This window comes from Plasmodium coatneyi, chromosome 1, assembly GCF_001680005.1.
Source record: "Plasmodium coatneyi strain Hackeri chromosome 1, complete sequence".
Taxonomy (NCBI): Eukaryota; Apicomplexa; class Aconoidasida; order Haemosporida; family Plasmodiidae; genus Plasmodium; species Plasmodium coatneyi.
Window position 1 is genome coordinate 9,309 of NC_033556.1, and position 63,637 is coordinate 72,945.

A 63,637-nucleotide genomic window follows, 5' to 3' on the forward strand; every position below is an offset into this window, starting at 1 on the left:
AAGGCGTAAAGGAAGGAAGGCGTAAAGGAAGGAAGGTTTTAAGGTGTAAAGAAGGAACGTAAAAAGTAGGAACATGTATAAGAGAAAAAAAAAAAAAAAAAAAAAAAAAAATTTAATTTCTCCTCTTCCCTCCTCCCCATTATTATTATTTTATTCTATTTCATTTTACTTCCCCTTTGCGCCGTTGTTCCTTACATATATCTGGCTTTAACACATTATGTGCACATATGTAATGATTTTGATGCACATATGTATAATGTGTTATCTTTTATTGTAAATATGTAGCAGTGTATATATATATTAAAAGGGGAGGGGAGTGAAGAGCATAGATGTTTGGTATATGTATTCGTAGGAATAAAAATAAGGGCACTGTATTCTTACTTCCTCTTCCTGCATATATGAATAAACAATAATTTGAAGGTTAAAGTTCACTATAAGCGCAGAAGGAAATATATATATAAACTATGGTAAGAAATTGATACCATTCATTCCTTATGAGGAAATATATGAAGTAATGTGTATATAATATTCGCTTCATCATACAGTAGAAGGAATGTGAGCAGACATGTACAAATATATATTTTATTACTTGTATTTATAGGGTCCAAGTGTAGTTAAATTACCGTCAGAACAGGTGTACAGTAGATTCGACAGACCGGTAAGGTGTCGTATGGAAGTTAAGGGAACGGATTACAAAGGGCAAGTGGAAAATACGTTGGGGAGTGCACTACGGACGTACAGTACTAAGGATCAAAACTTGGCCGATAAAATTATAGGAAATTACTGTTATGCATGTGAAATAATGAAGAGCAGCTTCCAGAACGGTGAACACTGTCATTTCTTATACTACCGCATAGGTGCCTCCATGGGGGAGGAAGTAGAGAATGGTCGATTTCCGACTGTTATGGGAAGAATTTATGGAATACTGAAAAGATTCCAGTCCGCATGTACCTGCACTGATATATACCCTAACATCAGTTGGGACATTTTCAGGAGGAGGAAAATACTATTCGATTATGGTTATGACTATAATACTCTACAGAATAACCCGGACTGCCATCGTTATTCTTCTAGTCAAAATTATATTCAACACCTGAAGTATGCTCAAGAAGCATATAGGGACTTAATTAGTATGTGTGAGCATGATAAGACGGGCAGTTCATATTGTACAGATTTTAAAAAGGACGTTAAGGGGAAGGCCAAATATGTCCATCCTCAGGAATTAACATGCAAAGAAGTTACGAACCCTGGTTCTTCCGGTACCGGTTCCACGGGAAACCAGAACACGGGTAGTCCAAGACCAGGTTCTACGGGAACTTGGAACCCAGGTTCTTCTGGTACCGGTTCTACGGGAAACCAGAACACTGGTAGTCCAAGGCCAGGTTCCACTGGAACCTGGAATCCAGGTTCTTCTGGTACCGGTTCCGCAGCTGATTCTAGTAGTGTCGTACCTGCTGCTGTGTCTGGTGGAGTTGCTGCGATAGGATTACCTGTATTGGCATACTTTTTTTACAAGTATAAATCGCACCTCTTCCTTTCCTTCCTTAAGGGGAATAACTCCTCTTCTGGAGAAAGCAGAAGTAAAAGGTCCCTTGGCAGAGAATTTAACGAGCTCGATGATAACGACGACGACTACACCTCAGCAACGGAAGATTCATCTGAATATTCAATCCCATATACTTCACCATCATCCAGATGAAGACGGATGGGTTGTTAGGTGGGTGGTAGGTGGGTTCTTAGGTGAGTGGTAGGTGGAAGGAATGTAGTTAGGGGTGGTAGGTGGAAGGAATGTAGTTAGGGGTGGTAGGTGGAAGGAATGTAGTTAGGGGTGGTAGGTGGAAGGAATGTAGTTAGGGGTGGTAGGTGGAAGGAAGGTTGTTAGGGGTGGTAGGTGGAAGGAAGGTTGTTAGGTGGTGTGGTGGAAGGAAGGTTGTTAGGTGGTGTGGTGGAAGGAAGGTTGTTAGGTGGTGTGGTGGTAGGTGGGTTGTTAGGTGGTGTGGTGGTAGGTGGGTTGTTAGTTGGTGTGGTGGTAGGTGGGTTGTTAGTTGGTGTGGTGGTAGGTGGGTTGTTAGTTGGTGTGGTGGTAGGTGGGTTGTTAGGTGGGTTGTTAGGTGGATTGTTAGGTGGGTGGTAGGGTGGAAAGGATGTTGTTAGGGGTCGTAGGTGGAAGGTTGTTAGAGTGGAAAGAAGGAAGGAAGTATGCTTAGGGGAAGTGTGCAGATTTGCTTTTTAGGGTAAGGGGAAGGTTGCTCACTTTTTTCTTGAGAAGAAAAAATAAGAAAAGTAGAAAAAAAAATAAAAGAAGAAAAGAAGAAAAAAAAGGAAAAAAATAAAAAATAAAAAACAAAGAAAAGAAAAAAAAAAAAAAAGAAAAGGAAGGGAGGAAAGTGTGTAGGGGGGGGTGCCATTCTTGGGATAGGAGTAAGGTTCTTTTAGGGATGGTTGGTGGAAGGAAGGTTTTTAGGGTGGTAGAATGGAAGGTAAGTTTGTTAGCGGTGGAAGGTGATAAGTGTGCACGGGGGCGCACCAAGGGGTGGTAGGTGATAAATGTGCAGAGAGATGCACTTAGGTGTGATAGATATAAGGTGGTGTTAGTGTGGAAGGAAGGTGGTAAATGTTCAAGGAGATGCAGGTTTGAGTGTTAGAGGTCGAAGGAGGAAGGTTGCTCACTTTTTTTTTGATAAGAAAAAATAAAAAATGTAAAAAAAAAAATAAATGAAAAAAAGAAGAAAAAAAAAAAAAAAAAGGAAAAAAAATGAATAAAAGAAAAAAAAAAAAGGAAGGGAGGAATGTCTGCAGAAGGGTGCACCTAAGGAGGAGTGTTAGGGGTGAAAAGAAGGAAGGTCACTTCCTTTAGGGAGGAAAGAAGAAAAAAAGAAAAAAAAAAAAAAAAAAAGGAGGGGAGGGAAGTGTGTGTGTGGGGTGCATTTCTTAGGGGTAGGAGTAATATTCTGTTAGGGGTGGAAGAAAGGGTTGTTAGATTTTTATGGTTGGAAGGTGGAAGGAATGTTGTTAGGTGGTAGGGTCGTAAGTGTGCAGAGGGGTGCCATGGTTTAGGGTTCAGGGTTTGGATTTAGGGGTAGGAGTAAGGTTCTGTTAGGGGTGGAAAGAGGCCAAGTATGCTCACTCTTCCTCTTTTTGTAGAAAGCATAAAAGTAGCAGAGAAAAAAAAAAAAAAAAAGATTAAAGGAATAGAAAAAGAAGAAGGTGGCTAATTCCTTTGTTTTTTTCTTTAGAAAAAAAGTAAAAGTTTAGAAAGAGAAAAAAGAAGGTAGATAATTCCTTCCTTCTTTTTATTTTTAGAAAGAATACAATGTGCATAGGAAGGGTGGACGGAAGATTGTACGTTCCCTTGAGCAGAACAGCAGAACAATGTTCTATTAACATTGGGTCTCGCAAATAATAATAGTAATAATAGTATAAGTGTGTAGGAAGAAATATGGCGCCATCAGGTGGAGTAAAGTCCGCGGGAGGGGAAATGATAACCCAAGGGCAGTTTAGTTTCATGAGCAAATTATTGGAAAAATGGATTAGGACAAAGGGTCCCCTAGGGATAGAGAACATTGGAGTAAGGAACCTCAAAGATAGAGGTGGGAGTTGTAGGATGATTATGTATGAGTAATGAAATGAAGAGGAACTTAAACATGCAGTTTGAGCGTGAAAAATGTGTACATATATATGCGTTTTTTTTGTGGTAACTTATTATTGCAGGATCATGTTTGGAAGGATATGGAAATTATGTATAAAGATTTGAGAGAACGTCTGAAAAAAGATTCCCATGTAGAAATGAAGCTGTGTGAAGAAATCAACGATGGATTAGTGGACAATGTGACAATTAAAAAAGAACTATGTAAGGCTCTACTAAGGATTATTTATTTTATAAATGGAATTAAGTTACCTGAGAAAAAAGATATAGGGGATCCAACGGAGGAACATATAAATGAAGTAGATTTGCACTTGCGCTGTTTAGTTGGGAAGGTAATGCTGGCAAAATTATTTGGGCACCATTGTAGAATAGAGGAAGTTGCGGAATATGTGCTAGGCGTCATGAAGGATAAAAAGAGGACACCTGGAGTGGAGAAAAAATATGAGAAATGTAAGTCAATGGAATTTCAGGGAATTAGTATAGGCCAGAAATTAGTTGGTAAGAAAATAGAAGAGTGGGTTAAGGATATTAAGGAGAAAGATGATAAAATAGGGAAGAAAATATTGAAGTATAATAAGTGCGTAACGAATAACGTTCTGCCTGGAGAAGGGGAATCCAAAGAAATGAAGGGTGGGGAGCATTTTTATAAACTATTAGGTATAAATAATAAGGACGATCTTGAAAAATTAGCCGATACAAGCAAAAGTTTATCAAAAGACGGAGTGAACAAAGTATTAAATACAGTAGCTGAAAAAACAAAGAAAAGGACAGCAAAGTACCAATGTCCCGATGGAAACATTGTAGAAGGGGATGACGATGAGGAAAGTAAGCAATCATTGTTTTACATTTAATAAGTAACAAATGCACATATACATATTCTGTACTTTTTCTTCCTTCCTTATATGAGTGAAAAGCATGGATGGAAAGTGCAGCATATATTTATATATAATGTACACTCCTTCTCCAGTCCTTCTTGAGGAATGGTTTACAAGATTTACCAGAGAAGTAACGCCTGATGATAGTAACAAATATCGTGAGTTTGAAATGATGGAAGCACTATGTACTGGGGACAAGGAGACATCCGGAATAGATTTGAAGCCATACGAAGGCTTCTGTAAAATTATGATAAGGAATATACTTATGGTAACAGATAAGAGAAATCAATATGAAAATGGAGAGACAAATTGTCAGAGAACAGTGAAAAATATTCCTGTATGTGATTTATTAAAAGTATGGATGTGGTATTTGGTATGGTTCTGTGTACCGGAATCAGTTATAAAATATTTCCTTGACGCTGTGAAACAGGTGAAGACGGAAGGATTTGATCCACAGAAGAACTATGCGGAATGTACTTATGATGCTGTACTTAACATTCCTGACGAGAAAGTAAAGATTATCCTACCTGAGGTGCAACAAATATTGCTCTCAAGTATGTTATATCATAAGATTGGTGCAGAAACTAGCGAGAAAGAATGGTGCTTAGAGGGTAAAGAAAAGTACCAGGACAATAGACTAGCACCTCCAACAGAAGTAGGGGGCTCAGAAATGGGAGGAAATGACAAAATAAGGAGTGGTGACAGTAACTTACAGGACCTGCAAGGAATTCTTCAGCAACTTGATAAAGCATTAAAAGAGGAAAAAGATGAAGAGGCAGAGAAGTTAAAGGAATTAGAAGAAACCGTTCAGGATGCCATACCAGCTCGACGTCCTCCTCCACGACCATCAGAAGAACATCCTACCAAAGTTCCTGAAGCACCAAAAGAGGTCGTTCCTGAGAAAAAAGTTCCTGGGGAGGAAGATGTTCGTAAGGAGGAAGCAGAGTCAGAAGCAGCGTCGGGAGACGGCACTGAACAAACGACCTCAGGTAAGGACACATACACTCTCTTCACAGGAACTGGACACTGTTACCTTTATTTTCATTAACTACTACAGTATACCTCTTCTTGATGGGGTCGGTCACATTCACTTCCACGATAAACGCCACTGCCACTGACATTATTCAAATTACTAAATCTGGCATATGCACACCCTCCTATGATCACACTGAAACTAACGTTCCCTTATTATTATTTTACGCAATTCTTAGAAGCACAGGTCCCTGAGGTACCGCCCTCTGAGGAACCACGCCCACAAGAAACACAGGACAAAAGTGAAGAAACAGTAACCGAAAAAGTTAAAACAACTCTTCATGAGGACGACCACCAGGATCCCTCTCCCTCCAATCCCAGTTCTTCTGTTTTAGGTGGTGGTGCTGCTGCTCCAATTACCCCTACTGCTGCCGCACGCACTAACAAGATTGACCTCCCTACCTCATACCTTCCTTTAATTCCATCGGTAACTGGTATCCTTGTTATGAGTTATCTCCTTTGGAAGGTAAAAACAGAAATAAAAATAAAATAAAATTAATATTAGAAGAAAAGAAGAAGGGGAAAAAAAAAAATAAATAAAGATGAATGCATGAGTGGGTAAAGGTTTGTGTAGAATTTCGCATTTTAGGGGTGTTTGTGTAGGATTTCGCGTTTTACACTTGGGTTTGAAATAGTAATTAGTGTTGCGAGGACAACATTTCGCATCCCTATTAAAGAAACATTTTTTTCCCTTTTTTTTTTTTTTTTTTTGCAGTATTTTGGAATGCTTGGTAAAGCAAGAAAGCGTTACAGAAGAGCACATCAACTACGTGGTCCAATTCCCTTAGAACAGCAGATTGTTGACCATTTGGACGAAGATGGTCCACATGCATATACCTTACTAAAGGAACGAAAACCAAGATCTTTTGCAACGGGAGGAATGAAGAGATCAAAAGGACTTGTTGGTCGCCGTGCTGGTCACCGCATGATTATTGATATTCATTTAGAAGTCTTAGAAGAATGTCAAAAAGGCGATCTGCATTCCACGAAGAAAGACTTTTTTGAAATTTTGGTTCAAGAATTCATGGGAAGCGAATTCATGAAATCAGAGTTTATAAAAGAGGAAAATGCTCCTACGGAAGATGTTCCTAAGGAACAGGTTCAAGGTTCAGATTCATTTTCCGGGTTTAGGGTGTAGTAAATAGTTTTTTTTTTTTTTGGGGGTTTTTTTTGTTTTGTGTGAATGTGTTTACGTGTTCATGTGTAATTCATAATAAACCGCGAAAAAAAAAATTTTCACATCATTCCTATTTGTTTGCAACTTTTTAATTTAAGATTCAAAATGTTATATTTTTTGGGGTATTATTTTTTTTACGTTAATAATTCTTTTTTTTTCTTTAAATATTTTTTTGAAAAAGTTGGCAGCTTATTTTTTTTTTTTTTTTTTCCGCGCCCCGCTTGGGAGTATTCTTTCCTAAAGCAGGGTCATTCATATATCCAAATGTTGGAAAAAAAGGAATGAAATATGAAGAAAAGAAAAGGAAGAAAAAAGAAAAGAAAGGATAAAGAAACGAAGAAAAAAGAAGGAGAAGGAAAAAGAAACGAAGGAAGAATGGTCATTTTTGCTTATTTCCATACACACACTGCATATAAGCTCTATAATGGTCATTTATTCTTCCTCTGATGGGGGATGGGAAGGAAGAACATTGCCCTTCCTTCCTTTCCCCTTCCCTTCTTTCAGGTGTTACATGTTTTGATAACCTATATTCTGACGACCTGGTGCATTATTTGTTCTCCGAGTAGACTGTCTTATGGACGGTGTAGTGTACACGCCAGAGCGCACTGTGGAATTTTCGGCTATATCCGTTGGACCTATTGTGGAAGTGTCCGTTGAATCATGTGTTGAGCTGTTCTCTGTGAACGTATCAGGGTTTCTTGCGGTAGACCTTTTCATTCTGCTTTTTCCATTAGAATTGTTACCAAACCAAGGGGCTAGAAGTTTATACTGAGAAGGAAGGGAGGTTGTTACGGTGATGGTAGGTGCAAAGGAAGGTTGTTACGGGTGGAAGAATTATATTGCTAGGTTCTTGGTGGAAAAAAGGTTGTTAGGTGCTTGATGGTAGGTGGGTTTTTAGGGGTGAAAAGAAGGTTGTTCGGGGTGGCAGGTCGGTTGTTAGGGGGTGGAGGGCAAGTTTGTTAGGTGGTAGATGGAAGGAAGGTTGTGTTAGGTGGGTTGTTAGGGCTCGTTGATGGAAGGAAGGAAGGTTGTTAGGGGTGTTAGAAGGAATGTTGTGTTAGGGGTGAAGCGAAGGAAGTTTGTTGGGCATGTTTGGTGGAAGGAAGATTGTTAGGTGGTAGTGTGGTAGGAAGGTGATGTTACGGCTGGAAAGGGAGGTTGTTAGGTGGTAGGGTGGGAGGAATATTAAGAATATTGTTAAATATTTCAATTTTTTTTATTTTTTAAAATTTTGAAAGTTTGAAATTCTTGGATGCTTACTTTATATAATAAGAAAGGGGCACCTATGGTTGCTAAGGTGCCAAATATGGAGGAAAGGGCCGTGGTGGTGGTGGAAGGAGGGTTGTTAGGGTGGGTCGAAGAGGATATTTGTAGTTCTTGGTCCGCAGAGGGACATTCCGTAACTTTTTCTTCTGCAGCTGGTGGTTTGCATTGCAATTCTGATAATTTCTCCTGAATTGCTGTTTTCTGCTTTGTCCAAATATTTCTACAGTAATCATCATTGGGTTTGTCTGTACAGTGGTGTTCCACTTTTTTATGTGATTCTGAAATGCCTTGAACATAATCCGTATATTGCTGATTACATTCAGTCCTACGTTGTCTTGTACGAGTATATATGGTGTCATAGTTATAGAGGAAGTCATATACTGCTTTCATTTCATTGAAAATGATTTGGTCAATATTGCCAGGGCAAATAAGTCTACATCCCTTACTTACATATTCTTGCTGCACTATTGAACAAATAATATTTAGGAGGCCGCTAAATTTATGACCTGTAAGACTCTTAGATAATTTTTCCCCAATCCAATAGTACAGAAAATGACAGCGAACACTACCAAATAAGTTGTTCTCCCAATTATACATTTTGTCCACATAGCATGCCGCTTTTTTAATATTATCCAAATAATTTTCAATATCCTTATTTGTCGCTTTAAGGTTCTCTATATTTTGCGCGATGCCATTTTTGCAATCGTCCCCGTTCCCTTCAAATGGAGCATAGAAATAGGTCCATGAATTTAATTGCTTTGAAAGTTGTTCCTGCAAATATATAGTTGTTGGCAAGAGAGAGTGGAATACATAAATATGTGTATTTCCAACGAGTTTATCTACATGCTTTTTATTTCATTCATTTTGTGTGTGTGTATTATTGCATAGAGAATAATGTGTATATTATAAATACATCATTATTTATATTGATGAAAAGGAAGAAAGGAAAGGAAGGAATGGTCTAAGCAAGAAAGGAAGTCTAAGAAAGAGGAAGGAAAGGAAAGAAAGGGGGACTAAGTAGGAGTGAAGGAAAGGGTCTAAGAAAGGAGGGTCTAAGGAAGGAGGGTCTGAGGAAGGAAGGACTAACCTTTAATGGTGTTGACATTGTTTATACACACTTCTTTATGTAATGAACTTTTTCTTTCCTCTCTCTTCTTTTAAAAAAGAAGGTGGTTGTTGTGTTGTTGTTGTTCTTCACACAATTATGCACTTTGTAGAAAGAGGAAGTGTAAAAGGGAAGGAAGTGTATATGTATTTATTTGTATGCAAAATTTTCTCTTTTTGTTTAGTTTCTTCCCTAGGATGATCATATGATGATGACATTGTATGATTGGATTGTAAGGGTGTGTAATTTTTATTTTTCTTTGTTCATTCATAATGTATATATTTCATTCAATTTTCGGACGGTAGCGGTAACCTACTATAAATATAAATATATATATATGTGCATCAAAATCATTACATATGTGTGCATATGAGTATAGTTAAAGCCAGAAATATATACTGGAACAACTAAGCAAAGGGCCCCAAATGAAATAAGAATAACAGAAAGAGAGAGTTAAAATTACCATATGTTCCCTACCTGTACGCCATATTATCGCATGTTAGGTAATAGTTCGAAACATTATATTGCACTCCTTACTAAGCATCCCCCCTTTTTCTATTATGTTCATATATGGAGGGAGGTGCAAATTCCTTCTTTTTTTTCCTCCTCTTGAGCACAAAAAAATTGAGCTCCTTGCTATTATTGTATATTTTATTATAATTCAAAAAGAGGGATTATTAAAAAATATTTGTTAACTCATGTGTAGTATAACTACTGTGCAATATAACTCATGTGTAGTATAACTAATATGTGTGAAACGTACCTTCCTTTCCCCCCTTCTTTTTGGAATGTGTGTACATTTATTTATCCATATTTATTAGTGCATATTTATTCAAAAGTAGCTCAAAATTTTATTTTTTATTTTTTCTTTTGGGCAGAGCGAATGAATTAACTATATACCTACCTACATATATAAGAAAGATAGAACTGCGTAACTTATTTTTTGAATAGAAAGGTTTACATACTTTTTCCGCAATAATAATAGTGCTCTTTTCCTTCATTTCTTTCATTTCCTTCCTATTCCTTCTTTCCTCATTCCTGCTTCCTTTCTTTCTTATTCCTTCTTTCCTTCTTTTTCCTTCTTATTCCTTCTTTCCTTCTCTTTCCTTTTCTTACCTTCTTTCTTTCCTTAATAGAATGCACTTTTCTTCTCTAGGAGTGAAAGACACTGCCCTTTAAGTAGGGAAAAAAGAAGAAAGAGAACGTCCCCCTCTTTAGAGAAAACATTCAAAAAACAAGAACAAAGAAACAAGAGAGAAAGAGGCAATATGTCCCAAATGGAAGATGTTGTGTGTGCGTCTGCATACACAATAAAATGACACAAAAACGATGCAAATTACATCTCTGTGCGAAAAAATTTTTCTTCCCTTTTCCACTGACCTTCTGTGTGTGATCCCATTTGTTAAAACCTCCCTGTGTGGGAGAAGGCTTATTGTCTGATTCACCTGCATATTTCCCCATCAAATCTATGCACCGCAAATCTTGTCAAAGGACCGCAGCGAGGAGAAGGAGCAGGTGGACCTATTCCCGTAACCGTATACTTCAATAACATATACTGACACAGTAGATATTGTCATGGTAGATAATGTCATAGTATATGTTGTCATAGTAGATATTGTCATAGTAGAGGTTGCCACTTAGTGGAGGTTGCCACTTAGTGGAGGTTGCCACTTAGTGGAGGTTGTCACTTAGTGGAGGTTGTCACTTAGTGGAGGTTGTTACACTTAGTGGAGGTTGTTACACTTAGTGGAGGTTGTCTTAACAGCTAATGTGATAACGCGCCTATTGTGTTAACAGGAGCTGCCAAAACAGATGCTACGAGAAGAGGTGCTTTCTAGAAGAGGTTGTTCCCTTCCACCCTACAACGGACCTAACAACCTTCCTTCCACCAGGGGGCATAAATTACCCCATCATACATACCACTTTTTCCCATGCTTCTTCTTCTTCCTACATTATTGTTCCTTCCCTGTAGTCTGTACGAAATAACAAACATCATCTCCCCCTTCCTGTTTTGTTTCGACCACCCCCTCCCCAAATGAATATGTAACTAGTAAGTGATGTTCCATTCTCCCTTCCCTCACCACCAACTGCTATGATCTGCAATATTATAAATACATTACCCCCTCCCTTAAGAATAATTATGCAAATGTGCCCCCCAAAAAAAAAATTATCATCCTTCCCTTCCTTCACTTTCCCTGTCCCACTTAATTTCATTCAATATTATTTCACTATTTTTTCCCGTCTATCCAATATAATTCATTCCTTCTGCTCTTAAATGAAGTCACAATTTTTAAAGGAATATATTTGTTGAACAACATAGAATATATATGTTAATTTTATAGAAAATGCATAAATCCGCAAACTGGAGAAAAATCCGCAAAGTGAATAATTATAATAATAATTCGGTTGCATATAGTTAAAAGGGAAAAAAAATAAGTGGTTCTATAAAAAAAAATTTTTTTATTTGCCCATACTTTACATAATAATACGTTCTCCATTTGGCCAAAACCATATATATTTTTACCTTAAGGTGAAAATTCAAATACTTAAATCCAAAAGGGGGGTATTCTCTATACATCTATATGAATGTATAGAGGAAGAGATCTAATTTAGGCTCCTTTTTTTTTCACCATTATATCTACGTTGAAAGAAATAAAATTTTTGAGCACAAAAAATATACAATTTTCATGCTCAAAATATGTGAGCATAATTCGCTCCACATTTATAACACCGTCAGATGTGCGACATATAATTGGGTAGTGTGGGTTATTTTATTTTTTTTTTTCCTTCGCTCTCGCTCTATATATATAGAAAAAAAAAGAATGCGAACCATTTCTTTAACTTAATTTTTTTTGTAATAATACAAAATGTAATTAAAATGAACTACTTTTTCTAATTGAGATATATTCCATTTTATATATTTTATATTGTACGTTGTAATAATAAATTCTTTTTTCATTTTATTTTAGATTTACACACTCATAAAGAGAATAACTAATCGCATATGCGCCCAAACAACTTCACAAACGCTTTCTATTACAAAAAAAAGAGAAGAAAGAAAAAAATACACACTTTTACTTTCTAAAGTTATCCATCATTCTAAAGAACAGAGGAAAAGGATTAAAAAAAAAAAAAAAAAAATCAACAAAATGATATTCTCCGCAAAATACTTCCTATTCATCTTGATACTTTGCTTCTGGCACTATAGCAGCTATGTATGTCAATTACTATTACATTTTAAAAATTTGTGCATAATCATTATTAGGGTTCATTTTTTTTTTGTTTCTGTGCAGAAAATAGAAAAAAAAAAATAATAAAATATAAGAGAAGGAGTGAAGAAACAGCTCAAAAATAGTATACATAATACACATACATATATATGTACATATTATATATGAATAAACAACTCTCCATAATGTACTTATCATAAGAATAGAATAAAAAAAGAATGTTTAAGGAAGAAAAAAAAAAAAAGGAGCAAGGAGAAAAAAGGAAAAAAAGGAAAGGGGGAGGGAGAAGAACAATTATTATAACTATTGAAAACAATTATAAACATTGCAAAGAAGAGAGGGGGTGAAGGAAGGAAATGTTGTACGTCCTTATATGCAGAATACATAATAGTAGTAGAAAGAAGAACGATATGTAAATAATGGTGGAAAACATTCTATATGATTATACACAGAATGTGCACAATGTGCAAAAAACTAGAATACATGAATAGAAAGAATGCATACACAAAATTTCAACCTCCTCCTTTATTATTCCGCTATTTCCTCAAATGTGCGCTCCATTTACTACATATTGAACATTATAAACATAAAGAGGGTGGTAAGTAGTCCTCATATATGAACTGTATACTACCTATATGTTCACAATTTTTTAATTAACCACCCTTTCAAATAACAATGAAGTCCAAACATTCCAAACGAACACAATTACGAACACAATCCCACATACAATAATAGCAACATCCCACATACAATAGTACAACAATCCCACGTACAATAATACAACAATCCCACATACAATAGTACAACAATACAACGTACAACGTGTACAATCCCATGTACAATGAACTACAAATTACAATAACATAACACAAACATAAAGAAAAAGTACATATATTACAACAACTCTGCGATTTTTCATTTCCTTCAGTTTTCTTCCCCTGCTACTGTAGCAAAGTTTTTCTTACATTTCTTGCTTCCATTATATATGTATATATAATAATTAGGTATATATATAACATGTGTTATGGTTGCTACTGTAAAAAAATTGGAACAATGTATGTACACGTTATTGATAAATATGGATTTAATATATATTTATAATCATAGAGGGAAATTAGAATTCTTGTACTACCCTTCCTAAGTATTTAAACATTCCTTAGAATATATTATATACTCAATCGAACGAACACGCGCCCACGCACGATCACATATATCAAACCATGTCAGAAACCGCACCAGTAGCACCAGCGTTACCTCAACTTCCGGTAAAAAAAAGAAAAGGGGGGGGGGGGGGTGTAAAGAAATCACAGTTCCTCTTCTTCCTCCTATTCTTCTTCTTCTTTTCTTCATTCTTCTTCTTCTTCCCTATGCAGAATAGACAATAATATATATATTATGTGCACATATAGCACTTTATTCATAATATGATGGTAGTATATAAATGCATGGAAGAACCCATTTCTATATATTCCATCTTCCCGTTTATTACATACTTATAGAAAGGATGCTTGGAACAATTACCTTCCTATAAAATGCGCGAAGAATTAAGTGGTGCCATTGACCAGAAAAAATGTAAAACCGGCACAGATGCAGTGAAAATTGAACTCACGCGTATATTGACTGAATATAGCAGTTTCGGGAGCTATGAGGACCTAGTTATGCACGCTTATTGCCTTGCATCACAGAAGAAAGGAGAAAATCAGCACGAGTCGTCCAATGGTATGGACTACTGCACTTCCCTCTATTATTGGATAGGGAAGGAGCTATTCGCTTCTTCTAACAAACGTGACCAATTTTCCACCGGTATGAAAAGCGTCTACGAGCAACTGAAAAAACTGAACGCACCAGGAGTTAATAACAACTGTGATGTAATGTACAAGAATGACAACATCCCTTGGGACATTTTCACCAAAATGAAATCTTTATATGAATACTTTCAAGACTACACACATATAGAATCGAACATTCCGCAGATTGGAACTTCGGGTTTTAACTGTACTAAGGAAGAATATTCCAGCTACCTAACCACCACTGTTGATGCATACGATCAAATGAAGAAACATTGTTCAAACAGTGCAAATTCTGGTTCAATATGGTGTACTGAATTCAATAGATGGTTCCACCAGCAGGGGGAAGATGTTGCTCCTAGCACCAACCCCATTCTATCACCATCCGAATTGAAGTGCAAATTAAAATACACCTCAGATTGTCCAACCAACAACAACATCCCCGCCGCTGTGTCCGGTACATTGGCCACTACAGTGGGAGCTGCATTCATTTCCCTCTTATTCTATAAAGTGAATAAAAATTACAATAGAGCTATATATATAACATATACATACATGCCCATATACATATATATATACATTTTGTACACATGTATACATACATGAATATATATATATCTACATATATATACTGATATATATGTATGCGCATATATATATGTATAATACAAACTTCTGCCCTCCCCTGCCCCTTCACCCTCCTCTTTTCCTTTAACAATTTTTAGTATAATCTTTTACCTTCTTGGTTTGGTAACCACTTTGGGAATAGCAGTAGCGTAGGCACGCACAGAAGAAACAGGAGATCCGTCGAACGCAACTTCGATACGCTTACGGAATACACCTCAACAGAGAACGGTTCAACGATAAGTTCTACAACAGATGCATCTACCATCTATAATGAGAGACCACGACGTGTTGGAAGAAGGACAAATAGTAAACAACAACAACAAAGGCAAAGGAACATTAGTTATGGTCCCATTTAACACATCACATAGTATATGTAACACCGTCCTTGTGCAACACACGCATCAGAAGAATAATGTTCCATTTTACCCCCTGGAAAGGGGCACATAAATGATCGCGCTGTGGTTATATACAGTCTAAATAACAGAAGGAACCCCCCTTTTTTTTTTTTTTTCGTTTGTTAATTCTTTTTCTTCTTTCTTTTCTTTAACCCTTTCTTTTTTTTTACTTTTTCCTTTTTTTTCTTTTTCCTTTTCCTTCTCGTTTTCTTTTTTTTTCCTTTCCTTTTTTATTTTTTCTTTTTTAAATTTTTCCTATTATATTTTTTTTTGCGTACGCTTCCTTTCTACTTCCGCACTTGCTCGTGCTTGCATTGTGTGAAAAAACGACGAACACACAGTTAAAATGAAAACTGTAAAATGAAAACTACGTAAAATGTGAACAAAGTTAAATGAAAAACTGTAAAAAATGTGCAAACTGTATAAAATATAAACACAGTTAAAATGAAAACTGTCAAAATGGAAACGGTAAAATGTGAACACACAGTTAAAATGAAAACTATAAAACGGAAGCTGTAAAATGTGGACACCGTTAAAATGAAAACTGTAGAAAATGTGAACAGACAGTTAAAATGGAAACTGTGTAAAATGTGAACAGACAGTTAAAATGGAAACTGTGTAAAAATGTGAACAGACAGTTAAAATGAAAACTGTGTAAAAATGTAAACAGACAGTTAAAATGAAAACTATGTAAAAATGTGAACAGAGTTAAAATGAAAAACTGTAAAAAATGTGGAAACTGTATAAAATGTGAACACAGTTAAAAATGAAAACTGTAAAAACGACGAACGCAGTTCAAATGAAAGCTGGTAAAATACGAAACAATAAATTAGCCACCGTGAAGCAGAACAGTGCAAAATCGATTTACCTTTTTGCGGTCGCTGCTATCGAAAAATGTGCAACATGCAGCAGCGAGCGCGCGCAAAGCCAAATTACACGGCGTAAAATATTACAAAAAAAAAACAACAAAAAAAAGGAAAAAAAAAAAACAATAAAATTGATGTTGAAAAAAAGAAAAAATTAAAAATTCAACTAACAAAAGAACAAAATTGAAAACAAAAAAAAATTTATTAGTCAAAAATAGCTAATGTACAAATTAAGCCCCGCATAATTACGCGGAGTTTGAGATCACCTTCTTTGAAAATATTTCTTGTCATTTTTTTTTTTTTGCTTCATTCTTTTACACTTCAATTTTTTTTTCAATTCTTTTTCTTTGTTACACTTCAGAATTTTTGTAATGCTCTTCTTATACTTGATACTTTTATCGCAGATAATTCACCTAACACTTGCAAGTCCTTGTATAGTTTTGGGGAAGGAAGGATACTATTATGCTATAGTAACCCATATTATTCCTTCTTTTTTCTTCCCTTATTTTTATTCTTTCAGACACTGTGTATAGCATATTTTCTGTGGCATTGCACTCAGATGTACAAGTTACTGTACTTCCCCCCAGGGAAACTTTACATACGGCCGTAGCTTATATTCGTTCTTTTTGGTTGTTGCGATCTATTATTTGTTCTTGCTCTTTCTTTTCTGGTTGTGGTAGATGATGATGGTGCATCATATTCTGATGAACCAAGTGTTGAATTCCCTTCCGTAGAATATACTGTTCCATATTCTGTAGAAGAATCATTCTCTGTTAGAGTGTCGTCGTCAAAGTTGTGACGTCCAGTGGATCTTTTTCCTCTTCCACTTCTTGCTTTATTGCTTTTTCCAAAGAAGGTGTTTTTTATTCCAGGAGGTAGGAGATTGTACTAATAAAGGAAAGGAGAATGTAAAAATATGTATTATACATATATATATGTATGTACTACATATGTATATATTTATATATGTATATCTTTGTACTTATACCCTATATGCAAGGAAAGCAACAGTTGGTAATCCCACGAATGCAAGTCCAGCAGAAGGGATAGCTATAGCGGGGGTGTTGATTTCACGGGAGGATGATGATTTTGACCTGGGTTCAGGGTTTCTCCCCTGTGATCCAACTTTTACCCCCTGATCCTGTAGTTCATGCTTCTCGGTATCTTTCAGTTCACAATTTAACTCTAATTTCTTCTTACTGCTATATTGTGTATACCAGTCTTTAAAATTTATATACCAACTTTCATCTGTACTATCTGTATATTTTTGACGTATAACTTCATAGGCATTTTGTGCTTCTCGTAAATATTCCTGATATGCTGCAGGGCAAGGTGTTTCCCCTTCACCTCTAGACGCATTACATATAAAAGTTTCGTCCTTCTTGTAATCGAATAATTTCTTCAGTTTCCTAAAAATATCAGGGTCTGTACTAGGTTTTGCAGGTGCACATTCATATTCATCTTCATTATCCACTATTTTATTATGATAGGCAACTATAGTTTTCTGAAACTTCGTGCTACTTAATTTTTCGGATAATATTTTACCTACCCAGAAATAAAGAGCAAAACAGTAATCTTCCTTCGTATTTTTGGTAACCATAGCATTGTCCATTTTAGATACGTAACATAAGGCTTTTCTAATTTTATCTATGTCCTCTCTAATTTCTTCATATGGTTGCACTTTCTCCATTACCTCCTGAATGTGCTTTTCACCATTGCAATTTGTAACTCCATGGTGTCCTGTACTCCCAATTAGTTTATTATATATTTCCCTTGAGGGTAATGCATTCAAATCTTCCTCCTACAAAAGTAATGAGTGGAAATATATATGTATGTACATTATATTACATTTTCACATTTTTATACATTATATGCAACATATTCAGCTTATAATTCCCCTTTTTATTCGCACTTACCACCATTTCCCTTAAACTTCGCTGATTCCCTGTGTTCTGTTTACAACGTTCTGTACATTGTGTACTTATCTTAATATTTGCTTTTAGTCTATCCTACTAGTTCTGGAAAGTTAGGCAAAATTATTCCTCAATTCCTCACACATCCCTATAAACATACGATAAACTTATGTATACTAAGTTCCTAATCCCTTCTCTCACACACACTTAAAAAGTATTCAAACCATCCCTTCTCTTTCCTTCCTCCTGCTTAGACCTCCTTTCTTCCTAAGGATATATTCCCCTTCCTTCTCTTCAAGGATTACAAATTTCTTTCTAAAACTTGAATTGCACAAAATTCATATATTATTTATATGTATTATTTACGTAAAGCACTATTCACTGAGTACGGGAGGAGGAGAAGGATGATAGTGATGATCCTAAGATTATAGGTTGAGAAGGAATAGCGCATGTGCTCTGCTGTGGCGTGGTGTGTTCTTTATTTATTTTTTCCTCCTCTCTTACACATTCAGATTCTGCAAGAGTACCTTTATTTTTTTTTCACACTATTCCTTACTATTTCTTATTTGTTCCTTCATTTTTCCTTAAAATGTAATTTTTTCCCTTTTTCCCTTAATATGTAAGTTGTCCCTTTTCAAAATATAATTCCCCTCCTCCTTCTAACATACATCTTTTTCCTTTAAAATGTAATTTTCCCTTAAAGTGAAAATTTTGAATTATGCTATTTTGGATTCGAGGAAAAATGTGTTCTACACTTAGAGTTCTTATTAAAAATTATTTATACAATGCATACACTTCATTCTTACTGAGAATTCTACACTCCTCTCATTATTTTGTTTCTTTATTTATATATTACACTGAACACATATACCAGAAAAAGAATATGTGGAATATGTAGGAAAGAAGTGTAGAATGTGATTCGTCGAGAATTTTACCATTATTAGTAAATTGTGCTTGTTGTTCCTGCTGCTGTTGTTGTCTGTTACTTTATATAAAGGAAATATGTGCATATGCCTTTCTATATATGGATACTCCTCTCAGGAGCCCCATTTTTGCTGTTTGTTATGTATTTCTATTCAGCAAGAGTAAAATTTCTCCTTCACCCTTTCTTTTTTCCATTTGGCATTCTTTTCGTTTTTCGCAATTTTTTTTGTGTGACAGAATTTATATTAGGGCATTTTTTTCTTTTTAGACAATTTTATTAGAGCACATTTTTTTTTTGACAATTTTTTCTGTGTGACAAATTTATATTTAGGGCAATTTTCTTTTTTTTGTGTGCAATTTTTTCTGTGTGACAAATTTATATATTAGGGCATTCTTTTTCCCCAATTTTCGGTGACAAATTTATATTAGGGCATTTCTTTTGACTAATATTGTACTTAAAGTCGAATAAATACATAAGGAATGAGACGCAGCTTCCTTCTCTTTTATGCAGAAACTGTTATTCCCGTTTTGTGTGAACTGTGCATCTAAAAGATGTGTATAACCATAAAAGAAGGAGGCGCGCGAATCATCTTCGCGGGAAGCTTCGCGGAACGTTCGCGCACAATTTGGAGGAGTACTTTTTTCAAATGTCCATAATTAGAACTTTAAAAGAGAAGGGAAAAACAAATTATTAAGATAAAAAAAATTACAAAGACAAAAACTTCTGAACAGAAATAAATGAACACTTTGGATCCTTCAGTAAAAAAAAATTTGACCAAACAATTCAAAATGAAGGCTAAAATATTTTTTTCCTTCTTTTCCGCTTATATTGATTACACAAAAACGTGAACACTTTCATACAATACAAAAAAAAAAAGGAATGGAGGAAAAAAAAAGAAATTGTCTTCTTTTTTTTTTTTTCCTACACTGCATAAGCTTCATGGTTACTCATGCCCCCTTGGAGATGGGGAAGGAAGGACATTACCCAGGATGGTAAGCTATATTCCTTCGTCTTCCATTCTTTGCTCTTTCCCTTCTTGGTGGTGATCTACCACCATTATGTATGGTAGATTCATCTGTTAAGTCGAATGTTGAACTTTCTGTTGTATATAATGAAGAGGTGTCTTCTGTTAGAATACCGAAGTCGCTTTCAACTGTCGCTCTTCTTCCTCTTCTATTACTGTTTCTTTTACTGTTGATGCTGCTTCCAACAAAGGAATTTTTTATCCCAGAGAATAATGAAGTGTACTGAAGGAAGAAAAGGAAAGGTGGGAAGAGGACAAAAGGAATGGTACTGAAAATATATATGTATTCCACATATATATATACAACACACAGCATAGATCAATTAATGTATGTGTGTATGTATTTATATACACATTTTTATATAGAGAAAAAACAAACAAAAAAAAAATAATAGTAATGAATATGTTTATTATTTATATACTTTTAAGTGTGCATATGTAATGACAATTACAGTTCTAATTGTAATGACAGTTACAGCTATAATGACAATTGTAATTGTAATGGGCTATTATAATGGTCCATTATAATTGTAACTATAATTATTACTTTATATATTTCTAATTGTAGTTATATACTCTATATATATTTTTATTATAATTTCATACTTACTTTATATAAGAAGAAAGCAAGTGCAGGTAGGCCGCCTACTCCCATAATGGCAGGAACAATGGTTGCCGTGGAGGAGGATGGGGTACTTGCTTCATGTGGCTGAAGAACTCCATGAAGCTGCCGTTCCTCAAGAGAATCGTGGTTCATGTGAACTTGCGCAGTTTCGCTTACAACTTGTGGTTTAAGTGATAATGCAGCTTTCAACTCCGATAACTTCTTATTACTGCAGTAATCTTCATTTTCTCCTTTTTTACTATTAAACCAACTACAATATTGATCATTATTCTGTTGTCCTCCCTCTGGTCCGCAGTCTACTGTTACAGATTTGCATGCCGTAGTAATGTTCTGTATGTGCTCGGTATAGTTCTCATCGTCCAAACACTTCTGCTGCCGCACCTGCTCCTGTATTTTTTCATGGTCATTATAGTAGTCGAATACAAGTTTTCTTTGTTGGAAGAGAGTCCAACCAACATGGTTAGGGGTGGTTATTTGGGGGCAAGCATTTTGATTCAGGTGCGTCAATTCAGCGTAAGTACTACTAATCAACCCTGAAATTGTAGAAGCATCCGCATACTTGGGTAAGAAATTCCCAATCCAATAGTAGAAGAAATGACAAGGTTTGTCGTCAGGTGTGCTGTCCTTCTTCCTGCTCTCCGTACATGCGTAACAATATGAATCTACAATTGTACTGGCATAACTCCCTATACTTCCACCGCCCTGTAATTTACCTTCCAACGCACTTATTACTCCCGTGGCCTCTGTTCCATCAGCACAGGAGTGCTTACCACTATCAAATTTACTATAAAAGTTTTCATTCGATGGTAACTGATCCAAACATAATTTCTATAAATATATTGAGCAAGAAGACGGAATGTAGAAGTTGATGATCCCATGTATTCCTATATTTATTTATTACCTTATGCATAAGGTCCTGTATGCATACTGGTCCATTTAGGTTGAATGAGTAGTAGTCCGCAATACCTGCTCTCTCCCCGCTGCTTCCGATATGGTTTCTGGTTTATGCATTAGTACACATTTCGAATTTAACTCCTTCGGATTCCTGCCATCATCGAATATTCCTTTGAGTCCAGTGCAATATGAATCTTCCCCATTACTTGCACAATATCTATTTACGTCATCATAAACAGTAGCAACTTCAGCTAGGTAACTTGAATAATTCCCCCCACCCTGCAGCTTATTACTTTGTAAGTACGAGCATATAGTATTAAAGTTATTGTAGTAATCAAAAACTCTTTTCCTTTGATCGAACACGCCTTTTCTAATGTTGGGGAATGTACCCGTACACACATTTTCAATTCCGGCGCCTTTCAGTATTTCATAGATGCCCTGCATAATGCGTGGAAAAGGTTCAACGTGCTTTGTTTCAATCAATATTGTACTTCCTATCCAGTAGTATAGCGCATAGCAGTAGTCATCATTCGATGAATTACTCATTTTCTTCCTATATGCGGAACACAGAGCTTTAACAATCCGTTCCATACCGTCCACTGTGATACCTAGTTCATTATTTGGATTTTGCAGGTGCGGTTCCATCTGTGCTATGGTAGATCTCTTCCCACAATAATCATCGGACGCGCTGAATTCTCCATATAACTGTCTTGAAGGTAATTGATTCACATCATCTTCCTATAAACAGAACTTATAAAGCCCATATGTTTCTGCATTTCCATAATATTCTACATAGAACATTATGTATACGTTAGTACACTCCCTTTAAAGTAAGGCAATAAACTGTATTACCTGCACCACCATGGTTCATATGTATACATACTCTTCGGCATAAATAATAAATTTTAAAATTGTTCCTACATTCATAAAATATGGAATATATATAGATATGTTGCCCATTTTACAATGGCCACGAGTACATATGTGTGTATATAAATTTCTACTCCCCCCTCCAAAAGTACCTATTTCTTTACTCCTCAAAAAAAAAAGATGATAACACACACGCACACACATTAAATCATCAGATACATATTAACTCATCATATACACATTAATTCATTGCATATACACATTGTTCAGAGTAGAATCATGACCAAGTACACCAGAACAACAGAATTGTGGGTGAAAAATGAAAAAAAATCAAACTTCTCATATACACATAGTATCTCTACACTACATTATTCTGTTATAAAAGATTCCCCGGAATATTATATTTTTACTGAAACTCCTGCATTCTGTGTATATATAATAATGACACTTCCTTAGGCAAAAAATTTCTGTATTTATTATTGTTTTATTTTCTTCTGTTTATTTAAGCAATTATTAAAAATTGTTGATATATATAGTATATTTCTTATATGCAAAATATTTATCTCGCTCTTTCTTATATGTGCACATATTTATAAGTATTAACTGGAATAGAAACACATATATATTTATAATATGTGCCAACAGAAAAAATTTAATACAGAAGACCTACATTCATTGTAAGCAGCAAGGAAATATACGTACACACATTCCTATATAATAACATTTTACACCATACATCCCTAATCCTCCCCTTCTTTTTTCATTTATGGCTGCTCAGTAATAGTAATTTTTCCTCTTCCTTCTTTTCGCTCCTTATAAGTTATATTTTTACACACCTACACAAAATATATATATTCCTCCATCTAAGCTTCCCTTTTTCTTAAAGTTCTTATTGTATTCTACATATTATTTTATTTCTTCACCCTTTTTCTGTCTTCTATTATGAGTACACTTCAGGGTTTAAGGGTTCAGGATTTAGAGTTTAAGGTTTAATGGTTTTGGGTTCAGGGTTTAGATTTCAAAATTTAGTGGTTTTCGGTTCAGGGTTCCTGGTTTAGTATTCAAGGTTGAGAGTTTAGGGTTCAGGGTTTAGGGTTCATAGTTTAGGATTTAGGGTTCAGGGTTGGCAGTTCAGGGTTTAGGGTTCATGGTTTAGGGTTTAGGGTTTAGGGTTCAGTGTTTAGAGTTTATGTTTCAGGGGTTTGGGTTTATGTTTCAGGGGTTTGAGTTTATGTTTCAGGGGTTTGGGTTTATGTTTTAGGGTTCAGGGTTTAGGGTTTACTGTTCAGTTTTTAGAGTTTACGTTTGGGGATTTAAAGTTTATGTTTTAGTGTTTAGGTTTCAGGAATCAGGGTTTTGAGAAGGAAGTCTTTGTTCCTAAGGAGGATATGCCTAAAGGAGTTGTTACTATGGAAGGTGTTCCTAAGGATCAGGTTCGATGTGCAGATTCCGGGTTTTGGAGAGGAAGGTTTTGTTCCAAAGGATGACTTGGTTCCTAAGGAAGAGGTTGCAAGTTCAGATTCCTGGTTTAGGGAAAAAGACTATGTTCCTAAGGCTGATGTCCCTGTGGAACAGGTTCAAAGTTCAGATTCCGGATTTTAGGGTGTAGTAAATATATTTTTCTTTTTTTTGTTTGTTTTGTATTATATGAACGTGTTTACGTTAATGCGTAATAAATATAAGTCAGAACAGAATTTTTCCACTTCATGAATATGTTGGGAAATTTCTTTTATTGAACATCTAAAATGTTCATGAAATTTTTTTTTGTTATAACTTTTTATTTTCATAATTTTTTTTTATCTTAATAATTTATTTTCTTTGCTTCTGCTTTATGTTCTAATTATGGACATTTGAAAAGATGTTCCTCCAAATTGTGCGCAATGGTTCCCAGAAAGTTGTGTTCTTACAACAACAACAAAAAAAAAAGAACTGTGTACAACTACACAAATAATTTACCATGTCACACATGTCTGTGTATACGAAAGAACGAAGTTATGAGGATAAACACTGGCACAACAAAAGAAATAATAAATTAAAAAAAAAAAAAAAACCCATCAATGAAATTAATGTTGCGAACAAAAAAAATTAAAAATTAAACGCACAAAAAAAGAAGAAGTAAGCAGAACAACAGAAAAAAAGGAATTAAAGAAATAATAGTGAAAAAAAAAAGAAAAAGAAAAAAAAATACGAAAGAAATGCCACTTTGTTTTTTCCACACTGCATGAAGTACACTTTATATAGAAACTGTGTATAAACTGTGTGCGCGCATAGCCACTTAATATTAAGTGGGTCACATTGCATTTATGCAATGTTCCACATGCTATTTATGATGTGCGCAGCAATAATAGATTCTATTTATTCCTTTGTGAAGGGGGGGGGATGAATATTATGCGGGATGATAACGTATATTCCTTCGGTGATGACCTCCTGTTGTATTTATCCTTTTTCCTGCAGTGGATTGTCGTGTAGTAGTAGTATATGGAGCAGAGTATAATGTGTTAGAATTCTCCACTGAATCCTCCGCTGTATATTCTTCCGTCGAATCAAATGTTGAGTCATCTAAAGTGGAGCCTCCTTCTGTTGAATGTTCTGTTGTTGAATATTCAGTAGAAGAATATTCCATGGAATCGTCGTCATCCGTTTCCATATCCAAGTTCTGTTCTACTGGACTTCTTTTTCTTCTTCTTTCTCTTTTAAGGGAGGGGTTATGTTTCCTAGAGAATATTGAACTGTACTGAAGGAGGAAGAGGGAAAACGATGGTGAAAATATGAACAATATTTTTACACTACCCCTTATTCTAATATTCATCCGGGATAATACTGAATACTATAAATTATTGGTCTGTATAGGCGCTCCAATGTCACATGTACCTTATATAGGAGGAGGGCAGTGAAAGCTAATCCTCCTCCTACAGCGGCGACGGAAGATATAATGGGGATGGGGATGTTAGAGGAGACACCACCATCATCAACTTGGCTAACACTCCTACCACCCTTACCACCACTGACACCCAGGCTATCACTACCTGCGCCACCCAGAACACCATTCCGTGTATTCTCAGCGCCCGCACTAACTCTTACCCCTGGAGCTGGACTTTGGTCGGATGATTCAGCAGCTTTTTCTGTTTTACCATTTCTTTGGTCATTAGCCTTTTTAGGAGTCGTGCCCGGAAGGACACTCTCCTGTGTATTCCCTACTTTTGCAACCTCCCCACTGTCTCCAGAATTCTTCCGGGAAGCATCTTCCTGATGGTCGTGGGCTTCAACGGTTTCCCCTTTCCTTGGATTCTTGGCACCTATACCTGGATCACCTTTTTCTCCTTTAGGACCACTTACACCTAAAAAGGGAGTGAAGGAGCAAGGAATGTAAGTGTTTTTAGCATATGCACGCATAGTAGGACCCTATAACATTAACACACAGCGAGGGTGCAGGTTCTCCCAGCAGTGTATTACCTCCTTCACTCTGTGTAGCACGTGTCTCTCTACCATCTGTACGTGATTCACCTTCTGCAAGTTCGCGTGTTCCATCGTCTACATTTTTTCCTGGATTCTGTGCTCCTTCTGTTTTCAATGATACAGGTTGTTTTGCACTTGTATGTGTTCCATCTGATTGCACAAGTTCCTGCTTCTGTTGATGGATCTTAGTGCTTACGGAACCTTTTAAACTTTCCAGTAGCTGCTTCGCTCTTGTAGGATTTCTAACTCCCCTGCCAGTATGGACTATTCCATAGAGTTCCTCACAGTATTCTCCCGTATCCTTCTTACCTGCACAAGTTGTTGTTGCTCTCACATATGTACTAAGGAGTTCTTGCCTATATTTTACACATGCTCCACTGAGTGAACTACTTCTGCCCTGTATTTTACTTGTTACTAGGGTATAATTTTTAAAATAATCGTACAGTAGTTTTAATTCTTGGAATTGCCCCTTGGCTACACTAGGACATGTACATGGGTATCCTTTCCCTTTTTCCCTGTATTCCATTAATGTGCAAATGTTACCCATTGCATCGTTAAAATCTGCTTCCCCTTCTATACAACCAGATAGAACTTCTCCTAGCCAATAGTAGAAAGAGAAACAATCAACCATTGCCGGTTTCTGCCTTCCGCACTTGTTGTTCATAGCACACCAGCCCTTTGCAATTTTTTGTGCTGCCTGGTCAGCACTATTACATTCATTCAATATACTCTCTAAGTTCATCTTCATGTAGTTACATTCTCCATCACACGAACCTTGCTTTGTTTTCCCGTCGAAATCTTCGTAATATATTTTCCAGGAGTTCCGAGTCCCAAGACATGCTTTCTGTAAGTATAAAAAACAGCATATGTGCACTCTCCTATGCATACGTGTTCCAGAAGTACTGCGCATCGTGCAAAAAATTCATTCGATAATATTCAATGGCCTATCTGCAATAATATTTTCCTAACCTCTGACATCTTTCTTTCTTCTTTTTCTGGAATGTTTCGGTTTATAACAATTTCATTCTAATACTTGTACCTTCCGTATATTTTCTATAGAGGCTTATTCGTGACTATTCCCTTATTCCATTTATATTTATCTGTAGTCACACATGGAATTTTTATTCCTTCCATTTACGTATTTATTCTTTTTTTCCTTATGAACTACAGTTCATTGTAAATGTGCACTATATAGATGTGTATATTACTTATGGAAAATATTCATTGCTCAACAGGGACATGGTAATTTGGGATGGTAAATTCGGGAAGAATGGTAAGTTAAGGATTCACGCTATTATAAGAGTAAAAGAGGGGAAAACATATATTTTTAACTCCTACACTTACACAATATTCCATTCTTCCATTCTGTGAGCATTATATTTTGTATATATATATTACTTATTTCGTACGTTGGAATGTAATTTTTTCCTCAGAATATTATATTTATACTACACTTTAAATTTGCATCCTACTATTGCTTACATTTTATTACTAGTAATTATTCATTTGTATTATATAATTCACAAATTAAAAAGGATTCCTCACTCCACCTTACATCGTATACAGTAAAGATCTGTTTGCACTATTAATTTACCTTCCACCTCACATTTATTCGTGTGCACACAAACAAAAACACGTGTTTACCACATTCATTTTTTCCTTCATTCATATGTAGGAAGCGTCCATTACATTGCGCCCATTATTAAATTTCTTCTTTGCATTCTGCGCGATTTTATACACACAGTCGTCGTCCATTTTCCTTCTTTTTTTTCTTTCTTTTTTTTTCCTTCCCTTTTTTTTCCTTCCCTTTTTTTTCCTTCCCTTTTTTTTCCTTCCCTTTTTTTTCCTTCCCTTTTTTTTCCTTCCCTTTTTTTTTTGCAATTTTTTCTGTGTGACAAATTTATATTAGGGCAATTCTTTTTTTTCCTTTTGGTGCAATTTTTTCTGTGACAAATTTATTAGGACATTTTTTTTTTCTTTTGGACAATTTCTTTTTTTTATGCAATTTTCTCTGTGTGATAAATATATATTAGGGCAATTTTTCTTTTTTTTTTTGACAATTTTTTTTTAACAACTTTTTTTTTCTTTATGCAATTTTTTGTGACAATTTTATATTAGGGGATTTTTTTCTTTTGAATAATATTGTACTTAAATTCAAATAAATACACAAGGAATGAGGCAGCTTCTGTTTTTCTTCTGTGAAGAACATTATTATTCACGCTTCATGTGAACTATGCATCTAAAAGATGTGTATAACATAAAAGAAGAAGAAAGGCGGGCGAACCACTGCTGGCCCTCGCGAACCTTCGCGGACCTCGCGCAAAATTTGGAGGAGCACCTTTTTTCAAATGTACATAATTAGAACTTAAAGGAGAAGGAGAAAGAAAATTATTATGTTAAAATAAGAAAAATTATTAAGGTATGAAAAAATTTATGAAGGTAAAAAAAGTTATGGTGGTAAAAACTTTTGTAATAAAATAAATGAATATTTTAAATATTCAGTAAAAAAAATTATCCCAAACAAGTCAAAATAAAGTAGGAAAATTTTTTTCTCTTTGAACTTATATTGTTTACACATAAGCACATTAGTACAACGAAAAAATTAAAAAAAATGAGCAAATAAAAGTGTACAAAGGAACTTTTTAAACAAAAAAAAAAAAAGAAAAAAAAATAGAAATATAAACGTAGTGAAACATAGTGTCTGCCGTTTAATGGAAGGAAAGTAAAATATTGTTCTCATATTTTATTCCTATTTATATCCCCTCCTTTCCTTTTTCAAACATTTTGTAACAAATGATCGAAATAAAACTCCTTATCCACGATGTTTTCTTCCCTTTCACACTCCTCAAATACCAAAGCCAAGATTAACATCCACAACTTTGGTGCTAAACGATTTTTCGCCTTATACGAATCTTTACACAATTGTTGCTGTTTTAACTCATCCGTCCCGTTCACCTCTTCTATGTTGTCCAACAAATGCTTGAACCAATCTGCTGTTTGACTGTTCAATTCCATAAGAGCACGTTGTTCCCTTACCCAACTCCTAAAAGAATCTTTCCTTTTTTCTTCAAATGAATAATTATTATCATCATTCAATTCACTGCGGTCAGCATGTACCCGCTGATGCTCCTTCCAACTTACCTTTAGGTCATAAAACCAAGGTTGTGTTTTTATTTCCACTAACGCAACCTTGTTACGTTGGATCCAGTTGATCCAATATGGGACATTGCATGTTAGAGAGGGATGTTCATTCTCTGAGGAAGAAAGGTTATGTTCTTTTGTTCCTCGTTTTATGTTCCCTTTATTCATAAACTCAAATTTCATCAATTCTTCCACGATGATTTGAAGAAAATCAACATTGTTCGTTAATTCGGGGTCTTCGTTTTGGTTTTGATATTCGTTTAGTGATTCTAAGTGAATATCAATAATAGTCTTTCGATTGGCATGTTCTTCTTGCTGCATTTCGGTAGAATGTATAGGTTGGCGTTTTTCTTTCATTAGGCGATATTCATAAGGTGCGTAGGATATTGTCAGACCCGTTCCTTCACTGTTTTTCCCTAAAGGAGAACCGGATATTTGTGTCATACGTTTGTAGCGCTGCTTTGTTTTGCCGAAGTATCCAAAATACTGTACCAGAAAAAAGGGGAGGGAAGAAAAGTGTGTTGAAGGGTGAAATATTACTATCATGATCATAACAGTCCTTATAGCAGAAGTGCGACATATACAACAATTATTTATACTGTGTGAAGCTTCTTTCTTACCTTAGAGAGAAGATAACCCATAACAACCGTTCCAATAGCAACAGGGATGAATGGAAAATATGGGGTAAGAACATCCCTTACATTCCATATATTCCATTCTTCCAGGGGCTTAATAGTCTGTGGTACTGTTGAACTTGTCCTAGAATGAATAACTTCCTCTGGTGGTGTTGTAGGTGGGAGTTGTGGTGTTTGCGATTCGTGAGAACTCGGCGGCTTCAGTTGTATATTATCAACGTTATTCTGGGTAGGAGCAGTGTTGCCATTATTAGACCTAGAATCAATCTTTGTAGAATCCACATGACCAGCATTACCACCATCCTGACTACCAGCAGCACCATCCACCTGGGTGCTTCGACTGGTAGAACTGGAAGAAATGGAACTGCTGGAGTCAACAGACTTATCAGGACTTTCTGCACCAGGAAGAGCGGCAGGGGTGGAACCGTCCGCTTCAGTAAAAGTTGCTTCCTTAACTGCTTTTGTTCCTTTCGATCCACTTTCCGTTGGGGTTGTTGGTCGCGCTGGTGAATGTGATGATGTGGATGGAGGTGAACTATCTTTCTCATTAGTTTCGCCCCTGGTAAGATAGGTTGCGCACCTGTCTTCTTGAATATCCTTACCTCCCCTTAGTGATCCTTTATAGTTCTTCCCAAATTCAGCATGCGTCTGCGCTAATATTTCTTTTACTTTCTCAATCCCCCCTTCATCCCTTATGTAACACAGTATTCTGTCTAATCCTCCCTTTGACCAATTATCACTATCAGCGATCAATGCTTTCAGCTCATCCTCATCATTCAGTCCAAGTAATTCAGCAGTACTCTTCCATTTGCCCTTCGTGTTACTATCTTCTGTTCGCTCAGTAACATTCTTACCTTCACATTTCCCCTGCTCTATTATTTCCGTAATAGTTTTTCCTTTCTCCTCATCCTGTTCTATGGACTTTTCTATTTCTTCCCAGAAAATTTTTCCCCCAATACTTAAACTTTTAAAATCTATATTCTCACACTTCTCATGTTCGTCCTGAATACCTTTCTTTTCTACATTTTCCCCTATTGCTTGCTTCACAATTGGCGTAACTTCATTCAACCTACAATGTGTTCCGAACATTCTTACTATTACTATTTTGCCCACTATACATCTTAAATAGTCTTGCAGTTTCTTCTCAGCTGGAATGGTCAATACTGTTCTTCCCCATATCCAACCTTTTCCTTTATCCCCTACCTGTCTTAATCCACCTATCCAATAGAATATTCTTATTAAAATTTTACATAAAGCTTTACTTGCATCATCCTTCAATTTTGGGCTGCCGTCATCGCCATGAATATTACAGTGCTGTTTCTCCTCTTCCGCATCCTGATATATATTCTCCAGAATATCGCGCATACCTTCTTTTATCCTTTTCAATAAAACATTCTAAGATGGGGAATGAGAACAATATAGCAATATATGTATGAATTCCTGATTCTATTTATTTCTCATTATTCTTCCATACACAATAATTCACTTATTCCACATCCACTTATAAAATACTACAACTCCTGTTACCGCGTTTCTCTTAGATTCTCCTTCCTTCCTTAACCATTCTTCCATGAATTCTTTAAAGTACTGGAACTCCCCCATGTTGACCCGCCCTTTCTACATTGGTTGCACCTTCCTTAATCCTAGAGTCCCTATATTCATTTTACCATTCTTATTCAGGAGTTCTATTCCTAAGCCATCATTTTTTCACCGGTCCCCTTTAAATAATAAAGCATTCCACATTTTCCCTTTTTTCCTTTTATCCATGCTTAAAAGCATAATTGTACATATGTTATACATTCGTTTCGTTACATTAGGCATTCTGTATGCAGTATACTCCTACACATATTGGGAACAACCTTTTCGATAGGAAGTGCCTCCATATGAATTAGCCTCCGTATAATATAAAAATGTAATTCACAAAAAAAAAAGTTGCTTCTCAGTATAAGTTGTTCACAGAAAAAAAAATAATCCACACGCAACTAGTAAATTATGAACAAAAAATTATTGTCACACCGGAAAATACTAATATAAACACATAAATTTTCCGTTACATAATTTTCCTATATAGAGAATGTCAACAACATATTGCCAAAAAAAATAAATTATAAAAACAGAAAAACATGCTCACGCACCGACAGAAATTAATTGTCACAGCAGAATGCATGCATTCTAATGTTGTTCAAATGGATTTATGCACCCATCCTAAGTGTATTTCCGCTCTACACCAATTTTACATTTTCCTCATCAAATAAAAAATAACCCGAATAAAAAAAAAACAATACAACATTCCTTTGGCATTACTTTTCAGTATTTATACATATATGCGGTGCAGAATTCAATGGTTCCAAATAAATTATCCTCAACATGAATCCTCTTTTCCTTCCTTTCCCTCTCATTGTATTTCACCGTGCGCATTGTGATAAAAATTGTTAAATAAATAGTTGCTGTACATAGAAACGGCCAACAAATAAAACGTAAAAAATATTCTTCCTAGAAGAGATTTTTAAAATATAATAAGAAAAAAACACAATTCCAAAAAAGAAAAGTGATAAAAATAAAATTGCCACCAATAATTGCTTTAAAGAGGAAGTTGCACTACACGGAAATTTTACCACATTGTGGGGTTCCGGCTTTAGGCTTTAGGGTTTAGAGTTTAGGGTTTAGGGTTCAGGATTTAGGATTTAGGGTTCAAGTTTTACGTTTCCGCTTTGATGGTTTTATGTTTCAGCTTTCAGTGTTCAGGGTATAGGATTTAGTGTTTAGGGTTCAGGGGTTTAGAGCTCCACGTTTAGGCTTCGAGGCTTAGGGTCCAGGGTTCACAGTTAAGGGTTTAGGTTTTGAGTCTTCGATCTTTCAGGATTCAGTGCTTTGGGCTGAGTGTTCAGGGTTTATGGTTTAGGATTCAGTGTTTAGTGTTTTAGGTCTTAGCGTTCAGGGTTTAGAGTTTAGTTATTAGGTTTCAGGGTTTTAGTTTCCACATTGAAGGATTCAGTATTTAGTGTTCAAGCTTTAGGGTTCGGTGTTTAGGATTAAGGTTTGATGTTTCAGGGTTTAGGGTTCAGGTTTAGTGTTATGGGCTTAAAGTTCAGGATTTTCGAGGTTGAGTGTTTAAGAGTTGAGAGTTTAGGGTTTATGGGCTTATGATTTTTGGTTCATATTTTAGAGTTGAGTGTTTAGGCGGGAAAACTTTCTTCCTAAAGAAGGTGTTCTAACGTTGGGGGTTGCTATAGTTGAGGTTCCAAAGGAACAAGTTTCTATGGAAGATTTCCGTAAAGAAGAGAGTCCAAGTTCAGATTCCGGATTTAGGGAGGGAAGACTTTGTTCCTTAGGAAGGTATTCCTAAGGAGAGGGTTCCAAGTTCAGATTCCGGGTTTAGGGAAGGAAGACTTTGTTCCTAAGGAAGTGGTTCTTAGTGAACAGTTTCGAAGTTCTGATTCCGGGTTTAGGGAAGGAGGACTTTTTTCCTAAGGAAGACGTTCTTAAGGAAGGTGTTCCTAGGGTTAATGTTCCTAGGGAACAGGTTCCAAGTTCAGATTTCCGGATTTAGGACGGAAGACTTTCTTCCTAAGAAACAGGTTATGTGTTCAGATTCCGGGTTTAGGGAAGGAAGACTTTGTTCCTGAGGAAGCTGTTCCTAAGGAACAGGTTCCAAGTTCAGATTCCGGGTTCGTGGTGTAGTAAATATTTTTCTTTTTTTTTTTTTTTTTGTATTGTTTTGTAATTAAATTGTTTACATGTTCATGTGTAATTAATATAAATGGAAGTGAAAATTTTTTTTTTCAGTTTGCGGACGTGTTGGTAAAATAAGCGTCCCCCCAAAAAAAGGGGGGGGCTCGGCTTACCCTGCTTTTTTTTTTTTTGCGTAAAGTTGTTAATTTATTCAGTTGTTAATTTCTAGCACCCAGCACATAACAATCCGCCCTTCTCCTCTCCGCAAAAAAAAAGTGTCTTAAAAAAAGAGTGTGTTCTTACAAAACAAAAAAAAAAAAAAAAGGGGTAAACTACACCATCTTCCCCTCCTCATTGCCCCTAATTGGTGGTGGTGTATACTCTCTCTCAACTTGGAAGATGAGGCATATCCAAATATTACATATCCACATGTAATGAACTCCTTCTTTCTCTTCCCTCCTTATGATGCTGTACTGTATAAAGAAGAGGAAGAATCGTCCTCCATATCTTTGTCCTCCATTGAATCGACCTCTGCTGTGGAGTCGTCCACTGTTGTGGAAGACGCTATGGACCTTCCTTCTGTGGAATATTCTGTTGCTGAATCACTGCACGCTAATGATGTGTTCAATTCATCTTCGATGGTTGATCTTCTCTTTCTTCTTTTACTTTTAGGGGACTGTTTCTTCTTTCCACGGAATAAAAAAGTGTACTGAAGAAAAAAGAAGGAATGGGGGTAAAAGGAAGTGGTGGGAAAAATGTATCACGCACGCATAACTTATTTTGCATCTTCATCCCTTACAAGGGAATAATGCAATTATATAGTACTATTCATACAGGCACTTGTACAATAGCAAGTTTACCTTGCACAAGAGAAGGGCAATGGAGATAAATACTGTCACAACCCATGTAGCAAATAAAATAGGAGTGGTTGGGATAGTTATACCCTCCGTTAGACCTATGCTTAGATCTATAGCAGTGTTACTACTCTCTTCAGATGTCCAAGTTTCCGTTACTGCGAGTTGTGTTGTTTGGGATTCCGTAGTAACGCGCTGTGTTGTTTGGACTTCCGGTGCCAAAAAGGGAGGTTTTGCACCATTGTGGTGGCTGCTGGAATCACCTTTACCATCGAGGCTGTTCCCTGGTGCTGAAGCTGGGAATTCCTCTACAGGGGCTGGAGTAGCGGTTTCAGCAGGGACAGTTTCTGCAAGTGCTGTTTCTTCATGTGTTGTTACTGCAGGGATGGTTTCTGCAGTTGTTGTTGCTTCAGATGTTGTTTCTGCAGGTGATGTTTCTTCAGTGGTTGTTTCTGCAGGTGCTGATGCTGCAGGGGTTGTTGCTTCGGGTGTTCCTTCTGCAGGTGGAATTTCTTGTTGTGGTTGTTCATCATTACCTAAGAAGTAAATAATAGTTATCAGTCATATATGTAATCATGGATCACTGAAGCCGAGGGTACGGTGCTTTCATCTTTAATGCATCTCCTCGTATTTCTTTCTTTCCCTAATTTTCTTTTTTCTTTGACCTGAGGGTCTTTCTACAGCCGCATACTTTAGTTTTTCACTTTCTAAAGGAGTCAACCTACCTTTCAACTCGGGTAATATTTCTGATGGATCCTTCGGTGTCCTATCATCGTTACGTAATATTTCTTCAATTTTGGTACAGTATTCGTTTCTATGATTGTTTGGACGCTTACACTTGCCTTCCTTGTCCGTATATGTATCATGAACCTCCTTCAGGAATGTTCTGTATTCTTCAGCACATGCATCACGTGCCGTACTTATTTTCTCCTTCATTTGACTGTAGTCCTGTGTATAATAGTATAGAGCTCTTAGGCGTCCGAACTCCTCTGGCGTCACATTTGGGAAGGTCTTTGTGCAATTGTCTATATTTTTCCATATCTGTAACTTCTCATAAATATTTTTCATAACTTCCCGGCGGACGGATGCATCGCTCTTCAATTCACGGAATAGGATTTCTCCTAGCCAGTAGTAAAAGAGGTCACAGTACATAGGTTTGTCCTCCTGCTCTTTTGTATGTATATAACACCAGGCATTCATAATTTTCGGTACTTCTTTCTCCACTGAAGGATATCTTTCCACTGCAGCCTGTAAAGCGCTTTTTCTTGTGACGCTGCAACCTTTACATTCATTATTATTCAGTGCTTTCTCCTGAAGTTCTTTATATCGGGATTTGGAGCTTCCATCCCACCAGCAGTTTTCCTACAGTATTTAGTGGTTGTGCACATATGCGTTATATTGCCCATATATGTACTATAATATATTATAATATTTACATGGAATACTTATATATGAGAATTATCCACGTTTATTCTTATTGTTTTATAACATTTATTCTTACCATTGACATTTTCTTCCTTCGTCCTTTTAGGTATAGATTGTCCTTCTTAATTTATTGTGTATATTGTCCAATATAATATATAGTCACTCTTACACCTGTATTTTCTTTGTTTTCTTCCCCTATTTCTGAATGAATATACACATGAGTATACTACTTCAATTCTTCACTATAACTACATTCTATAATAGCGCACATATGGAGAACTCTCTCCTCCTCTTTATTTAAATATTTATATATTCCTTGTCACCTTGCTTTTTATGAATTATAATTCACTTCAGAATTTAGATTATACACGAATGTACATATTATTATTTATATGTAACTTGCCTGTGAAGTATATTCATTTATTGAATATATATAGTCATATAAGGTGGGAAGAAGATGATGATGATGATGGTAAGTTGGCAAGTTTGTAAGTTAGAGGATATGGAACTCGGGGGTTATGTGGTATATATTTCTCTTTTTTGATTTTCTCCTTCCTTCTTTTACTCCTCCTTATATTATTATACTTTGTGTGAGGTTCCTGCGTGTACTGCTCTAAAAAATTAATTTTTTTTTTGATATAAATTCCATGTTCACTTACATTGCACTGTTACAAGCATAACCTAGAAATATGCTATAAAACCTCCTGTATTGCGCATATGGCAAGAATAATATGCAATATGAACAAATAGTGTATATTCTGTTCTGTATGGGCATGAGCACTTCCTAGTCCATCCTTCTCATTAAGGTAACAACCTCCCCTCCTTATTTTATGCATACAAATGAACTTGAAATATGAACCATTTATTAAAGCTACTTGAATAATATGGTAAAAGAAGGAAGTTGTCAGCGCCCCATTCAGGAGGGAAGCATAAGAATAAGTTATAAAAAGGGGGGGGAATTTTATTCTTTTTACAAAATTACAGGAGCAAATGGTTCTACTGAGCCCATTTATTCCATCTTATAAGACCTAAATTTTATTATTCAGATTAATTTGTTTTACCATAGGGGGGGGGAGGCATTGCTTATATACAAATTTTCGCCATTATTTATTACACATATAACAGCAGAAAAACTGTGAAAGATATCTCTCTTTGCACATTTATTCTATTCATATTCATAAATTACGAATTTCTTAGGAGGGGGCATAGGTGTTGTGTAATAAGGACAAAATATGTAAAAACGTAGCTAGTATGCGCACACGGAAATGGAAACAGAACAAGTGCGCTGCGCGTTTTTACATGTGTTAACCTTACATTATTAATAAAATTTATATTTGAGCGCTTTAAGCTCATTTATTTGCATCAAGAAGAAGGCTTCATCAGCTGAATAAAAAAAGGCGTATGAACATAAAAATGAATGTTACACTTTGTGCAGTGTTGTACCCATTAATTTTCCGAGGGGAACAAAATTAGTGCCCCTTCTTTTTTATTTGGCAGTTCTTTTTGACTAATATAATACTTAAATAATCAAGGTAAAAAAGAAGGGAAAGGACGCAGCTTCCCTTTCTCTTTTGTGAAGAACATTATTTAATTTTGCACTTTTTATATGAAACTGCATGTCTAAAAGATGTGTATAACATAAGGAGGGGGCGGGCGAACCTCCGCGCACAACTTGGGAGCACTTTTTTCAAATGGAACCATAATTGGACCATTGAAAGGAGAAGGAAAAAAGAAATTATTATGTTAAAATAAAAAAAATTATAAAGATAAAAATTTATAACAAAAAAAAGTAAATGAACATATTTTGGACCCTTCAATTAAAAGGTATTTCTCAACAAATCAGAATAAATTGGAAAAAAAAAGTTTTTTTCTGACTTATATTGATGTTACACATAAACATATAAACACTTTCATACAATACCAAAAAAAAAAAAAAAAAGGAAAAAGGAAAAAGAAAAAAGAAAAAAAATAGTAATTTTCTTCTGTAAAAAAGGGGCACATGCAAATAAGGTCCAACCGAAAAATAATGTTATGTGTATGCCCAAATCCTATAGGATAGTGGATTTAAGGTCTTTGCCGAATTAAGCCGAACTTGGGAGGAAGGGAATGAATTGCCCATTTTTATGGGTGGCCTTAATGGTGCAGTAAAAACAGAAGTGAACAGTTACTTCCTCTTTTGAAGTGTCACTATTGTATTAAGTATGCACACTGCTTTGAGGAGAGCTTTCCTTGGGGAGCTTTCTCCTTGAGACGTTATACTAAGTAGCACACTTCTTTTATTTTTTTCTGTCCACTGTTTGTTTGTTTTTTCATTTTATGATGAACTAAAAAATTTTTTTTTTTCTTATTTTTTTTTGTTGTGCCAGTTTGGACATTATCATTTTATTTTTTTTTTCCATACAGACGCATGTGTGACATGGTAAAAAATTTGTAATTGTACAGTTCCCATTTTTTAAGAACACTTTCTTTTTTTTTTGCGGAGGAGGAGAAGAGAAGCGCACATTTGTGATATATGTGATGGTGCTGGTGGGCGCTAAAAATGGACAACTTTGCGCAAAAAAGGAGTAGTAAAAACCCTTTCTTTTTTTTGAGTTGTTGTGCTTCCCCCTTTTTATTGTGTGTATTTGCCCCATTCTTTTTTAAAAATTTTAGAGGTAGAATTTATTTTTTTTTTCCTACATTTGTATGTATGAATAAATGCATGAGGAAAGATACTCTGAAAACAGGCGCGAAAAGAAAAAAAGAAAAGTGCCGACCTTTTCAGAAAAATATTTAAAGGAAAGAAAATAAATGATAGCAGTAAAATGAAAAAACAAATGTTATCTATTTTCATGTTCTCCTTTTTATTCCAGAACCAATAATTGGTATGTTTTTAATTGTATTATACAGTATATATGGCGGATGAGGGGTGCATGCAAAAAAAAGTTGAAGATTTTTAAAGGCTAATTCTTTTGACTTGCAAATATGCTGCTCTGTACATCTGTCAAACCTAGGCAGACAAAAGAAGACTCTCTTTCTCATGCACAAATTAGAGCCCTTTGATTTTTGCAAAAATATATAATTATTACCATTAAAAGTTATTTTCCAAAAAAATATTCTTCATTCATTTCTATATTATTGTTCCAAGTCCATGATAAAATAATAAAAATGTCGTTTTATATATGGATATATAAAAACAAATTACAGAAAAGATTGAAAAATATAGCGCATAAAACTGTTTGTACAAAAATAAAATTCAATTTCTAGTCAGTACGTATTATTTAATTGAATTTGCAAAATACATAATTTTCATGGTGAACCAATTATATATACACGTACTGATTAGTACGTAAAGCACATGGGCATATATTAACAAAAAAGTAACTCTTTCTCTTTTGGTACATTTATAGTCTTTTATAAAATAATTCCCATTTTACACACTTTTCCTATACTATCATTCGACTCTTCCGAATTTTGAGGGTGAACTTCTCCCTTCTGCTCCTTTTTTTTTCAAACAGTTAAAAAAAAAAAAAAAGGCTGGTTCCATGATTCTTAATTCGTATATGTACACACATGAATCACACTATCAGGTAGCATTTTCATTACACCTTTTGGACTCCTACGTAACAGCAGAATAAATAACTTCCTTTGTTCCTTTTATTACTCGTTTTTTTTTTTTGCAAGACTTTTTAAAAGCAGCAGAATCTTCTTCTTTTCTTTTTCTTTCCTTTTACTTCTTCTACTTCTTCCTCCTCCTCATGATCTTCTTCTTTATTTATTTTTCTTTCTACGTTTCTTGTTAAAGCAGTTGTTCTTGGTGGAGCAGGGCTTAGATGTGGGCGTACGTATTTTCTTTCTAGGTATGGTCCTTCTAGTTCTTCATTATTTTTTAAATCATCTATGTATGGAAGATTGCGAAAATTGTTTTGATACATTCTCAAATATCCAGTTTGCACCGTTCTTTTGTTCTTTTTTTGTAATACACCATATGGATCCGGGTCTTCATCGATGTCGTGTTTTCGTGCGTCGAATGCAATACAACGTTTTAATGCCTCTTCAAAATTGTATGTTATTGTTGGTTTAAAATTATCACGCACATTTATCCTTCTTTCTTCATAACGCTTTATTAACTCTGGTTGTTCGTTTAAATCTACAGATCGTACACGTATGGATCCATCATCGTTATATTCAATTTTTTCTTCTTTTGCTAAATTTTTTGGAACTTGCAGTGCAACTTGTTCTTCTGCTGAAGGTACAGATGGAGCTTTTTGCACAACTTGTTCTTGTTCTGAAGGTACAGATGGAGCTTTCTGTACAACATGTTCTCCTTCTGCAACTTCTCCTGAAGTTTCTCCATCTTCTTCTATAGCTCCTGCAACTTCCTCTGCAACTGCATGAACAACTTCTTCCTCTAGTGAGGATAGAGAAGGAGCTTTCTGTACAACTTGTTCTTCTGCTCCAACTTCTCCTGAAGTTTCTCCATCTTCTTCTATAGCTTCCTCATTGTGTACAACAAGTCCATCCTGTTCTATAGCTTCGTTGTGTACTACGGGTCCATCTTGTTCTATATCTTCCTCGTGCACTACGGGTCCATCTTGCTCAATAGCTTCCTCGTATACTGCTGGTCCATCCTGTTCAATAGCTTCCTCGTCGTACACTATAGGACCATCTTGTTCTATATCTTCCTCGTAAGCTTCTGCTAATAACCTCAGAGTTCTTGAATCCACGGCCTTTCCAAGGCTATTGTTCATCACATTGTACGAATTATCACCATATTGGCTCTAAAAAAAAAAAAAAAAGAAAGGAAGGTTGTTAGTGGTGGTAGTGGTCAAAAAGGAATTTTGTTTATAAAATTTAGATAAAATGTTAAAAGCAGTTTTTATATTTACATTAATGAAAAGACAGTGAACATTTAGTGAAAAGGTGTCGGCATAGTTATAATAGTGTAAAAAGAAAATAAAAAAAAAAGAAAAAATGTATACTTCATATTTCAAAAAAAAAAATAAAAGGAAAAACACATTTTTAGGCATCAAACGAAAAAAAAAAAAAAAGAACTACTCCCCCCTCTTGGACACGTGTACACAGAGGAATATATATGTGCGTTGAGGGTTGTTCATGGGTTCCCGGAGGGTGTCCGGTCCCTTTTTTTTTTGTTCGGTTACAGATAATATGCATTCGTATGTTCGTTCGTTCATTCATTTGTTGGTTCATTTGTCCATTTTTCCTTTTTTTTTTTTTTCTTACCGAATTGGAGCAATTTACAATCCAAACGAGAAGCGTGTACACGGAAGCTTTGGTGCAAAAGCGAAAAACGGCGCCTCCTTTTTTCCCTTTCTTATTTTGCCTTGTTGCAACAGGCATTTTGTTTATATATGCTAGAAGGTGTAAGAAAAAAAAAGAGTATATTTCTTATTAAGTACTAGAAATAATTCGTTCTTTCAATTAATATAATTAGGCTAAGTAGGTTCAAAATTTATTAAACACCATATATATATTTCTCTAAAAGTGCGAAAGTAACAAAAATCTAGAATTCCAAGTAAGAACAAAAAATATTATTATTGAAAAAATGCAAAAAATATATAAGGTCAAAAAATTACTATATATTAAAAGTTTACAAATTATAAAATATAAACTTTGTACAAAAGTTAATACAAAATTATGATTAAACCTAAATATTATAAAAAATATTGTAAAAAAGGAAAGAAAAAAAATTATAATTTATATTTAAAAAAATATTTTTTTTCAAAAAATTAAAAAGTTATATTATATGCTGAGTTGTAAGAAAAGAAAACAAAAACAACTAAGAATAAACAGATTGATAAATAGCCGCCTCCTAAGAAGCATAGAATCAATCTGTTGTATCACCATTTTGGTTAGAAACCAAACATATTTATAAGGATGAAAAATTGTTTGAAACTGAATATGATTGCTCCTATGTATTGTATAATGGAATCCGAATTGAATACCTTAATAGAAAAGAAAAAAAAAAAAAAATGTAAGGGCGATATAATAATAAATAATGTATATGTATAACGAAAGGTCCGTGTTATGAATTTCGTGAATTATGTTAATAATAGCTAGCTGCTGGCCCCCTTTTTTTTTTTTTTTTTTTTTAATTTTTAGTACATGTACATATTATATTTTATTCATTAATGCTTTTTTTTCTAATGAGTCCCTTTCTGAGGGGCTATATATAGCACTATAAAAACTTATTATATTATTTTGTTTATGCGGTATTAATAAAATATAGCAAAAGTTGTTCTTAAATCTTGTTCCTATATATAGCTCCTTCCTTAAAAAATGAAGACGAATTAGTGTTATATACTACTTGCTATTCTGAGAGGGCGTGTTATTACGTAATAAACGACATAGAGAAACTTCAACTTGAAGAGCTAATATATTTTCATAAAAAGTTCACATGTTTATGCATTTTTTTCTTGTTTTTTTTTCATGTATGAACGATTGACATTGTATATATATATTACTATAACATAAAATAAGTAAAAAAACGAACATAAAAAAATGAGAGCGAAAAGTAAAAATGAAAAAGAATGGGACAACCGCTGCGAGGCGGGCAAGTATATAACCTATATATATTATATATACATAAGAATAAATACCAAAAAGTTAGTAAACACATTTTCGCAATAATTTAAAAATTAAATTTATATTATAATTTTATTTTAATCACATCACACATGTGACATTTGACTCATATTATACATAGTTATACTTACTGGATAATCAAATTATCGATTTTTAATTAAAACGTGAAATGATATCTGAATGAGTAAAAATAAGAATTGTTTCTTTGGGCCACGTAGAAACATTCAACAATGGATGGATGCTTGTTTTTTCCTTTTCTACTAAAAAAAAGGTCCAATGGGGTTAGTTAGACAAAAAATTCACTGTCGTTATATAGCTGAACAATTAAGTTAATCACTTCACCCAGTAATCAACTAAATAGTTAATTAAAACAGTAGAAATGGTCACCAATTTTCTATGAACCTTATCAACATTTTAGCACATAAAAATTATCAAGGCATTAATATAGATATACTGGGAACAAATGAATCGTTTTTTTGTGTAGTGTAACCACCATTTTAATAACACTGCTTTATGTGTTGTGCAGAACTAATTAAACATATACCTATTAAAAATATTTACTTAATGGTAGAAAAATTTACTATGGGGTTTTTGAAAAGAAATTCACATGCCTTGTGCTAAAAATATTTATATAAAAATGAAATTTTCAAGTGTCATATATTTTAACCCTTAACCGTCAGAATAAATATTTTGCACTATATCGAAATAAAAGCTGTAGAAAAAACCTAAATAGTTCCTCTGTCTGAATTTAGAGATAAATGTTTAAAAAATAGAATGGTCCTTCAGGGTTCAGGGTTTAGGGTTTAGGATTTAGGATTTGGGGTTTAGGGTTTAGGTTTTAGTTTTTAGGTTTTAGAATTCACGGCTTAGGGTTTAGTGTTTAGGGAGGAAGACTTCCTTCCTAAGGGAGGATGTTCCCAGGGAAGAAATTCCAAAGGAGAAAGTTCCTAAAGAACAGGTTCCATGTTCAGATTCTGGGTTTAGGGGAGGAAGAGTTTGTTCCTAATGAAGAGGTTCCCTTGGTTCATGTTCCTAAGGAACAGGTTCTAAGTACAGATTCCGGGTTTAGGGAAGCAGGACTTTGTTCCTAAGGAACATGCTTCAATGCTTGATGTTCCTATGGAAGACGTTCAAAGTTCAAATTCCACGTTTAGGGTTCATGTTACTACTTAATATGTCTCTAAGGAACAGGTTCCATGTTCAGATTCTGGGTTCCGGGAAGGAAGACTTTGTTCCTGATGGAAGGTATTGCTAAGGAAGGTGTTTCTATGTTTGATGTTTCTAAGGAACAGGTTGCATGTTTAGGTTCAGGGTTTAGGGAGGAAAACTCTGTTCCTAGGGAATGTGCTCCTAAGGAAGACGTTCTTCAGGAACAGGTTCCACGTTCAGATTTCGGGTTTAGAGAAGGAAAACTTTGTTCCTAAGGAAGAAGTTGCAAGTTCAGATTTCAGGTTTTAGGGTGTGAGGGTATATGAAATGTGGATTTCGGTTTTAGGGGTTCAGCAAATATGACCTGGTGTTTAGCTACCCCAGGGTAGGTTGTACATGCGAGGGATTATTAAAGAAAATAAAAAAAAAGAAGAAAAATGAAACATGTCGCACCATGATTTGCATATTTGGCGTATTAATGTGGGCGCGTGAACGTTCGCGCGTGAAAGGTTCGCATCCGATTTGTTCACGCTTGCTAAAGAGTACAAAAATAATGTATTCATGTTTTCATTTGTACGTGTCCTATACTTCTACTTGTTGTGAAGCCTTTACAGCAATGAGTACGACGCCTTTTTCAGATCGCCCAGCAGGAGCTGCGCTAGAAATTTGTCAGAAAAGCCTTCAAACGGCGAAAAGAATACAATAGTTGGAAGCCCCTTAGAAGAGGAAAGTACCACGGAGCATGGAAACAGCACAAATTTTAGAGGATCTTCCTCAGGTTCCAACAATGCAGAACTTCCTTATTCTAGTGGAAGTGTATCCAATTCGAGGCATGCCGAACGTTTTGGCCTTGAAGACATTAATAAAGGAGTGGAATGATCTATCCCTCATCGAAATAGAAAATTGGTATCATGTAATGGCAGGAGCTTTGGATACATTAAGTACAGAATACAAATCATCTTCCAACACTGTGGACGATAAGGGAAATAGTTGGTCCGAATTAATCAAAATATTAACAGCTTTCCGACAAGCAGAAATTAAGGAGAACAATGCCATTTTTGTAAAATTTTGTGGATTACTTGCGATAAAACAGGCAAAACGAACCCAGTGATACTTTAACTGAAGAAGAACAAAACATCTGGAATGAAATCAAACAGTTAAAGCAAGAAAAAGATGCTATGTGGAGGAAATACCAAGAGGAAACTTGGAAGTATTGGTTCCAGAAGGAATTCCCCACGGGGAAGCAGATAAAGAATGAATAAGCCAGCATGTACACAAGTAACCAATTTTTTGTGTGCTTTTTTTCTTGTATAATGGGATTTTTATAATAATATACAGATGGCGTCACATGGGTGTATATGTGTATATTCATTTGAAGTTCCTCCTCTTATGAAAACCTTTTTTTGTCGAAAACATTTGGTGGTAGCCGTTTCTTTAGGAAGATATATGTTCGCCGGGGGAGTGTATAGTGAATTTTCTATATTACTGCGTAATTTTGTTCCTGCCCTATCAGGAAAGAGGGGATAGGGTGTGTGTGTCTATGTTTTGTTTCCCTTTAACTGAGAAGAAAAGGAAGGGGTGCCCCGTTTGCGCATGTATATAAATATAATTACGTGTATGTATAATTATGTGTATTGTGTATTGTATGTGTATGTGCACTTTCTATGGACATGCAAGACTTCCCACGACTCGTCTCTCCACACAGAGAGAGAACGAGCACCGCGGAAGGTACTATAGAACGAAAGATATAATGGTTGCTCATTTTCTCATTTTTTCCTTGTTTTGTTCTTTAATTCCCCTTTTGTCAAATGAGTGTAAAATGTGCTTTTGATGGTGTGGCAACATTCATGTTATGCTTTACACCACCAACTGTGTTTATTTTGCCTAACCAGTTTTTCTTTTTTTCCGCAAAAAAAAAAAAAAAAAAAAGTGGGGCAAAAAAAAGGAAGAAGGACATTTATAAGGAATGTGCAGGAATGAAAGGTGTAACACAATTTTTCCGTATTAAATAATGTCTCACATTCTGATAATTACATTTTTAATAAATAAATGTATAAAATTATGTTCCATGAAAATAGTTCCCCCCTCCCTTTTCTTTTTTTTTTTTTTTTTGATGTAAAGAAGTTATAGGCTAGGTAGCTAGCTTAAGCGCAGAAGCGAATACTAAAAGGAAAAAAATTAAAAAAAAAGTTGTGTAAAACTTCCTTCCGATGCGTTCTACAATAAGTGTAACGACATGAAAGATGGAAAAAGTGGATATTTTTTAAAACAAACTAAAAAGTAAGAGTTCTGTTTTTTTTGTTTCCTCTTTTTTTTCCTTCTCTGTTGTTACTGTAAAAGTACATATTATATGATAGTACTAAGAGTAACACCCCGCGTAATACTCCACCGCTTCACCTAATTCTTAGCAACGATTTTGAAGCATACGTAGAGGCAGTCCAATTACTGCCTTCTTTTTTGCCATCTTTAAAAACACAGTTTGATTTAGAAATCGCGCAAAAGTTGGGGCATCCCCTATTTTTTCTTCGTTCAACATATGTCCGGATTATGTCGTGATTATGCCGTAACAGTTATTATATAGTGACCGTATTCCTTCTACTGTGTCATTTTGTAGCGTTATTCCTACTGTGAGCCTTTTCTTTTTTCTTCTTTTTTGATGTGAAAAGATTATACGCAATCTAGCTTAAGCACAAAAGTGAATGCAAGAAAAAGAGGAGTAAAAGAACCATTGAATCATTCAAGCAAGAAATTCCTACTACCAATGAATCCATCCAACAGTATTCCAGTTGAAATAATGAATAATAAAAAAAAAGAAAAAAAATTATATTTTGTTTTAAACTGAATATTAAACGAGTCTTGCACAGAAAGGGCGGCAAACAAAATGGTTTTTCCGAAGGATCGTCGTTTGTGGGTGTACCCTTTACTTATTATGTACTTTGTCCTGCTTTGGATTGAGTCACAGGTACGTGGAAGTTGTACGTGGGTCATTTTTTCCTTAATTCCTTCTTTTTCTTATCATAGTAGTGCCAGCATATGGGAATACAATTTGCCCCTTTGTCCAAATTTATCATTGTAAACGTTCGCTACTTGCTGCTCGTTCTTGACATTCCCCCTTTAATGCTGTCCATTGCCCTGTTCACGGCAGATTATTTTATTTCATTCTACTTTATTTCATTCTACTTTTTATTTCATTCAATTTTAACCTTTGCTATTTTATTTTATTCCTTCGTTTGCAGAGCTTAAATGGGGCAACGCACGTGGAGACCTTGATAGGGATATACCCATCTGGGCGTTCAAGAAGTTTGTCCGAGTTGTCTCTCTTTTTAAATGATTTTTCACGTAGGGAGAACCAGCGCATGAATGGGAATCACCGCTCTTCCAGGAATGGCCACAGTAGCAATAACCAGAAAAGTAACTCACACGGGGAGATGCACACATGGGGCAACTGGTCTGATGCGAGTCTGCTTGACAGATCCGATCTGAATCTGCTTGGCAGGTCTGACGTGAATCTGCTTGACAGATCCGATGAAAGTCTGCTTGACAAATCCGATGCGAGTCTATTTGACGGGTCCGATGAAAGTCTGTTTGACAGGTCCGATATGGGAAATGGTAGGGAGCCCTGCATTCAGGAACGTTATGGAATCTACCCTCATCAAACTTATAGAAGGTGCCCCCCGCAGCGATATGGAGGTTACCCTCAACAAAGTCATGGAGCCCATGCAAGGCAATACAGTGGGACTGCTTACCCCAATTGGAGGAATCGTATTCTAGACAAGTACAGACCAATGCTCCCATATGGTTGCGCCATCGAGGATATTTCGAAGGACCTCACAGATGAGTATATATTGAACATGCCGGAAACATTATTTATTAGGACCAGTAAAAGAAAGGCATTTATTTTATACTTTTACAATGGGATCTACTTAGAAAGGAAGTATTATGCCATGGTGAATAATTTGAACAGATGGTTTTCCAGCGTAGCAGAAGCCCATAATTTGCCAGATGATTACAAGTTAGAGTGGTGGGAAGAATGCAAGAAAGAGCTTCTGCACGACTTGGAATGTATCCAAAGGACATGTGAAAGTTTCTTCTGGAACTTTATTACTAAAGGGAGAAAAGAATATGTATGGACTATACCCTTTGAAAATCTACTACATCGTCTTCGCAATTTAACAAATGGAAGTATTAACCGAAACAAGGAGAAATGGACTAGTATTTTGGCACAGAAGATGAGAACCTACGGAGCGAGCGCAAACAGGAAGCACATTACTCAACAAAGATAAAAGGTGGAAGTTGGAACAAAAGGGCAAAGGAAGGAGGAGCGTTGTGTAGGATGGCTCAACATCTTTAATTATTCGATGACGGGCTGATGCAATATGGATTTTTTTTTTGGGTTCCTGCCTTCTCCTTACATTTACATACTATGTGCGCCTATGGGATGATTGGTTTCTTTTCCCCCCTTTTTTTTAATAGCAATGGTAAGCTCCCGTGGTATTGTACCCCTCCCCGCCCAACGAAGAGCCAACTGCCCCTTTGTGCCTGATCATTTATGATTATACCCATCTGCGATCAGATCCATCTGTGGTGGTCTCATTGTGATGGCCAATTTGTGACGATCTGCTTATGATTACACCTAGGTGTGATTATGCCTTTTTGTGATTACACCTATTGAAGGTGGCCTATTGATGATTACACCCATTTGTTATTACACCCATTTGTTATTACACCCATTTGTTATTACACCCATTTGTTATTACACCCATTTGTTATTACACCCATTTGTTATTACACCCATTTGTTATTACACCCATTTGTTATTACACCCATTTGTTATTACACCCATTTGTTATTACACCCATTTGTTATTACACTCATTTGTTATTACACCTATTTATTATTATACCTATTTGGGATGGCCTATTTGTGCGCGCGATGCCTTCAATTCCCTTTACCGTTTGGCCGTCGCATGCCGTAATCCACCCTTTCTGAATAGCCTAGCGCACCTGATTTGAAATTAATAATTAACGCTATGACGCGACATCGTCGAAGGATAATAATTTTTCATTCGTTGCTCTTCCGCACCATGGACACAAGTAATGTGACCATACGTTCAACATAGTTTCGTATATTCCTACGCGCATATCGGTGTAATTCTCCTTATGGAAATTCACAGTTACACTTTAGGAATTCCGCATGGAGTCCCCCTTCCCGGCTCGCGCACATTTGTGTACTTATCACAACACGGAATTATGCTTAGTTTTTTTCATTAAAAATAAGATGGTCTGCAAGGTGCGCACAAATTGAATCGAAATCGAGTGGGAAGGTCCATGTTAAAATTTTAAGGAGGTAACACATAAAAAAAAGGCGGGGGAAGCACACATAATTCGCGCGGTTGCCCAGAAGCCGTAACGAGATGCTCTAAATGTGTTATATTTTTCGGCGGTACACTCAGATGAACATGTAAATGCTCCTTGTGGAAATCGCAAATATGTGTACGCCTGTATGTTCTCGCATATTTGCTTTTTTTTGTTGTTGTTCATTTTAAGTTACTTTTTTCTATTTTTAAAGTTGCGTACAATTCTGTTTTCGTGACCTGTTCTTCTTTTCTCTAAACAGAATTGCAACACAATTGCACCCAATAAATTAGGCTTACCACCTCAAAGTACACACATTACCAAATGTCCAAAATGACAAATACCTGAAAATGAAGGTTACCACCTGAAAGTACATACATTAGCAAGGGTCAGCATAACTACTAAAAAAATAGGGTCCAAGGTTTAGGGGCCGGGTTCAGGGTATAAAAATAGTGGTCCATAATATAACAATTGAGGTTCAGGCTTCAAGGTTCAATTTCAGGTTTTATGGTTCACGCTTCAAGTTTCAGGCTTTATGGTTCAGGCTTTAGGGTTTAGGTTTTAATGTTTAAGATATAGGAGGCATATTTATATAGTGTAGTGGATTTCCTGTTTTGGGGTGTAGATTTCAGGGTGTGTTGCCCGGTTTAGGTGAAAGTAGGATTCAGGTTAATAGTGAAGATGTAAGGTTTAGGGTATAAGAGTAGGGTTCAGAGTGTTGAAATAGGATTTTAAGTATAGGAAACATGGATTCACATAAGGGGTATGTGGGAAAAGCGTTTAGGGTATGGGAATTTGATGTTGTGGTATGGAGAATGATGATTCCAGGTTCAGAAATATCAGCACTGCCTGGTGTTTATTTACCCTGAGGTATTTGAAAGGAAAAAATTGCTCGAAGTGCGACCGTCAATTAGTTCAGAATAAGGGAGTGGTGAAGGAAATTTGATGCTATGCACTTAAATAACACTCTGTGGATCCGGAAAACCTATGGAGTTACCTTAAGACGAAAATGTAAACAACACTTAAATTCAACAGGGACTCGAAGAAGTTCTATACTTCTATAAAATGTACATAAGATCCTAATTTATGCCATTTTGCGCTAGTTTTTTCACTCTTTACCCAGTATTGCATGCACAATGTTATGTATTTTAGAGCAATGAAATGTTAGTGCACTTATATGTATATTATTATTATTGTTCACATTCCAATTAATTTTAAATTCTAATTTTTAAATTTAAAAAATGATAAAAAAAAGTTTAAAAAGTAAAAAGTTTACATTTACACACTTATAAAGGAACCGCTAATCACATACATGCTACCTCAAAAGTGACTTAATAAATATTTAATATTAACATAAAAAACAGTTATGTTACCTATTAATACACATATAAGAAAAGAAGAAATATCGCCATTCTAAACTATCTTTATTATTTAAAAAAAAAGAAGGAAGTAAAAAAACAGCAAAATGACACCCTTCCCTACAAAATATTTACTCCTCACCTTCGCCATACTTTACACCTCGTGGGCACAATATAACCCCAACCATCACCACGTAAGATGGGAACTACTATAACAGCTATAAGAAAATTCCTACATTCATTATAACTAACTTTTATGTTTTTACGAAAGATGGAACTTTTTTTTTCGTTCTATCATAATAAATATGTGTATTGTATAAATTTTGAATATACTCCTTCCTTTACTTTTTCAGGCACCTGAATTAAGCACACCATGGAACGGGGCAGCTGGCCCAACTAACCAATACGACACGTCCGTTGTACGCATCAGTAGATTATTAATGGGATATGAACAAACTTATGTAGAAACAACACCACCACCACAACAAAGACAACAACAAAGACAACAACAGAACAACCCCATTTTAACGAAACAAAAAATGAACGGTCCATTATTCAGTAAGAGCGATAGGGAATTATTTAACCGATTAAATGCATCCATACATGGCAAAAATGGAAGGCACGCACGGGATGATACTCTTTCATACTACACCTCTTTGAAGAACCGCTTAGGTGCAACAAAGTACGATGGTAGTTCTAATTCGCTATCTACAAGAAGCAGCTCTATGGACAGTGTTAATTCACTATGTACTAACAGCAGCAGTTCTATGAATAGTTTAAAAGAAAAACCTAAAGGAATGAGGCATCGTGACAATTTTGACCAATCAAACGATTCTTTAAACTTGCACAATTTTGATGATCATGACGACGACTATGCTGATAACGTGTCCACAGACACTTACTCATGCAAGAGTGAATATACTGGTACGGATTACTACGATTCGGATGATGCATTTTACAATGTAATGTATGAGAATAGTGGATATGAACGGGCAGAGACAAAAACAGGAGTACATTTACCCATGCTGGATGAATATTTTATTAAGGACTACACAAATTATACCACTTTTAAAAATTCCTACAGGAAAAATAGTGTAAAGGAGAAAATATATAAACATATGCCATTCCTACGCAAGTTCTTTAAGGAAATCGATACTGAAGTCGAGTCAGAAATTAGGCGTTATTTGGACATTAAGGAGAGAGAAAAGCAAAATTACCCAGTCAGAAAAGTAAAAGGGACACAAAAAATTTTTAATTTTCTCAGCAAATACCGAGCTTTCATTCCGCTTGTTGTGCTTGGAATATTTTCCCTATTCCTGCTATCTTCTGTGCGTATACAATTCCTCGCTTTTTCACCCATATTGTCCCTTTTAGTTTCAGCTTCGACCTACTGGGCAACCCCTCTTCCGATACTCCTTGTCATATCCTCTGTATTTTACTTTATGATATTGGTTTGGCTTGGTGGATATGGACTTTTGGTATTCCACTTTGTGCGCAAATTAAAAAAAATAAAACGCTTAAGAAGACATATAAAAGAATTTGGGGCCATGAGAAATGAGGACGACGACTAAACAAATTAAGAGTATCCTATACAACGTCCCTAAAAAAAATGTTAATTCGAATCTCCTAATAAAGGTGTAAAGGAAAATGTACCTACACATAGGTGCGCCCTTTCGTTTTTTTTTCGTATTTCCCGAATTATGCCATTCCCCTGCTCCTTATGGTAAAAATATTTTTCTACTTTCCCTTACATAAATTTTTTTTCTTCCCCTTTGTTTTGTCCCGACTTCATTTTCACTTTCACATTTTTGTTAAGTCAAATTTGTTTGATATCTTCCGCATGTTACGCACAACCAGAATTAAACCTAAATTTGTTAACAAACTTTCGATGTGTGGCACGCGATATGCACCTTATTTGGTGTGTTTGCAAGAAATCCATCGAATGCCCACCGTTAAAGCGTGGCCCCTTTTAACTTATCGTACAAATGGCGCGGAAAAAAATAAAATAAAAGATTTCTATAAATTCGTTTATGCTTGTGTGTGTATACACATGCGTCACTAGTACATTTGTGTTTGTGCATACATGGTTTGTTGTGCGGTTGCTTCATCATGCTGCCTCTCTTTACCCTTAAACAGTCTCCGTCACACACAGTCATGCATCCTTTTTTTTTTCAACACTGTTCATACGTTGTTATAAGCATGATGAAAGATCGGCATGGAGGAAAAAAAAAACGTAAAAACTCAGCGGCCGTACACAGATTAAAAAAAAAGGAAAAAAAAAAGGCACCAATCGAATGGAAATGGGTCTAGGTGTGTACTAAAACGGAGATAAGAACTCTCAAATCGAGCGATTGACTTTTTGACGAGCGGAATATGAGCGAACAACCCTCTTCGTCCCTCGTCGGAAAGGTGAATTTTTTTCTCTTTTTTCTTTTTTTTTCGTTACGTTACTATTCCTACGTATTGTTTCGTTTGTTCCCATTCCACATGAGAAGAAAAAAGGAACAAAGGCTACTTTATCGAATTTGCTGCCATAGAAAAGGCTGCCAATGAGGGTAATATGTTACTATGGATTTGTTAGGTATCGCATGTGAGGACGTTCATTCTGTGGGAACTGAAATAAAGGAGCACATAAAAAAAAACACACTTCCACATGCACATATATTTACATGCATACTCGTCCATCTTGTCGATAATAATGCCTTATACCACGCACAACCATTTACACATTGAATGCATCAACGTAAGGGCAGCTCATTTTTGAAAAAGAATATCAGCTTGCTCTTTCGTTCTCTCCCTTCAGCGTAACAAATTGTTCAGATATCATTCACCTTGGAACTGTAAAGGAGGGGACGTGTTCGCAATTCGTGCAGTTACTTGACGTAAGCGGGTGGGTTTTACTGTTTCGGCTAAGCACCGCGGACAATGGAAAAAAAAAAAAAAAAAAAAAAAAAAATGCGAAAATCGCGCCAAATTCTTTCAGCAAAAAGGGACAAATCTAATTTATATTGTACACAAGTACTCCTTGTATGATGCAACTAAGGTATTCATTCTACAATGTACGTTACATATAGGACGTTAAAGGCTTATGCGTCATGCACTTATATATATAGAATGCAGACGCATGCACCTTCCTTTAAATGTGTTCCCCCCGTAACACTAATACATAATTGAAAATCTTAAATAAGCAGCTAAATATATAATTAAACTATATGCACTATGACAGAGTAAATAATACCATAAATTAAAAGCACATGCTTCAAATGAATTGTGATATTATGATAAGCTCCACCATAACTATAGTATAAGACATTATGAAAAATAGATCTAGTAAATATGAAAAATCATAATATGCCACCAAAATTGTCTACTAAAATATAATAACTATATTCTTCCTGATTCTTCAGATATTTTATGCCCGTGGTCTTATGCTAAGGGAGCTCTGAATTTTAGTATTTCCTTCGGTACTCTAAATCTTCCCCTCCTTTTGTAGTAGAATCGATATAATACGAACAAAAGTATAAGTGCTATGCTCACTGTAACCAAGGACAAGGATATAACGATCTTCGACGAATCAAAATACCCTGAGAAAATACTATATATATAAACACCAAAAACGATCAAAGTAGCGGGGATCCAATATTTGTTCGACAGAACAGTATGTTTCAATGCACCAAGAAGCCCTCTGGGTTTCTTTCCCATTCTTCCGCCTGGTGTTCTATTTTGTAAGTTTGTTAATAACCCAACTGATTCAACTTTCGAATTTGATGTTCCAAACGGACCACCTGGCATACTGTTCCCAAAGGGACCTTCCCCCATAGCAGTAGGAAATTTATTCTGCCCTGGTGTCTGTACATTAGTTTCACCCTTCGATGGAAATCCTTTGGGCTTCCTTCCCATCTTTTTGCCGGGTGTTTTATTTTGTGAGTTGGGTAATAACCCATCTGATCCAAGTTTAGAACCTGGTGTTCCAAACGTTCCATACAGCGTGCTATTTCCATGGGGATATCCATCAGGCTTAACTAGGAATTTATTCGGTTCCGGTGTTTGCATATCGCTTTCACCCTTCAATGATAATCCTTTGGGCTCTGTACCCTCTTGTCCTTTAGGTGTCGTATTTTGTGAATTTGGTAATAACCCATCTGATCCAAGTTTAGAACCTGGTGTCCCAAACGCTCCACCCAATGTGGTTTTCCCAGGAGGACCTCCAAAAAGATTAACAGGATTTTTATTCTGTTCCGGTGTTTGCACATCAGTTTCACCTGTTAATAATCTACTAATCCTTACACCTAAGGTACCATATTGGTTAGTCGATTTCGCACATGATGTGCTTAATTCAGTTACCTAACATGGAGGAAGGGAGATGTGAATTCAAAATTTTTAAAATACATAAGTGTTATTAAAGAAAAAAAAAAAAAGGGAGTGGAAAGTATTTTTTATTTTTTAGCATAAAAAGTAGAAGGAATTATAATGAATGTAGGGACTTCAAGAACTCAATAGTTCTTATCATACTTGGATGGTGTACTGCAAGGAGCACACAACAAGGCTAAGTATTGAAAGTTTTGCACAATAGGGTGCCATTTTTTGCTTTTCTTTCCTTTTTTGTTTTTTTTCTTCTAAAGTAATAAGTGTTTAGAAGGATGGTATATTTATTTGTTTTTTATGTATATATATGAATGGATTATAGGATTATTTCCTTCCTTTCTGTTTAACAGAACATGTTAATTAAAATCTCTTGCGCATGCGATTTAAAAAGTTTTCTTGTTCTAAGTGTCCATATATAATTTAATCGAAAAAAGTAATATACATTAAATGTAAATAGAAAAATGTGATAATGCAGAATAATAAAAAACTTGACTCCTGTGTATATTCTATTATTCAAAAGTTAATTAAAATGTTTAGTATTTTCCAAGAAAATATTGCGTATTTCCCAATTATACTGCACCTCTAACGGTGGAAATACATGGAAATTGTGTATTCCGAAAAATAAAATTATATATATGTGCTCAAATTTGTTCTCATAATTTGGAGATAACAGTGGATGAAATAATATAAAAACGAAATAAGTTACATCCTTTTCACATAAGAACTGCTGAAATCCTTAGATTCGGCATTTATCTTTAATGTTCATTCATCAACACGTGGCTACTCCGAAATAAACCTCTACCCTCTATATTTCTTACCGCCGTTTCCGTAATTTTCATTCTTGAATAGGCGGTTCCGTAAAAACCAAAAAAATAGGAAATTACGATAATCCCCCCTTTTGAAGAATTTAAACAGGGTTCTGGGTTTACGGCATAGATGTAAATATGTACAAGGATAGAACATTGTTCAAATTTTCCCACTTAAAATTTCCCCCCAGAATTAAAAATCTGTGAACCGCTCATATGGTAGAAAATGTTCATATAGAAAATAATAATCTGGAAAATATGTAATATGAAAAATATAAGTTTGGAAAACAAGAATGTGCGAAATATTGAATTTAATTATTCCTTTAATACACTTCTTCCAAATATTTTTTCCATGAGGTCGTTAACATAGCAAGCGTGTAAGGAAAATTAAAACAGGTTGTAGGTGCCTTCTTTGTTTCTTTTCACCTTGTGTACACGCTTTAGATTTCTCAAAGTGTATATATGCGAGAAACCGCGTAAATTTTTTTTTTTTTGTTATATGGCTATTTTTTTCTTTCGATCGTATCGAATATATTCATATTTCTTCCTTCTACACTTCAAAGGTTATTTGTGTATCTTTTAAAATTAGTATTTTTTATGTTGTCCAAAACCTATATATTATAAAGAGTGAGAATTTATTTCTATGAAGAAGAAAAATCTAATATTGTATGAGACAAAGTTATTTTCCAATTATTTTGTAGTAAAGGAACCAAACTTCGGTAAAATAAAAATAACCGTTATAAATATCGAAATTTTAAAAAAAATAATAAATATGTCCTAGTATATATTAAGAAAAATAATAAAATGTACATTTTGTAAATATTTCATTTGTACGGAGAAAATGAGATAATAACAGAAGTACGACACAGTGTAAAAAAAAAAACAGTCCGATATCCTTCACTAATTTTGATATAAAAGCTCATAAAAAAAAATGGGCATAAGAAATGGCAAAGGGACCTAATACATAAAACATGGTAGACTCAATAATGGAAAATCTTGAACCTGAATTCTCAAACATCTCTCAACGGGAAAACTTCTAAGGAAGCAGTTAACGCATTCTACCTTGGGAGAGATAAATGATGACCCACGCGATTTTTTCATTAATCCTAAGCGCATTATATCATTGCACAGAGTATTCATATTAAAAGACTTACCAAATGATTTACAAAAATATCCTATCTCTTGGAAAAGTGTTAAAATTTCTATGAACCTGAGTGACAGGAAACTGTTGCAACTTATTTATGCCCTAAATGAACCATCCCCCCAAGCAATATGTATTTATGCCTGGAAGTCATTCCCCTGCTTTGTTAGAAATATGTATGTTCATATTTTAGATGAACTATATACTGTACATAAATAATTACCCAAAATTTCTTACTGGCATGAATTTCCTTCTAAAGAACAATGGAAACAATTTTACGACCTATATATGAACCATGTAAAAAAATGATGAGACTTACTTCAATAAAAAGTTCGTTACCGTGATCGAATGTGAAAATGCAAATATAAGTTAAACGTTTCTCTTGCAGCAGCTTATAAAAATCGCAGGCATGCGTAGACAAAATTAAATATGAATGCCAAAAGGTTTTAGAGGGAGTTAAAGCCCTGAAAAAAGGATGTACAAACCTGATATAGCAACATAGGTTAGTGTAAAATGTACGTTTTATTAAATTTTAGGCATAAAACAAAAAATATCTCCTGAAGAGAACTATACACCCCCATGCACTTCGTCTATATGTGAGGTGTGTATATTTCCATACGCACAAGCACAAATCTCTAAATTGCAAGTGCGTTGTACTTATATGTACATGTGAAGGGCACGACTTAATTGAATCTGTTCGGTCTTTATGTAAATTATGTTTTTCCATTTTATGGTATAACTAGTTCAAGTATATATACACATCAAACGCGTATTATGCACAGTGTATGTGTACAGCACAAGGTTCCATCTATCCAAGTACTTTTTTTCTCATTCTCTCTCTTTTTTTCTATATAATATATAAGAGAATAAGCACCCATAAAAATTCTGTTTAATTGTTTTAAGTGGATACATTCATTTCTATAACTTTGTAAGCTTTTCCATTGTACATTAAATTTACATTACTCCTTACCACATACGAAGTTCTTTCCTTAATTAAAAAATATAACTCCTTCATAGTATATTATCACCTACTGATTTCGCTTTATGATATATTATTTTATTTGTTAACTTTATTTTATTAGCTAAACACGATTAACATAAGCATTATATGGCATTACTATTATTCTGCTATTCTATTATGAACAATTACTTTCAAATTAGACACTTTTGAAGGTCGTACATTTCTTTCGTTCATGCAATAAAATGTTTCGCAAGCAAACTGGGATGACACGTTTCAAATGAAGAATCAATAAAATTAAAATTACTGGGACATCATATACCCTCCTCATTAATATTAACCTTCGTACGATACTCCTTGTTCGGTCCTTTTTTTCCTCGCTTATAACAAATTATAGCATTAAATGGGGAAAAGGATTAGCACAGTGTTCGCTAATACGTAAATTGAAAGCAGTTAGTACAATATACAATTTGTTCGAACGGGAAATTATACAAATTAAAATGCCCCATTATCGAAGAAACGACACTTCCGTCCTTTTATGTGCTCCTATAATTAATAAAACGCACTACAACTTTTAACAAAGCGCACACACTGGCCATTTTAACACAGTCCATTCTGCAATTGTTCCTTCGTCCTCTTTTTTGATAATTTTCTGCTAAGACTTTTTTCTGACCTTAAACCATTTTAGCTCCCTTCTTTCATCTTTTTTTTCATTCTTTTTTTAACCATATGTGGATTGTTAAAGGGGGGAATTCAGGAATTTCAGAGAAATGGGATTTAAAAAAAAAAAAAAAAGGAGGCAAAAAACAATCGAAAAACAATCGCCCTCCATATGCTGCTACTATTTTAACATTTTTTACAAGATTTATAAAACTATGGACACAGCAAATTCTAAGGCCATGCAGCAGCACTACGCCCTTGAGACATTCCCCTTTCTCATCAGAAACATGTCATCCTCATCAGTAGAAATGTGCATACTATTATTCATTATTATATAGGTAGAGTGAAGTTCCGTAGAACGCGACATTCTTCCGTCCACACAATGAATTAATGCGCCCCTTTTGCCATGCTGAATAGCAGAGGCCTGTATAAATAGGGAATTCGACATATGTCCATATATGGAGAGAAAACATTCTTTCCTAAGGCGATATTCCAATGAGATTGTAAAACATGGAAAAATTAAACGTTCCACGCTTTTTCCTCCTTATATTCCTATTCACCATATAATACATATACTATGGCAAAATAAAAATTGTTCACCAATTTAAGAATCATTCTTTGCACTTAGTGTACAATCACAGTACGTCCTTCTTAAAAGGTATTATTCTGTCGTGCTAAATGTGCAAGGGTTCGGTAATCCACGTAATGCGCTATTTCTCAGAAAATTTTCAAATAGTACCTTTATACCAAAAGTTCAACATGTGTTTTACACCAAGTATTAATTTTGTTAACAATATTTTTACTACACATATTTGAGTGCACGAAAAGAATTTTTTTTTAAACATGCCCCACACATCATATTGTTGAACAGGCAGGAATAATAATTGTACGCCTAACATTAGAATAGTGATAATATGTATTCAACTATTACGCACACACATGTATGCCATGCTGTACGTGCGTGTGCTCGCATAAATATATTTTCCCCGTTACTGAGCCAATGGGACCAGGAGCTTCCATTTATTTATTATTGCAAGTATTTAAAATACGTTTTATGCTACAATAGCGCGCAGAACCGAATAATAACATTCGCAAGAAATTGCCCATGTACGTACAGTACAAATTTAATACCTTCCTTCGCTACAAAATAGGACATTATGACTTGGTAACTTCCTTCTCTTTCGACGTACTTAAAAGTACGTACCCAAATAATACAAGCTACTATTTATAATGAAAAGCCTTTTCAGTCGATTACCCTTTTTTTAAATATTTTCCTTCACGCTACGCATACATATTTTTCTTATATATTCTTATACCGACCAAGCTACATATCTTTTCTTTTACTCTATTCATTATTGCGTCAAAAAATATAATTGATTATTACATCATATGAATGAAATAGCATTGCGTTATGCCTAAACAAATAGAACCCCCAAAGAAGGTGTAATTGTAATAATAGCATAATAGAGGCTTAAAGTACAGCTATTTGGAAAAACTATAAAAAAAAAATGAGCATATATTAAAATTAATTGCCCAGGCAAAACGGAAATAACCAATATAGCAATTATTTTTTGGCGCAGAAAAAACTGCCTTTTAAACGAATGAAAAAAAGAACGCAACATATAGATAAATAAATTTCTTGCTATAGATAAAATACAGGAGAATATTCATCATCATATAATTTTCTAAAAGTAAATTCTTTATTATCATCCCTTTAGAAAAAATATATTCAATCCATATATATACACCTAATTAATACCTATGCCCATGATAATATTATATGCTAATATATAATGTAAAGAACGCGCAGAAAACTAGCTCATTCTCATTCCACTCATAACTCCTGTATATGTGCATACTGAGCAAGGGCTTGAAATTTTTAACCCCATACTAAAATATAGTAATTATTTATTAACGTAAGGAAAAATACAAAGTATGAGAGAAACATATAATATATACGATAAAATCCAGCTTACCGCACCGCAACATGGATTTTGTAATTCTATTCTTCATGCTCTAAATTGTACTTTTTCAAATAACACAGACCATTTTGATAACTATTTCGCAAATAAAGGCAGCATTAGTTTTATAAACAAAAAAACGCAATTTCTAAATTTTACAAGAAAAAATGTACTCTTTATTAAATTCTTTATTCCCACGATATTAAAATTCCGTATACTTTGTTAAAAGTAAATGAAATGTTCAAATTTCCAAAATTAAATTAGAAATCGTTTTTTTTTCGTTGATCCGTCAATGTATTTTTCCACCTTAATTTTACTTTTTTAAAAATTTATAAAAGTGTATATATTTTTTTAGCAATTTTAATATGATGTATATACTATATTATATTATTATTTATTATTAACATTATTTTTAAAATGTTACAATTATTCAGCGAAAAATATATTTTTTTCAACTTTCCCAAAATAAATTCGAAATAGTAAAAAAATTTACGCAAATATTCCTTGTTTTTTATTTTAACAAATATTATATAATATTATGCAAGTTTGTTAGAATGGAAAGCTATTATTTTTAATTTCTTCAAGAAAAAAAAAATATATATTTTTTCTAAATTAATGTATTTTTCAAAAATAATAAAAAATACTTTCCGTAAATTTTAACATTTCATGATTTTTATACCTAAGATTTTACTACAATTTTCCAATGCTTTTTTGTTTATAAAACCCTACGTGCTTTATACAAGTATAGAAAAAAAAAAAAAACTTAATTCGAACAGTAACAATATTTTGTTTATGCGCTTATTCTATGAAAAAAAAAAAACTACCAATAGAACAATTGTTATATGGTAACAAAATATACATTGCCCATGCTACAACTTCCTCTTTACAGCTATAGAGATACACAAAAAAGATTGGCAAGCCCACACAGCTGGTTGAACGGTATTCCTTTCGAATAAGGTACGGCAATACTTTCGTCAAATATGTGTGCATTGTGGATGCATATATACCCCGTATGGCTATCCACATGTGAGTCCCCCCACCGGCTATGTACTTTCCTGCCCTTTTCGCTTATTCGAAAAAAGGAATCTCAACCCCCCTCTTACTCTCTATGCATGAGCTACTGATCGAATAAATAATTGTAGAGGCCATTTTGTGCTCTTTCACCCCCATTTGCATATATATGAGATGTGAATACTAATACGTGTGAATCTTCGCATCATATATGTACTATATATACTACCCCCTCATATTCTCTTAATATATACGTAATAATAATGTCCCTTCTGCTTTCCCTTCCCATTCCAGAAAGAAGCAAATTTTAGTAATACAATACGGTGATCCACTCCGCTGAACATACCACTCAGACGAACAATTATAAGCCTAAAGTCTACTTCAGAACAGAGTGACTGAGTATAATAAATACCCTTTTTCCCTTATCTAATAACGCAATAACCGAAAATGTTTCCACAAAGAGGCTTCGAAAAATCCGACCCCTCTTCCCCAAGCCAACGTCAATTTGAAGAGTCAGAGGAAGGTAGATCAGGTTATGGAATCCCCCCCAACCCAACTATGATAAACCTCAGTGGTAACCAAGAACTACGACCAAACTTCATGCAACAACTTGGACTAAACAACAGAAATGTATCGCAGTTTTTAGTAAACATGTTCGTCTACGTTGTTGCTATATTAATTAGTTTAAAAATATGGGACTACATGTCTTACAGCAAGTGTGATTATTACAAAGATTTATTATTAAGAATTGTAAGATACCAATCACATATGAATGATGGTAAGGTTGTGTAAGCGGTAAATAGACATGGAAAACCGTCTCACATTATAAAACCGACAAGACGTGGGAAACCCAGAACTTTAGGTGAGCACTTTGGAGCGACATAGCATCCTATCAGGACAACATAATATTAATATAATGTAGTAATATATAACTGCACATTAATTTTAGATCAATTAATAAAAAGCAGAATAAAATACACCTCCAAAGGAAGGCTCAGAAAAAGTGTTACTGCAGTTCACTTGAGGTTCCCTTAATGTCTTCCCTGCATATATCAGCATATTACGCTATTCTACTTTATCCTATTCCATTATATTTTTCCTTTTTTATTATTTATATATACACACATGATTAATTCCCACCGCGCTCCTTCCATGATAAAATTTTGCCTACATTTAGGGGATATTTTAAAATATATATTTTTTGTTTTGGGTAGCATATATCATTATATGCCTCTCTTATAAAATCGCAGCGAGTTCTATATTTATATATTGCAAACTTCTTCTTTTTTTTTTCCCTTTTTAATTAAAATTTATGTTGCAGGGTAATTAAGTAAATGTTATGTATGTATATTTGCATACTTCTCAAGTGTGTGTATATATATATTTATATACATTTATGCAAATTACTGTTGTATTAAATAAATATTCTTTTTTTTGGGAAATGGCATGCTGTGCATAAAAAGACGTTTCATAATTTTTATGATTTTCTATTTTTCTCCCCCCATTTTATAATTTTTGCGTTGCATACTTCTTATAACGCGTTTTAATGTCATAATAAAATGTCCTAATCATATAATGGATGAATAAGTAAAACTTTAAAATAAAATTCTGTTATTAGATTTGCTATTTCTGTGCCGATATCTGAAGTTTAAACGGGAATTAGCAAGTGGGGAAAGAAAAGAGTACCTCCCTTAACTACTTTCTAAAAATGAACAAGGAGAAATGTGTCTAATCAAATATAAAAAAAGGAAAATTACAATCATGCAGCAAAAAATTATGGTATTCCTTAATGCGATGCATCTATGGTGCGCGCATTTGCCTTTTTTTTTTTTTTATTACTGGAAAAGGGGAAGATAAATTTTCCCACAGTGAGCGTACAAAAGTTGACCTCACTGAAATGATGTACCATACCTAGCACAGTTTTTTGCCACAGCAGCGGAGGATGTACAAATGAAAATTATGCCACAAAACAGAGGTTACATTTGGGTGGTTCCCTATTTTTACCATGTTCATGAGAATAACACCCTATTCATTATCTCTTTTGTGTAGTTCATTATCTGACACATTTGTATCACTTTCCTATGTAACGTTAACTTAGTCCTTATTGTCTTTTCCGTTTGCTCACAGGTCAGTCTACCCTTCGCACCAGAAAGAGCACAATTTTTGCATGCTCCCTACCTTCAAAAGAGTAATAGCACCAAATCAAACTACCTAAATAAGAATTCTCCCATTATTTTATTTTCCACAATGTGACATTCTTGAATTATTCTAATATTCCCTCGCTCCTATAAGACATGTTTAATATCTTCTACCTTTACCGCAATAAGTGATATGTCACTACTGAAAAAAAAATATATAATCCAGGTGAGCAATATGTTACAATCTTCTACATTTTACGGTTATATGAAGTAATTCGAAAATGGCTCAATAGGGGCCAAATGGGGAAAATACACCGATTGTATTTTCTCTCTTCCAAAAAGACATCAAAAAAGTACATTTTAGCCTGAAAATAAATCATACAATATGGTAGAGGGTTAATTTCCTAAGAGGAGAAAACATAAAGCAACATGTGGATTACGAAAACGTGCAAAAAAATGGATACTCTTATATTATTCTCTGTTTTTCTTTATCCCTAAGCAATTAAAATGTTGCAATGTTTTGCGCAAAACAAAATGAATGTTCTTTTTTTTTTTTTTTTTCCGTTCCATATTTTTGCACAACGTATTACTATTTTCCCCAATTTTACACTCAATCTGTGTGTAATAAAAACCCGCTAGTAGGAACAAACTAATGTGAAAATACTTCGCAGTGTCTTCTCATTTAACCAATATAGAACTGTGAGTGAATGA

At 34.9% G+C, this 63,637-nt stretch overlaps 12 protein-coding genes across 12 annotated transcripts; 5 read left to right on the forward strand and 7 right to left on the reverse strand.

The window, feature by feature from the left end:
• Positions 1-4,594: 4,594 nt before the first annotated feature.
• On the forward strand, positions 4,595-6,691 carry PCOAH_00000030 (SICA antigen; the record flags this gene model as incomplete). Its single annotated transcript, XM_020056826.1, has 3 exons — positions 4,595-5,510; positions 5,733-6,019; positions 6,269-6,691. 3 exons carry the CDS (start codon positions 4,595-4,597, stop codon positions 6,689-6,691), a joined length of 1,626 nt encoding a protein of 541 aa, XP_019912525.1.
• A 546-nt stretch (positions 6,692-7,237) lies between these two features.
• Positions 7,238-9,101, reverse strand: PCOAH_00000040 (KIR protein; the record flags this gene model as incomplete). The annotated part of the gene is made up of 3 exons (XM_020056827.1): positions 7,238-7,498; positions 7,991-8,767; positions 9,084-9,101. The coding sequence occupies 3 exons, from the start codon at positions 9,099-9,101 to the stop codon at positions 7,238-7,240; spliced, it is 1,056 nt and encodes a 351-aa protein (XP_019912563.1).
• A 7,499-nt stretch (positions 9,102-16,600) lies between these two features.
• Positions 16,601-17,928, reverse strand: PCOAH_00000050 (KIR protein; the record flags this gene model as incomplete). The annotated part of the gene is made up of 3 exons (XM_020056828.1): positions 16,601-16,894; positions 16,995-17,807; positions 17,923-17,928. 3 exons carry the CDS (start codon positions 17,926-17,928, stop codon positions 16,601-16,603), a joined length of 1,113 nt encoding a protein of 370 aa, XP_019912591.1.
• A 2,532-nt stretch (positions 17,929-20,460) lies between these two features.
• PCOAH_00000060 (KIR protein) lies at positions 20,461-22,251 on the reverse strand (the record flags this gene model as incomplete). Its single annotated transcript, XM_020056829.1, has 3 exons — positions 20,461-21,321; positions 21,460-22,125; positions 22,240-22,251. The coding sequence occupies 3 exons, from the start codon at positions 22,249-22,251 to the stop codon at positions 20,461-20,463; spliced, it is 1,539 nt and encodes a 512-aa protein (XP_019912397.1).
• Positions 22,252-24,643: 2,392 nt separating this feature from the next.
• Positions 24,644-26,691, reverse strand: PCOAH_00000070 (Ubiquitin carboxyl-terminal hydrolase; the record flags this gene model as incomplete). Its single annotated transcript, XM_020056830.1, has 4 exons — positions 24,644-24,991; positions 25,339-25,595; positions 25,762-26,557; positions 26,683-26,691. 4 exons carry the CDS (start codon positions 26,689-26,691, stop codon positions 24,644-24,646), a joined length of 1,410 nt encoding a protein of 469 aa, XP_019912423.1.
• Positions 26,692-28,488: 1,797 nt separating this feature from the next.
• On the reverse strand, positions 28,489-31,091 carry PCOAH_00000080 (SICA-like antigen; the record flags this gene model as incomplete). The annotated part of the gene is made up of 3 exons (XM_020056831.1): positions 28,489-29,340; positions 29,475-30,884; positions 31,017-31,091. The coding sequence occupies 3 exons, from the start codon at positions 31,089-31,091 to the stop codon at positions 28,489-28,491; spliced, it is 2,337 nt and encodes a 778-aa protein (XP_019912486.1).
• Positions 31,092-34,627: 3,536 nt separating this feature from the next.
• PCOAH_00000090 (KIR-like protein) lies at positions 34,628-35,525 on the reverse strand (the record flags this gene model as incomplete). Its single annotated transcript, XM_020056832.1, has 2 exons — positions 34,628-35,377; positions 35,517-35,525. The coding sequence occupies 2 exons, from the start codon at positions 35,523-35,525 to the stop codon at positions 34,628-34,630; spliced, it is 759 nt and encodes a 252-aa protein (XP_019912518.1).
• A 3,583-nt stretch (positions 35,526-39,108) lies between these two features.
• PCOAH_00000100 (Uncharacterized protein) lies at positions 39,109-40,780 on the reverse strand (the record flags this gene model as incomplete). The annotated part of the gene is made up of 2 exons (XM_020056833.1): positions 39,109-40,200; positions 40,664-40,780. 2 exons carry the CDS (start codon positions 40,778-40,780, stop codon positions 39,109-39,111), a joined length of 1,209 nt encoding a protein of 402 aa, XP_019912389.1.
• A 2,753-nt stretch (positions 40,781-43,533) lies between these two features.
• On the forward strand, positions 43,534-44,436 carry PCOAH_00000110 (Uncharacterized protein; the record flags this gene model as incomplete). Its single annotated transcript, XM_020056834.1, has 2 exons — positions 43,534-43,559; positions 43,780-44,436. The coding sequence occupies 2 exons, from the start codon at positions 43,534-43,536 to the stop codon at positions 44,051-44,053; spliced, it is 300 nt and encodes a 99-aa protein (XP_019912580.1).
• A 1,619-nt stretch (positions 44,437-46,055) lies between these two features.
• On the forward strand, positions 46,056-47,457 carry PCOAH_00000120 (Uncharacterized protein; the record flags this gene model as incomplete). Its single annotated transcript, XM_020056835.1, has 3 exons — positions 46,056-46,136; positions 46,199-46,246; positions 46,411-47,457. The coding sequence occupies 3 exons, from the start codon at positions 46,056-46,058 to the stop codon at positions 47,455-47,457; spliced, it is 1,176 nt and encodes a 391-aa protein (XP_019912554.1).
• Positions 47,458-50,425: 2,968 nt separating this feature from the next.
• Positions 50,426-51,457, forward strand: PCOAH_00000130 (Uncharacterized protein; the record flags this gene model as incomplete). Its single annotated transcript, XM_020056836.1, has 1 exon — positions 50,426-51,457. The coding sequence occupies one exon, from the start codon at positions 50,426-50,428 to the stop codon at positions 51,455-51,457; it is 1,032 nt and encodes a 343-aa protein (XP_019912530.1).
• A 9,778-nt stretch (positions 51,458-61,235) lies between these two features.
• PCOAH_00000140 (Uncharacterized protein) lies at positions 61,236-61,580 on the forward strand (the record flags this gene model as incomplete). Its single annotated transcript, XM_020056837.1, has 1 exon — positions 61,236-61,580. The coding sequence occupies one exon, from the start codon at positions 61,236-61,238 to the stop codon at positions 61,578-61,580; it is 345 nt and encodes a 114-aa protein (XP_019912501.1).
• Between the last annotated feature and the right edge of the window lie 2,057 nt (positions 61,581-63,637).